Source organism: Pan troglodytes, chromosome 4, assembly GCF_028858775.2.
Source record: "Pan troglodytes isolate AG18354 chromosome 4, NHGRI_mPanTro3-v2.0_pri, whole genome shotgun sequence".
NCBI lineage: Eukaryota > Metazoa > Chordata > Mammalia > Primates > Hominidae > Pan > Pan troglodytes.
This window is the reverse complement of record NC_072402.2, coordinates 132,270,296-132,339,201: the sequence shown is the minus strand read 5'-3', so window position 1 is coordinate 132,339,201 and position 68,906 is coordinate 132,270,296. Positions and strand designations below refer to the sequence as shown.

The 68,906-nt window shown below is 52.9% G+C and overlaps 1 protein-coding gene and 1 non-coding gene across 28 annotated transcripts; one reads left to right on the top strand and one right to left on the bottom strand.

Moving 5' to 3' along the window:
• Positions 1–10,749: 10,749 nt before the first annotated feature.
• JADE2 (jade family PHD finger 2) lies at positions 10,750–66,203 on the bottom strand. Of its 27 annotated transcripts, none has more exons than XM_016953848.4 (12): positions 64,192–66,203; positions 52,554–52,611; positions 50,391–50,485; positions 36,289–36,446; positions 30,263–30,423; positions 29,296–29,507; positions 27,888–28,055; positions 25,618–25,734; positions 23,645–24,109; positions 16,458–16,575; positions 13,329–13,457; positions 10,750–11,731 (listed from the first exon to the last, which is right to left on the bottom strand). In XM_016953848.4, the coding sequence occupies exons 1-12, from the start codon at positions 64,330–64,332 to the stop codon at positions 10,908–10,910; spliced, it is 2,646 nt and encodes an 881-aa protein (XP_016809337.2). In that variant the 5' UTR covers positions 64,333–66,203; the 3' UTR covers positions 10,750–10,907. The 27 variants fall into 27 exon arrangements, with proteins under 27 accessions (XP_016809337.2, XP_063667591.1, XP_009447952.2 ...); XM_063811521.1 differs by having other exon boundaries at positions 10,750–11,728; positions 64,192–64,213; XM_009449677.5 differs by lacking the exon at positions 64,192–66,203 and adding an exon at positions 64,023–64,166.
• LOC112209321 (U7 small nuclear RNA) lies at positions 12,035–12,094 on the top strand. Its single transcript, XR_002944064.1, has one exon. It is a non-coding gene; the product is annotated as a U7 small nuclear RNA (small nuclear RNA).
• Positions 66,204–68,906: the final 2,703 nt, after the last annotated feature.

The following is a 68,906-nucleotide window of genomic DNA, read 5'->3' as shown; positions in this document are numbered from 1 at the left end:
TGCCTTTTAGGGAAGGGAGGTGATTATAATTTCAAAAGAGCTTTGAGTTTGAGTTTGAGTTGGGGGACTTAGGGGAGTCACAGATGGTGCTCTAGGAAAAGCAGAGGCCCAACATGAACTCTTTTTTTAAAAAAAAACTGTTTTAAAATGGTTTCTTTTGATGGCTGGGCACGGTGGCTCATGCCTGTAATCCCAGCACTTTGGGAGACTGAGGCAGGCAGATCACTTGAGGCCAGAGTTTGAGACTAGCCTGGCCAATGTGGCGAAACCCCATCTCTACTAAAAATATAAAAATTAGCTCGTTGTGAGTGCCATAATGCCAGCTACTTGAGGGGCTGAGGCACAAGAATTGCTTGAACCCAGGAGGTGGAGGTTACAGTGAGCCAAGATTGTGCCACTGCACTCTAGCCTGGGTGACAGAGTGAAACTATCTTTAAAAAAAAAATTCCCCAGAAGTAAAATAAAATGGTTTCTTTTGCTTTACATTATGTTTGTTGCAACAAAGAAGTTGGGTGGTATTACATGTAGCAGGTTTTTTTTTTTTTTCTACAGTATCATTTTTTTCTTAAACTGCAGCAAAACAAACAAACAAAAACCCCAAAAAACACAAAATTCACTCTCCCAGGCTAGGTACGTGTAATCCAGCACTTTGAGATTCCTCGAGCTCAGAGGTTTGAGACCAGCTTGAGCAACATGGCGAGACCCTGGCTCTACTAGACAAAACAAAACAAAACACAACACAACAAAAACAGCTGGTCATGATAGTGTGTGCCTGTGGTCCTAGCTATTCGGGAGGCTGAGGTGGGAGGAACACTTGAGCCTGGGGGCATGCAGAGGTTGCAGCAAACCAAGATCATGCCACTGTACTCCAGCCTGGGTGACAGAGTGAGACTCTGTCTCAAAAATAAAAAAATAAATTCACCCTCCCAACAATTTCCAAGTGTAAAGTACAATATTGTCAACCACATGCCATTGATGGGCGGCAGAGCCCTGGAACCACCCTCCCGTCCTGACTCTGTGCCTCCTAATCAATTCTCTTCCTCCTCCCCCCAGCCCCTGGCAACTACCTTTCTACTTTCTGCTCTATGATTTTGACTACTCTAAGTACCTCCTATAAGTGGACTCATACAGCATTTGACTTTTTTTGACTGGCTTATTTTGCTTAGCATAATTTCCTGCAGGTTCATCCATGCTGTAGCACAGGACAGGATTTCCTTCTTTTTTAAGGCTGAATAATATTCCATTGTATGTGTATACATTTTCTTTATCCATTCATCTGTCAATGGATATTTAGGTTGCTCCTACCTCTTGGCTATTGTGAACAGTGCTCCCACCAATCTGAACTCTTTAGATGTTGAGCTGAGACAGCAAATAAATGGGCTTGTGAGCTCTGGGGAGCAGAGGTCCTTCAAGGACACTATGGAGCTTCTGTTCAGCATTGGATTGGAATGTCAGGTATAAGGGAGGCTGTGGCTGAGTTAAGACAGGCCCAGCTGTGTCCTGGGTCACTGGCTGCAGCCCATTTTCCATTGCTCTCACACTGTAGGTGTCACCATGTTGGGGTTGTTGGGATAGTTTAGGATTTGCCACAGTGTATAAAACATGGAAAACCATGCCCCTGCCTCAGCCCCCTGCCTGGAACACAGTGGAAAGAGGGACCTGAGGCTTCCCACTAGGAATGCCAGGGAAAATACAGGACGCAATATTTGGAAAATGTACTGAGGAACTACTCTCTGAAATTTGAATGTAACTACATGCCCTATATTTTTATTTGCTAAATCTGACAGCCTCCCTCCTACCCACTGAAAATCTCTCCAGCCAGCAAATGGGGACCCTGTATCCCTACCCACGTTTCCTCAGAATGGGCTGGTGCGGATGCTTCTGAGCTCAGGCCTGGCTTGGAGTACTGGGGGCCAAGCAATACTCTGCTACGGTGAGCTTGCCCTTAAGCCACCTGCTTGACTGAAACCCCATCCTTTCTTCCCTCCCTTTGACTCTTGGCAGGGAGTCCATCTGAACTCAAAAGGCTGCCCTGAAGTCCATATTTTATTATCTCTTTAAAAAAATTTTCTTCAGACAGGTATGGTGGTTCATGCCTGTAATCCCAGAGCTTTGAGAGACCGAGGGCTGAGGTGGGAGGATCACTTGAGCCCAGGAGTTGAAGGCTACAGTGAGCTGCGATTGCACCACTGTGCTCTAGCCTAGGCAGCAGAGTGAGACCCTATCTCAAAGAGTGAGACCCTGTCTTTTTTTTTTTCAGTAGAGATGAGGTCTCACTATGTTGCTCAGGCTGGGCCTGAACTCATGGGCTCAAGCGATCTTCCCGATTCAGCTTCCTAAAGCACTGGTATTACAGACATGAGCCACCACTCCTGGCCAATCTCCTTTTTTTTTCAGATGGAGTCTTGCTCTGTCACCCAGGCTGGAGTGTGATGGCACCATCTCGGCTCACTGCAACCTCTGCTTCCTGGGTTCAAGGGATTCTCCTGCCTCAGCCTCCTGAGTAGCTGGGATTACAGGTGCCCGCCACCATGCCTGGCTGATTTTTGTATTTTTAGTGGAGACGGGGTTTCACCATGTTGGCCAGGCTGGTCTCAAACTCTTGACCTTGTGATCCGCTTGCTTCAGCCTCCCAAAGTGCTGGGATTACAGGTGTGAGCCACCGCGCCCGGCCCTCCTTTTTTTATTCATTATTTTTATTTTAATTTTCTTTTCTTTTCTTTTCTTTTTTTTTTTTTTGAGACAGGGTAGTTGCGAGGCCACTTGGAGCTACCTGTATTTCCAGCATGGGCCAGAGGTGCCTATGTGAGTCCTGAAGCTTTCATCGCCAAGAAAAGATGCCTTTGCTGCCTCCTCTGGCCGCTCTGAACACAGTCGGAGGCTGCAAGGAGGACTGAGGCCAGCTCTAGAAGGACCAAGTGCTCTCTCTCTCCACTCTGCTGTGAACTTCCTTCCTTTCTTTGGCAGGGTCTGGGTCTCCTTAGCCACCCATCCAACCCGGGACTGGGCACCCAGCGGACCTCAGTCAATGGTTTATTCTCCCAAGAGGCGCCTCGTCCCTTAACAACCACCCTGTCACTGAAGCCTGATAGAGAAGACTCTTCTCTGCCCTGGCTGGCAAGGGGGCATGCAGCAGGAGGTGCTGGGGTGCAGGAGCCTCAGCAGGGACAGAGGAGGGGGAGGCTGGAGCTCTGCAACCTGGAAATGAGGGGTTGGCCCTGGCCCTGTGGGCCTTGCCACCCGCGGTGGGAGTTGCCAGGGCTAGGGCCTAGCGGGCAGCAGGGGGCGCCCCAGACCCTATCTTGCAGGAGTTTGGAGCGACTAAGGGAATTCAGAGAGGGCAATGGAGACTTTCCTCACCCCACAGATTAATACTCTCTCACTAGCAGCACAGTCTCAGTGTGTCACTGCACACTGATTTGTGATTATCTACTTGAAGTCTGTCTCCCACTTTGGCCTGGTCTCTGGAAGCGGCGTGTTGTCCCCACAGTGTCCTCAGGGCCCTGCAGCAGATTCTCAGTGAGTGCTGAATCAATATCTCAATATCTGCATGAATGAAAGGTGGTCCCCTAGGCTGGGCGCAGTGGTTCACACCTGTAATCCCAGCACTTTGGGAGGCCGAGTCAGACAGATCACGAGGTCAGGAGATCGAGACCAGCCTGGGCAGCCTGGTGAAACCCCGTTTCTACTAAAAATACAAAAAATGAGCCAGACGTGGTGGCGAGTGCCTGTAGTCCCAGCTACTTGGGAGGCTGAGGCAGGAGAATCGCTTGATCCCGGGAGGCAGAGGTTGTAGTGAGGAGGGATTGCGCCACTGCACTCCAGGCTGGCCAACAGAGTGAGACTCCGTCTCAAAAAAACAAAAACAAAAACAAAGGTAGTCCCCAAGACCACCCCCAGCCTCCCATCAGATCCCCATGCCATCAGCTGTGAGTCCTGGTGGCAAGAGGACTGGCCCACCATGAGGGAGCTGCGACCAGGTCAGTGCCATCCTCCTCCAGTCCCGTGCTCAGGGGCTCTCAGCGGGCAGGGACAGCCAACTCCAGGGGAGAAGCCTAGGAGTGCTAATCAAATGTGAGACTCCCAGCCTCAAGCAGCCATGTAGGCTGGTGCAGAGAGGGTCCCAGAGGGACCAGGGCTGGGAATGCAGGGCCAGGCCTGGTGGTCCTCAACCTCCTGCCTTCCCTTGGGGAAGGGGGTCAGGGGTTCCTCATGGCTATCTGTCTGTCACTCCATAGGAGCCTGGATGACTCTTGGGCAACTCAAGGGAAGGCTGAGGGTCTCTAGGGCTCTGCTGCCCAATAAGGTAGCTACTAGCCACATGTGGCTTTGAGCACTTGAAATGTGGCTAGTCTGAATTGAGATGTGCTGTAAGTGTAAAATACACCCTGGATTGTGAAAAGAATGCAAAATCTCTCATTAATAGTTATTTTACATTGATTACATGTTTAAAGACATTTGGATGTAATGGGTTAAATAAAATATATTATTAAAATTCCCTATATCTGTTTTTGTTTGTTTGTTTTTTGAAACAGAGTCTCACTCTGTCGCCCAGGCTATAGTGTAGTGGTGCTATCATGGCTCACTGCAGCCTCGACCTCCCAAGCTCAAGCAATCCTCCCACCTCAGCCACCTGAGTACCTAGGACTAAAAGTGTGCGCCACCATGCCCAGCCAATTAAAAATTTTTTTTTTGTAAAGATGGGGTCTTGCCATGTTGTCCAGGCTGGTCTCGAACTCCTGGGTTCAAGCAATCCTCCTGCCTCGGCCTTCCAAAGTGCTGGGATTACAGGCATTAGCCACCATACCTGGCCCTGTTTTTCACTTTTTAAAAATGGGGCTACTAGAATTACAAATGTGACTTGCACTATATTTCTAAAGAACAGACCAACATGTACCCTGAATCCCCCTGCCCTACATTTATCAGCTGGGTTAGGTTCACAGGTGAGGTTTTATTTATTTGTTTGTTTTTATTTTTGTTTTTTTTAAAGACAGACTCTTGCGCTGTCTCCCAGGCTGGAGTGCAGTGGCATGATCTTGGCTCACTGCAACCTCTGCCTCCCGGGTTCAAGTGATTCTCCTGCCTCAACCTCTCTTTAGTCCCTGTAGCTGGGATTACAGGTGTGCATCCCCACACCCGGCTAATTTTTTGAGTTTTTAGTAGAGATGAGGTTTCACCAGGTTGGCCAGGATGGTCTCAAACTCCTGACCTCAAGTGATCCACCTGCCTTGGCCTCCCAAAGTGCTGGGATTACAGGTATAAGCCACCTCGCCCAGCTGACACAGGTGTGGTTTTAGAGTGAGGGGCAAGCCTGAGTCATTCTTCTGGATCACTGTGGTCCTGCTTTGGGCTGGCTGCAGGAGGAGGGAGAAGCTGTGGTGCCAAGTCCACAGCAGCTGGGCCATGGGGCTGACAGTTTCTTACCATGGCCAGGTGGGCTGGCCACCCAGATACCCCCTCAGCCCCAGGGCTGATTTCCTGTCAGCATCCCATGCTGATTCCACAGTTGAGGACGCTGAGCCCTTCCCATTCACAGCTGAGCTGCTGGAGCTGGGGCTGAGAGAACATCCACAGCCTGTTTGTCCAGGTTCCCAGGTGCCCTAACAGAGAGACCTCCCTCCACGGGCATTTTGGGCACACACACACTCCACCCCAAATTTACTCCCAATACCTTGTGCATTGTGGACTCAGAACATTGGATCTGGAGGCACCCTTGGGAACCTACCGTCTACTGCTCTGGAGAGGAAATGGGTCAATTCTCTGTGGCAAACAACTAAGTCAGTGGCCCCAGAAGCTAAGATGCTTTGAGTCTTAATGTAACCTCTGTCCCTCACAGCCTTGTTCTGAGCCCTCAGAGGAGGTTCAAGACCCTCCCGATATAGCTTGATCCATCTTTGCATAGGCCAAACCCTCTATGAGGAATGCCCGTCATCCCTTTCTCCGATGCAGCTTCCCTTGGGCTAGCAACTATTTTTTCATTAGGTCTCCAATGTCTGGAGGTTCTAGGGGGACAGGGGCCTGGTGACATGCACAGTATACAACCCAGCACACTGGCAGTGAGGTGTCCGGTCAAGACTACTTGTTGAATGAATCAATGAATCAATGAATTAATGGTGTCACTTCCTCAGAGAAACCCTTCCTGAACCCCTTCACCCCTAGACCAGCCCAGGCCTCCATGAAAACTCCCAGTTCCCTCACTGCCTGTGTGAGCCACCCCAAGCAAGGACAGCAGCTATATTCCCCACACTCTTTTCAGAGCCTGGCTCAGGGTAGGTGCTCAGAAAATCATGAATGAAAAACAAACTCAAGCAAAAATCTTCACTGACCTAGGGACACTCCCTGGAGGCTCCTCCCAAAATTTCCTACGGTCCCAGACAGGTGGTTGTAGCGGGTGGGGAGGGCAGCAGTCCTGCCTTGGATGCAGAGCTTTACCTCTTAGCACATCTTCGACTTTAGGTGCATCCCTCATCCTCTCAGTTCCAGGGGAACATATTGAAGATCAAATGAAATACTGCCCTGAGGCTAGGGGCGGCTTACGCCTGTAGTCCCAGGACTTCAGGAGGCCGAGGAAGACGGATCACTTGGGCCCAGGAGTTTGAGACCAGCCTGGGCAACATGGGAAAACCCTGTCTCTACAAAAATTACCAAAATCAGCCGGGCATGGTGGCATGCACCTGTAGTCACAGCTACACGGGAGGCTGAGGTGGGAAGATAGCTTGAGCCCGGGATGTCAAGGCTGCAGTGAATCAAGATTGCAGCCTGGGTGACAGAGTGAAATCCTGTCTCAAATAATAATAATAATAATAATGAAAAATATAAATACTGCTCTGAAATTATAGCCCTTGGTGTGCACTGAACGTCTTTATTATGATTTCTTAGGAGGTGGCAGCAGATCCCTTGGAAAACTCAGCGACCCCGTGGTTTTGCTGAGCCCATTGTCGGGTGTGTGTGTGGGACTCCCAGGGTTCCCTACCCCATCCAATGCAATGGAGCCTCACACCAGCCAGCACAGAAAACATTGCTTTATTAACTGCGTTTGCCAACACACGAGGAGTGCAAAGGGCTCCCTATGACACAAGCCCTGGTGGGGCCGGGGTCTGGAAGCCCCCATGAGTGAGCAGGACAGGATGGGGCTGGGAACTATGCAGCAGCGGCAACACAGAATCATGCAGGGCACAGCGGGCACTGGCCACACCCAGGTGACCATACATTCTATTGCTCATTAAGGGTTGCGCACATGGACAATGTACAAAAAGGAGAAATAGGTCTTTGCGTTAATGAAAAATACATTTTTTCTCTACAAAGGAATCTTTTCTAATACAAGAAAATAAATATTGCAACATAAGCCAAAAATAATTTAAAATTGCTCTTTTCAATATATTTTCAATATTTCTCTTGTATATTAACAAATGGCACATCACTTTCTTTGAAACAAAGACAGAAGGTGTCTCCTCCTGTGACATTCATATCATCCCCCCACCGTCCCCTCAAACTGACGTGGAACACAAAGTGTTTGTGCCTCTGAGGGAGAAAGTGGCAGGAGGTGCCTTAAAGAACAACCAAAGGTCTCAGACTCCAGCCCTGGCTCATTGGCCAATGTGGCCAGCGAGGCCAAGGGCATGGGAGAGTGCCCTCCCCAAGGGCCTTGCTATAGAAATCCAGATCATTTTTCAGTGGTTTGCGTATGGACAGAGGTTGGCCACATCTGGCAGTTAGCAAGGAAATGCCAAGTTCAGCCGCTGCCAATGTTGGTTAGAATCGGGCAGTTGAATGTCTAGGAATCGTCCCAGCTAGTCCCACAGTGTGCCCATACACAGTACACACAGGCATGCCTGCATACGGACACACGAGACGTGGCCTGGCACACTCCCCACAAACAATTCAACATCTATGTCTGGAAACCTGGGGTGGCTTCTCCAAGGAAGCTGAGGCCCTTACATTGCAAATGCTCACACACTGTCACTGAGTCAGGCTCATTTAATAAAATAAACCCTTCTACCTTTCTTCTTCTCATTTGTTTCAAAATACATTTATGATACATAAAAATACTTTTCTTGCACATTATCCTTTGTCATGTGATGAGGGGGAAGGAAGTGGTGGGCGGTCAGGTCAGTGAGAAGGGGGACGATAGCCAGAATGAGTTACAGAGCAGCTTCTCCTTCCCTGCGGAGGAGCAGTGTGTGTAGGCAGATGTGGTTGAGAGAAAGATCTACCTCCACCTCTGGCCTGGAAAAGGAACCTGCCTCAGTCTCAGGGACAGCAAAGCCCTCTACACTGGGGACAGTAGACCGGAAAAAGACAGAAGCGGCTGTGACCAACAGGGGAAAGGCTGGGAACTGGGGGAGGATGGGTGGCTGGCATCCTTCTCCTTGCAGCCTGCTGGACATCCTGGAGGTGGAGACAGCTGCCTGAAGAAGATTGCTCCAGGGCTTGGCCTGGGAGTGAAAGGGCACCCCAAATGAAAGGCCACCCCCCTCCCCTCGCAGCAGCCAGCCAGCCTAACAGACATCTGAGTTCTGCAGGACACAGGCTCAGCAACAGTCCAGTCCAAAGCAATAGCCAATGAAGAAGGGCCAGAATCCAGAGGCCAACAATGTGAGCAGAGGCTCTTGGAAGAACACCAGCCAGCCCGAGGCAAGGGGCCAGACTCGTTGCACCCTCTCCCTAATTCTCCACCTACCCCTGCCACCAGGGAGGCCCAGCCCCTGCCCCAGGATGGTGTGAAGGGGCAAGGGGCCAAGTGCTGAGACTGCTGGACCCTGGGCTTTCTGGGACCCCTGGCAGAGTTTGGTTGTTCTTTAAGCTCACCTCTTTGCTTCCTGCAGGGTCAGACCGGGCAATCTGGCACAGACAGGGTTGCAGCCCGAGGTGACCCAAAGCATGGGGAAGGAAGAAGTTCTGTTCAAAGGCAGTAAACAGAGACTGGGGTTGGGACACTGATGCTGACACTGACTGGTCACTACTACCAAGGCGGGCAGGCAGACTAAACTCTACGGGGTAGCTCATGCCATCCCAACGCCCAGAATCCTTGAAGCCCACCCCACTCCCTCCGAGTCCACCCGGACTAGACACATTTGTCCGATCCTCTGAACTGAGTCATTATCTTTGTTTCCTGTTTTGCTAAAATTCACATGAAATTGAGTGTCGATGACAATGCCACTGTCGTACCTTGATAGTTTTGGAGTTAGGGGTGGATGAAGGTCAAGCTGTTCCCCATCCTGCTTATTTGCTTTATGTATTTGGGGAGGAGGGAACCACATGGTAAAGACGTTTTCCATGCTGGTTTCACTGTCAGTATCTTTCCCCTCTGTGAGTCTCAGAGTTTAGGAAAGCTCACAGTGGGCTCAGCCCAGGATCTGAAATCTAACACCCAGGTACACTTCAGCAGCAGCAAAGCATCCTCTTCCAAGCGCTTGAGCTCTTTTCCTTGGGTGTGTGCAATGAACATGTTTCTATACTTTGTTGCTAAAGAACTCCATTTAAAAAAAAAGTCCAAGTGACAAGTTGTCAGGTCCAGGCTGTGCTGTATTATGGTCAAAATATTCTTTGGCATCCACAGAATGATTCGACTGATTCACTGGACTTTTTGCAAGGTTCTTTTTGGAGAAGTTCTGGCTTTACCAGTGGTGGAAGTGACCCAGGAGTAATTCATCAAAGAAAAAAAAAATGTTTTCACGGAATTCCTTTTTTGTTGTTCCCTGAGCTATCACCCTGGGGCCACTCTACTGAAACTCTTCAGAGCAACTACCTGGGACCTAAGGGTGGGGTGGGGAAGGCAGGACGGCGGGGGGGGGGGATGGCTGGGCGAGGGGTTAAGGCTCAGGAACAGGGGAACATCCAGCAAGACTTACAACAGCCCCAGCGGCCAACACCGGCCCGCCCTGGGCCCCGGGATCCCACTGCTTGTTGGAAGGAGTTGTTTCCAAAAGGAAACCACGGAAGAAGCTCATCTTGTAGCAGGACTAGGAAACTTGAAAAGGCAAACGGTCTGGTCTGGTCAGCTCTGTCAGCATGACCAGACTTCGGCCGAGACTGGCCCCGAAGGAAGGAAGGAAGTTGGAGCCCCAGAGTGATTCTCTACAGTGGGCTGGTCTGAGCCCCATGACCCTGTCTGGGCACTGGCCCTCCCCTACAGCCCTCCACCTGCACTGGCAGCTGGCTGTTTGGGAGTCCCCTGAGTAAATGGCACAGCTCAGGAGGGATTCTGGGAACCCCTTCCCAGAGCCGCTGGGCTGGGCACTGGCAGGGGCAGAGCAGCAAGGGAGGGGAGGGTGGCAGGGTGGGCAGGCAGGCCTCAGATGATACGGGCTGATCAGGAACAGCTTTCAGTTCCCCTGGAACTAGCGGGCCGGGCCCTCTGCACCCCCTCAGTGCTTTCTCATATAAACTCGTTGTGCTTGTGACAGTGAGTAGACTCTGGCTGGGTATCGTTTATTATACTTCCTTGGGGATCGGTGGAGTGTAGCAGGACCCCCCAAATGGACCCCAGTGGGATCTGGGGGCAAGGCGGGGTAGGCCCTGGACTGGCCCATCTGCCATGAAATAATGCCCAAACGACAGTCTGTGTCACCCAGTGGCAGTGGGCTGGAGTCCTGAGCTCTTCTCCACCTTGCTTGCATCTAGCCAGGAGCCCAGCAATACCACGTGGGCAGGGCAGGGATGGTGCGCGGGACCTGGCAGGGTCCTAGCGGCCGGAGCCGTGGAAGGAATCCTAATGTCCTAGGCCAGCACAGAGGAAAGACAACAGTGTAGAATTCAAAACTCTCTCTATATTAAAAATAAAACCACGACGGAGTGGCAGCCTCGAGGGTCTGGGACACTCAGCAGAGACTGGAAATGGCAGTTGTGACTGGGCTGAGGCCTTGTGGGGGGACCAGGGCAGGGCCTGGGACAGGGAAGGGGGTGAGTTAGGAGGCCAGTACACCCATGCGGACCACCTCCTCTGCCCCTGCCTCCCGGGGACCCCGCTGCACCCCACCGTCCTCGGCCTCTACATCTGAGTCGCTCATCTCCCCATCAGAGAAGTAGCCATCAGTCTCAGTGTCAAAATGCAGGCTGACCTTGGGCCTCTCAGCCACAGCTGAAGGTGGTCCCATCCCAGCATCAGGCCTGGCACCCGGCAATCTCCGGGTTACCTTGCTCTCGCGGGGTGGCCGGAGCCGGCCCAAAGGCTTAGGGCTTGCTGCAGGGCCAGGCACTTGGACATCTGAGTCAGCAGCTACTGAGGCTGCCTCGTCCGGGGTCTCAGGGGCCAGTGGTGGGGGGCTTTCAGGGGCAGCTAGGATAGGACAGTCCCCGGCTGCAGGGCTGGACGGCAAGTGAGAAGATGTCCGACGTGGTGGCTTCCTGGTAGGTGGCCCTTGACCCCCCTTGCCACTGCCTGCATCCTGGCCCCAGGTCTTCTTGGGGGCTTTGTCTGGAGTCGTCCGTGAACCAGGCCCGTCCTGCGGTGGTGGTGGTGGTGGTTTCTTCTTGGCAGGCAGGCGGGTGCGGCCTCGGGCCTTCCTAGCAGGGTCACCAGGTCGCAGCGAGGGGTCCCGCATGAAGCTAAGCAGTGTCTCCTCGTCCTGCAGCAGTTCCTCTGACAGCAGCCCTGGAGCAGGGTCCTCGCGGTGCCCATTGTTCAGTGGCCACTCGCTCATGGCCATGTTCTCTGCTGTGATCTGCACCGACTGTGCCAGCCAGCTGTTGAAGAAGGTGCCATCGATGGGGAATGAGGTGGACAGGCCTGCTGAGGGGAGAGAGGAGGCAAGTGAGACGCCAGCAGACGTGTGTCCCACTCTTTCAGGAAGCCCGCTGACGCTCCCAGCACACCACCATGCATCGTCTTCTCTCTGTCCCCCTGTGCCAGACCCAGGTGAGCTATCTTGTTTTGTGCATCCCTCCTGCCAACACCACCAAAGAGTAGGGACTACTTATACCCTTCTCTTCAGAAGGACGTGCTGCCCTCAAGATGGGCTTCATAATTTGTGGGCTGGAGTGTAAAATGAAAATATAGGCTCCTTGTTCAAATATTATCAAGAATTTCAAGGTGGAGTGTCATAGATCTTTTAGTTTGTCTAGCAGGTTTTTTGGATTTTACCAGAAAGCCTGCCATGGGAAAGAAAATTCAAGGTGGCAGCAGCAGAGCATTAACCAAGAACAAGGACCCCGTGGAACTGCACAGGTTGCTACCCACGAAGTTGGACCTGCCCACTACCCCCATTCTGGTGGGGTTGGGGAAGGAGGAATCTGGAGGAAAATGCCCTCAGGCCGCCAGAGGGCGCTCAGTCTTTATAAGCGTTGCCTCCCAGCGCTTGCAGCAAAGAGCATGGATAAAGGGATCAGGTACGAATAGGGGTAGCAAGCAGTATCCAGTCCCTCCTGGATGTCAGGGAGAGGGGAGGCAAGTGAGACGCCAGCAGATGTGAGGGTAGCAGAGCCTTCCTTCCTTACCGAGGTCTTGGGAGGGGGCAGCTGGCGAGACGTGAGACTGGGTTTCCCGTTAGACACCCAAGTTATCCCCTTCTTTTTGCGGGAGGGGTGTGAAATGAAGGAACAGGGTCTTGCTCTGTCACCCAGGCTGGAGTGCAGTGGCATGATCATGGTGCACTGCAGCCTCAACCTCCTGGGCTCAAGCGATCCTCCCAACTCAGCCTCCTGAGCAGCTAGGAATACAGGCATGCACCACCACGCCTGGGTTGTCCCCTTCTTGAGACAGAGGGACAGAAAGGATGACCTGGGGCTTCCATCCCTGAGGCAAGGTCTGGAAGGGGACTCCATGATGCTCCCTGAGATCTCTGGAGGAAGCACGTGAGGTCCATGAGTCACACTGCTCCCATTAGGCTGCTCTGCCTAACAGGAGGCCTGGGACAGTGGAGGTGGTGGGCAGGGCCAGAGCCTGCAGCCACTCCTCTGGGCAGCTCCAGGAAAGTCTGCTGCTGTTGTGGGAAGGGCCCACTTAGAGGATTCTGGGAGAGTAGGACAAGGATGGGGCTTTCTGGCAGATCCTCCCCTCCCAGCATGGGGCTGTCCCAGGGGCCTCTGGGAAAATCCAGCACCCAGGACCCCCCACCCAGGGGAATGACTGGACAGTTCCTGAGTGGGCGTGGCCCAGCCTCCATCCAGGTCTACAGAAGGGGCATTTCCCAGGATGTCACACGGGGCTCTGAGATCTGTCTCCTTTGTGGGTGGAAGGTGTGTGCACCTGGGCAAGCAAGGGCCTGGTTACCGCTCTTGAGCCTCAGTCTCCTACTCTGTGCAGCTGGCCTTCCGCAGGGCAGACAGAGCTGCAAGCGTGGTGATGGTCAAGCCTGCCGTGTCTGCAGGCCAGCATGGCCCTCACTCACCCAGCTGCCCCAGGACTGAGTCAGGCCCCGCCTTCACTTTCTCTTTCTTCTCAGTGCTGCCCTTGGAGCCCTCGCAGCCCTTCCTCTTCGAGTCACTCTTCTTGCCCTTTGCTCTCCTCCCAGACCGCTCTGTGTCAGGGAAAGTGAGAGGAGGAGGGAGATGGTTACCCTGAGTGGCCTCAGTCAGCACCAAGATCCCTGCATGGCAGCCCAGGAGTCCTCCATCAGCCAGTGCTCACCCTCCACAGCAAAAAGGTTGGAGTTAGGGGATGGCTGGCATGGTGGGGTGGGCCAACTGTCCACTGTGGCCTGTGGGGGACTTGGGGTGGCCACAGGGCCACGAGGAGAGGCCCTCGCAGGACCTGGACTCCAGTATGACCTGCACAACCTGTAGCCTTGGGAGAGAGTGTGGGTGGTGGTAAGAATGGCTGGAAGGGAGTCTGGACAGGGCAGGGCCTTGAATGCCAGGCTGAGGAGCTAGACATGTAGGTGGAAGGAACACTATCTGAGGGGTCAAGAGGCTTGGGTTCCATTCCTAACCCCAGGGTCAGCAACCCTGAACCAGTCTCCTGCCATGGTCTCTTGGCTGGCTTTCAAAGTCAGGCAGCAAACTAGATGGGAGATTCAGGGTGCACCCCTGGCCCTTGTATCCTTTCAGTTCAGGCCAGGCCTCAGTCTCATCTGTTTTGGTTTGTTTTGAGAGAGTCTTGCTCTGTTGCCCATGATGGAGCGCAGTAGTACAATCATAGTTTACTGCAGCCTTGACCTCCCAGGCTCAAGTGATCCTCCAGCCTCAGCCTCCTGAGTAGCTGGGACCACAGGTGCATGCCACCACACCCGGCTAATTTTCAAATTTTGTAGAGACAGGGTCTTGCTATTTTGCCCAGACTGGTCTTGAACTCTTGGGCTCCAGTAATCCACCTTGGCCTCCCAAAGTGCTGGGATTACAGGTGCAAGCCACTGTGCCTGGCCACATCTGTTTATTTATTTATTTTTTAGAGACAGAGCCTGGCTCTGTTACCCAGGCTGGAGTACAGTGGTGTAATCATAGCTCGCTTGCAGCCTCAAACTACTGGGCTCAAGCAATCCTACTTCTGCTCCCCAAGCAGCTAGGAATACAGGCATGTGTCACCATGCTCAGCTAATTTTTGTATTTTTTTTTTTTTTGTAGAGACAGGCTGGTCTGGAAGTCCTGGCTTCAAGCGATCTTCCCACTGTGGTCTCCCAAAGTGCTGGGATTTTAGGCATGAGCCACTGTGCCTGGGCAATCTCATCTGTAACATGGCATGTAACTAATGCCTAGATACTCTAGAGGCAGGCTCCTGAGGCTTCCCACTGCTCTTAGGACCGTGTAAGCTCCTCCCCCAGGCTACAAGAAGATCTCGCACATGTGACCCAGGTTACCCGTCATCCCCACTTTAGGAGTCTTCCTTCTGCCTGGTGCAGCCATTCCAGCCTCCTTCCAGTTTCTCTGCCAAGACATGCTCTGGCCACTAAGTCTCCAAATATGCTGTTTTCTTGTCCTATCCTTCGCCTGATTCAGTTCACAGGCCAAATATCATCTCCACTAGGAGGCTTTGTCCAGCCGCCAGGCCAGACAGCCTCGCCGATATGCACACAGCCCATGTCCCACCCCAGGCGTCAAGCCTCTCAACAGTGTGAGCAGCAGCTTTGGACAGGGCAAACCAGTCGTCTCCAAATACCCTGCCCTGCCCTGAACAAAGAGCTGCCTGTTGTTGACACTCAAGACAAGGAGTTGCAAATGTCCCCAGAACCAATGTGGGGATGTGGACCCTCCAGGCTCTTGCCCATGCTTCTGGAATCCTGTGCCTGAGGGCACTGCTCGTGGCTTGCCACCCTCTGCTTCCTCAACTGTGGGTGCCTTGCATGGGCTTCTCCTTCTGCAGCCGATATGTGGCCACAGGCAAGTGCCTGAGATGTTGTTGGAGCATCACTGCTTCTGGGAAGACATCCCTGATACTTCTATCCCTAAACTGGCAGCAACTGTAGCCTCTGCGATACCACATTCCTCTCTCTCTCCAGATGGTGCATTCCACAAGGGCAGCAACCCTATCCAGTCCATGCTCAGTTAATGCTGGCTGAGTGAATAAACAGAAGACAGGGGGCCTGGAAAGCTCCAGCAGCCAGGAAGCTGCCACAGTCTTTGGGTACACGGTGAGCTCTACATGGTCATGACTAGCACCTGAACTTGGCAAGGCTAGATGTTGGGGCCAGAGTGGGTGGTGATGCCAAAGCACAATCAGGTCAGCTCAGCTCTCGGGCAGAAGTAGGGGCAGCAGAGGTCCTCAGTCATTTGCTCCAACGGTGGCTCAGCAGCTTTCCTCTCCAGGCCCAGCTCAGCCCTGAGGCTGAAGTGGCATTGGCAGACCCTGGCTCAAAATCTCTCTCCATCCAGCTATTTCTGCTGCATGTAAACGCAACACTGGGGTACCGTTTTGGGGGCTAAATGTTGCCCTTCTTAACATGTATACGCTCCAAGAAGGGCCCTGTGTCTGGCAATATCCACAATTAACAGATACGATCAATGTCAGCGCTTCCTTCAGCCTTTGATTTCCAGATCCATTAAACGCATGTGACGCCAAGAGAATAAGAATAATAAGAATAAAACAGTGAAAAACACCGCGGATGCAGGGCATAAATCCTGTTAGGGTCAGAGAGAAACAACAGCCAGGTCCTGTCACATCTCTGGGGCAGCTGCCTTCTTCGGAACTGACTCCCAGGCACACCAGGGTTCAGGGAAGCTCACCAGCTTCTGGCCCTTCCTGCCTCAGCACCAGCAGAGAGCCACTAGGACTTCTTCTCTGTACCTGTTCACATGCAATCAGCTCCTGAACTGCTGTGGCCTAGTCAACCAGAAAGCTCCCTGAGGGCAGGCCTGATGCCCACATTCAAACCTCTGGCTCTCTGCCTAGTGACGCACAACTCAGGACCCTTGCAGGCCCCCGTCTGGGCCTACTAATTGGATGGTGAAGGGTAGGAGTGGGGGCCAGTGGCCCTTGGCTCCACGCACATACCCCCACCAGGATCCAAAGACACACCCTCCTTGGGACCCAGCCCCGCAAGACAGGGCACACGGAGGTGGCGGCGGCAGGTGGGGAAGGCGCCTACCTCGACACAGATCCTGTTCAATAAGTTTCATCTGCAGGTGGAATATCTGCTCCTGGAGTTTGCAGATGGCGTGTTTCGTTCTCTCGCGCCTTGTCACCATGTAGCACAGATTTCTAACCTGAGAAAACAAGAGAGATTTTCCACCTTACTCACAGGCAACCACCCCAGACCTCCCAGCTCTGGGGACCTTGCTATGGGTGGAGGCAGTGCCAGGGGCACAGGCTACCGCCACAGCCTATCCTGCCCAGAACATCTGCAAACCAATTCCCAGACCCTGAGCGCATCCTCAGCCCTGTGCTGCATGTCTCGGATCCAAAACCTAAGGCCAAACACAGCCTCAGCCCTGTGGTCCCCGGCTGAGCCAGAGCAGCCAGGGAAAAGCATCTGGTTAGATCAACCCGGCATGCCCACCTTCCTCCTCTGAGTCTTACCTTCCTGGTAAGGTCAGCCAGGCTGCCTCCCAAGGCCCTGCCAACATGGTTGCTGTCCTTTATAACCACAGTGCCCGCAGACTCATCAGGGTCTCACCAGGTCACCAACTTCATCCCTCTGCCTCCTGTCCAAGGCCTTTCTTTCCCAGCAAAGAAATTCTTCAGACATAAATGGCATGGCAAAAACTAACACTTGTCCTGAGCCACAAATGGCGCCGGTACTTGCAGCCAGAGAGAACGCCATCGGAAGAGCTTTGAGCAGAAAGTCCTAACCCACCTGTGCCCAGCCTGCAGCCAACCCATGTCTCTCCGCTGCACTGGGACCTGAGCCAGGCTCACGCCATGCTGGCCAAGGCTTCCACATCTACACAGCCACCTTCACTCTGCCACAGTGACAGAACTCCTCAGCAGAGAGGGCAGAGGCCTCTCTGACTGCCTCAAGGCCAGCCGGGAAGAGCCCCTTGGGGCCTTAGACACCAGCTTGCTAAGCTCATGGGACATGGACCCTTCTTATAGGTGGTCCCACAGGAAGCACCTGCAGGATGGACCATGCTACTGCCTGCCCACCTGGCACCTTACCCCAGTGGGCCATCCCTCCCTGGCTGCTCTCAGGGCAGGCCACACTTCTGAAGCCAAGACCAAGCCCCCTCCCTTGAGACACTTCCTTGGTCTTCAGCACAGGATGGAGACTCCATTATCAGGGACAGTTGGCCAAAGCTGCTCAGCTTGAATCCTGGGTCCCACCAGGGTCTTTCCAGCTGGGACCAGGCTGTTTCCCGTTGGGTTCCATCTTCAAGGCTGAGTTCAGCCTTCAGGTCCTTAAGCTGGGGTGACCTCTGGTTCCAGACCCCCTGCCTGTTGGCATAACCATTTCTCCCAGTCCGAGGGCAGCCAAGATCAGACCTCTCTTCTGGGTACGGGTATCCTCCGTTCTTTCCTGAGCCCAGCCGTGAAGGATGTACCACAAAGGTGGCTCCAGCCTCAGGCCTCCACACGATGCGCTCTGCATGGACTCTCCGTGGCCTTCCACGCTGGTGTGTGCACCCTCAGCTCAAAGACCGTGAGCACCAGGCCACCCACCTCTGAGCCTCAGCTCCACCTATCCCTATGGCCAGTACCACTCCGGGGGGCCACCCTGGGCTGCAACCACCTGGTCCCACCCTACTGGGATGAACCACCTTCCTGTCAAAACTTGGACCTCCTGAAAACCACCTTCCAACCAGCCTCCTTCCCCCACACCCTTAAGCACTGGCTACAGCTCTGTGGACTTGCACTGTGTGGGGCCCTGGACTCAAGTGAGCAACGCCACTGGGGCCCCTTTCTTCTCAGGGGAGGTAGGTGCTGACCAACTACTGACAGGACCAGGTGGCTCCGACCCACACTTGGGGGTGCTGAGCAAGGCATCTTGGACACACAAGCAGCCAGTGGGAGTGGGAGTTGATCATACAGCAGGGCAGAGCCTGGGAACGAGGAATCCAAGCCAGGCCAGGCTGGGGGAGGCAGAGCAGAGCCTCGTGGCAGGAATCTGAAGGGAGCAGTGAGGAGTGTCGGGGCTGGCAAGGGAGGAGGCCAGGTGCTGAAGCTTGACTGAGCCAGGCCAAGGGAAGTCAGGACTGGATTTTCTTTTTTTTCTTTCGAGACGGGGTCTCGGTCTGTCGCCTAGGCTGGAGCGCAGTGGCACAGTCTTGGCTCACTGCAACCTCGGCCTCCCAGGTTGAAGCCATTCTCCTGCCTCAGCCTCCCATGTAGCTGGGATTACAGGTGCCTGCCACCACACCTGGCTAATTTTTGTATTTTTAGTAGAGATGGGGTTTCACCACGTTGGCCAGGCTAGTCTTGAACTCCTGACCTCCTGATCCGCCCACGTTGGCCTCCCAAAGTTCTGGGATTACAGGCGTGAGCCACCGCGCCCGGCCCAGGGCTGGATTTTCACAGAGTAGTGAGACACTTCCCTTCTCCCCTTAAAACCTCCAGTGGCTTCTGTATGGGATTGAATAGTGTTCCCCCAAATTCATTTTTACTGGGACCCTTGCAATGTGACCTTATTTGGAAATAGGGTCTCTGTAGATATAAATAGTTAAGATGAGGTCATACTACATTAGGGTAGGCCCTTGATCTACTATGAGTGGAGTCCTGACACAGGTGCCTACAGGGAGAAGGCCATGTGACCTGGCAGAGGCAGAGGCTAGACAGATGTCCGCAGGCCAAGAAACAGCAAAGATTCCTGGCAACCACCAGAAGCTGGGAGGCACGGAGAGACTCCCCCGCAGAGCCTCCGGCAGGAACTAATCCTGCGGACACCTCAACCTTGGGCTTCCAGCCTCCAAAACCGTGAGGATGAATCTCACCATCCAGCTGGTGGCACACGGGCAGGCCTAGGAAACTAACAGGGATGCTGGGCATGAGATGCTGGCGGCCTTTAAAAGGGACTTGGTGTGGAGCTCAAGAGGGAGGGGCAGCCAGCACCCCCACGTGGGGCAAAACTGTGGGCAGCCGTGAAAGACAGTGGAGCCTGAGGCCTCCAGCCCTGGGAGTGAGCAGTCAGGGGAGAGCAATGGATGACCATTGAGGCCAAGGAGCAGCCAGAGCGGGAGGGGGGTAAACCAGGACCTCAGGGGGGACCTGGTCAGAGCACCACAGGAAAAGGACTCCAAGACTAAGGGCAGGTCTGATTGTGGCAGCCGCTGCTGAGAGGATCGGGGGATGGAGAGGTGGGCAGGGAGGCTGCAGGCAGCCCAGGTGGCAGGCTCTGGGATGTGGCGGAAACCCGGCCAGAGTGGGCAGCAAGGATGCAAATACCATGAGGGATGACAGGAAAGGAGAGATGGGGGTGGGAGCGGAGGAACCCACGACTAGAGGGAAATAGGGAGGGAGGATTCGCTTTTGAAGATGAGAGAGGGTTGAACAGATTCAAATATTGGTGGAAAAGGACCCGCAGAGGGGATAAAGAAAAGACAGACTCGTCAGCTGCAGGTGTGGGCTGGAAAAGAGCCCCTGTGGGGGAAGGAAGACAGGAGGGAAGGGAAGAGAATGGACCGAGAGGCTCGGCTGGCAGGAAGTTAGAGGCCCTGGTATGAGGACAGAGGGGACGCTGTCCTGAGGGAGGCAGGGCTCAGCATGTGGGCAGCAGGTATGAGGTGGGGTGTGCGGCAGGGACTGCCCTGCTCAGCGCTGTGGGATTTCTCCTGGTGGAGGGAGTGGCTCTTACTGGGTGAGGCTCTGCCAGGGGTCTGGCCTCAGTGAGGGACAAGGGCTGGGGCATAGTAGGCCAGTGCCATACAGGGAGCGAGTGAAGAAAGCAGGACAAAGAAGGGTGGAGGGCCTGGGAGACAAGTGAGCAGGGAGAGCAGTAGACTGCAGGCAGGGAGCAGGATGTGGCAATTTCTGGGCTACTGACCTGGGAGCAGCTGGAGGTGGTGACTGGGCTTGGGTGAGGCAAGGGCACTAATGGGTTGGGGGAGCCCTAGAGATGGAAGGCACAGGGGCAGAAGAGCCAGAGGTCTGCAGGCTGGAGCTGCCCAGGACAAGGTTGGCTTTGGTGGGAGGCCAAAGGGACCACCATCCAGGCACTGAGGCCAGGACCCACTTCCTTCTGAGCCTTTCCCTCCTTGGGAAGTTGTCCCATATCATCCTCTGGGCAGGTGTGTGTCTCAGAGCCGCCTCCACCCTCTTGGCCTCCTCCTCAGGCCAGGTCAGGCTCCCAAATAAACTCCTGGTGACCAGAGCCAGAGCCACAAGCAGCAAGTCCCTGCACAGCCTGCTTGTCAGCACAGTTGCTAGGGGACACCAGCCGGCACTTGTCGGGCTGATCAACAGTGCTGCAATTTTTGTCAGCCGTAAATAACTCTGGGAGGCTGCAGTGGCCATGCCTTCCGAGCGTCCGCTGGGGCCGAGGCCCAAGGCTGAAATTTTAGGAAAGCACATCTGGTTGACCATAAAATGGGATTTCATGCCGGCAGCAGCCCCGGCTCCTGTTTCTCTCAGCAAAACCCCTGCCTGGCTGAGGAGGAACGAATCAATCTGGGAGGATGCTGGGTTCCCAGGCCCTAGCACTGGGCCTGCCCTTTTGGTCCTCTGTGGAGCCCACCCTCAGAGCACACGGGCTGGCCTCCCTTCTTCTAAGAGCCAAATGCTGAGGGGCCAGGACAGTAACAACAATCACGGCCAACAATGGAGGGCACTGTGCTAAGCTTTGTCCCCCACATGCACTGTGACCCCAAGGTCAGTCTGATCCTTATTCCCATTTTACAGACAAAGAAACTGAAACTCAGAGAAGTAGAAACTGAAACAAAGAAGGTACAGAGCTGGGAGTGCAGGAACTGGATGCAAAGTCAGGCTACCAAGGCCTCGACCTCAAGCCCTGCCCCATCTTCCGATGATTCCTGCCCAGGCTGGCTTAGTGCCCGGTTACAGGCTGGATACTCCCGGCTGCTGGCACTGGGCCACGGTCCGAGACTGGGCCCGCTGGCCAGGCCACCAACCACCATGGGCCTTTGCAGAAAGCCTGCCCCGTGGCAGGGTTCTTGTCGCTGTTCATTCACCCAAGTTGCAAATGTGTGACCTGGAAAGGCCTTGAGGCTGGGCCGCTGATGGGGGTCAGCTTGGCTCATGGTTGTCCCTCCTCGGCCCTGCCAGGGCTGTGCATGCCCCTGCCCTCATTGAAGCTGGTGCCCGCCAGCCCAGCTTGGTGGCTGCTCAGAAAGCAGCATTTGACAGGGCCCCCTGAGCCGTAAGAGGCTGCACATACTTCAAAATTGGCCCTGCTTCCTCTTCCCAGAGGAGGAGTGGGACGGTTCACACCTGACTCCGGAGTGTTCTGGCTCCCACTGCAGGGGTCTCTGCAGCAGCTCTCATTCCCCGGAACCCCAGAGCCCGCCAACCTCAGCCCCAGGCTCCACCTGAACCAGCCAACACTGGGGTGGGAAGATTAGGGGACTGAAAAAGGGATGCTTTTGCCCAGGAAATTTACAGAATAGAGAATAAGCCAACAACTCCTTTTCTGCCCCCGACTGAGGTCCAAATTCAAGCTCAAAACCCTTGGAATGGAGTTCCTCTAAGACTTCCTGTTATTCGTCTCTCCGAGCCCCAGTTTCCTCATCTGCTCAGCAGGGCTGGGAGGATCTTCCTCAAGTCTCTTTTTCCAGGATGATGACTACATAAGTGAGTCAAGCCCTTGACCTCCCTGGACAACCCAGCCAGGGACAGACACGTGGGCTGACCAGCACAGAACAGAGAGGTCAGTTCTGAGGGGTTGTTTGGGAAACAGTAGGAGTAAAAGCAGGTGTTTCCACTGGAGATCCAGCGGGTGGAGACATGGTGGCCTAAAGAAGACTCTGGAAGCAGCTTCGGTCCCAGAAGGTCTTACACCTGATGCCCCTGCCACATGTGACAGGAGGCTGGGCTGGCCAGGAGGTGGTGGCTGCAATGTAGGTAGCCTTGCCCTCTGTCCTGGCTGGAGCCAGGGACATCTGGTTCCTCCCACCTCCACCTCTTCCTTCTGGCCTGGTGGCAAGCTGGCTGCCAGGCAGTGAGGGCTCTCTGGGGGCAATAGGTCATTTCCCTCTTGAGCAGGCTCCAGCGCAGATGAGTGGGAAGGAGGGGATTGGGGAAGCTGGGTCCAGTGCCCCTTCCCTGACAGTACAACACCCTCGGAGATGTTCTACCCATTTTACAGCCTTGCCCACTGCGATGCAGATAAGAAAAGCAGGCGCCTTGGGTCACACAACGTTCCCTGCATGCTCCTGCCCAGGGCTATTTCCTGACAGGACCCAGGGAGAGGGTGAGCATGTATGTCTGAACCCAGGGGAGACACTGTGACACAGTCCCATATGCTCTGGAACCCTAGAAATGTCCCAGAGAGGAGAGACCAGAACAGCCTGTGGGGTTCAGAGGACTGGAAAAGGATCCAGAAATCCTGCTTCATTTCACTCAGCCCCCTGGACCAAGCCACCGTCACCTGTTTCCCAGCACACAGCTGGGTGTGGTTTTCAGCCAGCCCACCCATTCCAGACTCTGGGACTTCTCCTCCAGGGAGTGTTGGGTGCAAGTCCCAGCCACAGTATGTCAGTCCCTCCTTAGCACTTCTGCAGCTTCCAGACACACTGTGATCCACCAGCCCAGTCTCGTGCGATCCACCAGCCCCTTTCACCTCTTCCTTCCACTCCACCGTTCCTTGAGTCCACCCTGTCTCCTTCGTGCCTCTGTTCTGTTTGCCCAGCACCCCACGGAGCCGCGTTTACCCATCGACCCTGCCCTGGCCGGGCACGTGCCTGTTTGGCTGCTCCTGGCTCTTGATGCCCCTGGCTTTCAGCATGGGTTACGGGGACAGCTTGGGAAGCCCCAGTTCCTCCTCTGCCTCAGATTCTCAATGCAAGCTCATGTGTTAGGACCAGGCGGGGCCCACAGAGGCAAGCAAGTGCCAGAAGCCTAGGTCCTCGCCCTAGCTCTGGTGCTCTCAGCCTCATGACCTTGGCAGGGCCCCCACCATTCACCAGGCCTGTGACAGGGCTAGGACAAGAGAGACTCGGAGACTCAAGAACTGGACTCTTCTCTGTTCTGTAAAGTGTCAGTCACCCCCATACTCTTTGGGACCTGAAAGCCCTCAGCCCCTTGGCAGGCTCCTGCAGCAGGGCCGGTCCACCAGAGCTCACAGTTTGAGTCCTGGTGAGTCCTGGCTGCTCCAGGGCAGTGAGTGTGGCATGGAAAGGACTCCTGGACCCACCAGGCAGGGGGCGGGCAGGCGGCATGGGGACTCACCCTCTCTAGGTCCTGCCGCAGATGGGTGAAGAGCTTCAGGCGGCGGTAGAGGACGTCCTGCTCCTGCTGGGCCAGGTTGTCCACCTCGTCGGTCTTGGGGGTCAGCAGCGGCTGGTTGGCATTGGCTTTCCTCTTCAGCTTCCAGTACTGGTAGATGAAGTCGACCAGCGCCTCAGCCAGGTCCAGCCGCTCAGCCACCTCAGCCGGCTCCACCAGCTCGTAGAAGTCCTCCTCTAGCTGCTGCAGCCGCTGCTTGCGCAGGGTCACCTTTTCCAGGTCCTCGCCAGCCTGGCTGGGTTCCGTGGGCTCAGATGTGGGCTCATTACGTGGGCCCCCGTCACTGTGCTCCTGGCAGAATGACTTGAACTTGACCTCATCGTTGTCTGCTAATATAGTCCGCATTTCCAGGCCGTGGTCAAAGGCGCACGTGACATGGAACGCTGTGACGCAGGAAGGCATGGAACACTGAGGGGAAAGGAGGGGCAGGATCAGACATGGAGGGAGCCTGGTGGGAGGGGAGAAGACAGAGGGGCTTCCCCCAGGGCTCTACTGAGAATGCGCAATGCTGGAGAGAACCTAAACAGAATGGCATGGGCTCCCAACCTCCTGTGCAGGATGGGAGTTACGGCAGGGGAGGAGGAGGAGCTCTGGGGTGCCTGGAAAGGTAACCCATTCAACACCACATGCTTTGGGGAAGTCAATCAGAAGACGGTTGAGAAACACCTCTGGGGACAAGCTGCATTTTTTTTTTTTTTTGAGACAGAGTCTCACTCTGTTGCTCAGGCTGGAGTGCAGTGGTTCCATCTCACTGCAACCTCCGCTTCCCAGGTTCAAGCGATTCTCCTGCCTCAGCCTCCCAAGTAGCTAGGGCTACAGGCATGCACCACCTAGTTTTTGTATTTTTAGAGATGAGGTTTCGCCATGTTGGCCAGGCTGGTCTCGAACTCCTGACCTCAGGTGATCCACCTGCCTCGGCCTCCCAAAGTGCTGGGATTACAGGCGTGAGCCACCGTGCCCGGCCTCAAGCTGCATTTTTGTGTGGGCAAAATGACTTTGGCATCACAGAGCATCAAGAGAAAGGCTGATGATGGGTCACTGGCTCATCTAAGATGGGGACTGTGGTCCCCTTTTTGTCCTCTGGGAAGAGGGGCTGGACTTAGACCCCTTCCCTCTCCTTTCGTCCAGACAGCTTGAGGCCTGACCCTCTCTCTTAGCCTTGGATGATGATAACTGTGTCAGCAATCACGCACCCAACTATTATGACTGCTGATGCTGCACTCACAAATCCTTTTGAAGGTCCGTGGATGGGTGAAGGCACAACTAACGTTTACAATGACAACTCTGTTCCTAAAAGATGAGGGGGACAAAGGATGACTCCCACCTGCACTCCCAAACTATAGACCCGAGGCATCAACATCCCTTGGGAGCTTGTTAGAAATGCAAGTTCTCAGCTTCACTCCAGACCTACTGAGTCAGAGCCTCTCAGGAGTAGGCCCAGCAGTCTATGTTTACCAAGCCCTCCAGGTAATTCTGACGCATGCTAGACTTTGGGAATAGGCTTTGCTAAAGACAGACTGGTACAGCCCTTCCAGTGTCAGGACAGTCTATTAGCTTAGCTAGATGAGAAGTTTGATTCCTAACCCCTAACGTGTCAAATTCAATGTCAGAAGTGAGGCTAATGTATTCATCAAGCCCCAAGACACTTGCTTTCAGGGAAAGCCAGAGTTCTCAGCACTCCAATGGGGTGGTGAGCCTTGGTTCCCCGGGTCTGTTCCCACTCCCTAGAAGACCAGGGGATGGAGAAATGCTCCCCAACAGGTGTGATTCTGACTCTGGCCCCAGTCCCACACCCCTCTGGGGCCCATCAGTCTGCAGCCCCATGGAGGGGAGAAGGTGGTGGCAGCTGCTGTCTGAGGCCCCAAGCATGCCTCTCAGCCAGCTCCTGGCAGCAGGAGGTGAAGTAGGCCACATACCTGGATGCAGGTGCCTGTGCATTCCTTGCAGAGGCTGCAGGACAGAGCCCAGCGGCTGGCTGGGATATGCGAGATCTTGGTGATGGGCTCCATCTTCTCTGGGCAGCCGATGCTGACCTGGGCAGGACACAGGGGGCTGCATCATTCCTCTCATCCCCAGCCTGCCTCCAGGGATCTCCAAAATGGGGGGTTGTCTGCTGAAACTAGGTGGTGGGCAGACAGGGCAGTGGCTGAGCCCCTGAATCCCAAGTCCCTCCTGACACCAAACAAGCATGGCTCAAAGGCCGGAATTCCTCCTCACTCTCCCAAACTCACCACTGGATGAGTGTGTTAGTGTGTGCTCATCTGAGACTAATCTTAAATTGTCTGTGAATGTGTGAGTGTGCCGTCAGTGTGTGTAGTTGACTGTGTGTATGTGCTTAAGACTGCGTGGGCCTTGACAGACAGGTGCTTTGGTGTGTGCATAGGTACATGCAAGATCCTCCTTCTTTCTGCACTCAGGCCTTTGTTAATAACATCTTCAGAGTTCTTGTTACAATTTGTATTTGTATTACTTATTTTTCTAGGCACCAAGAAAAGCCTCATTGTGGGATCTCCTCTTGAAGGTCTTTAGGGCTCTCCTGGGGATATGCCTTTGCTGAGCCCTTCCTATGGGGACAGCCCTACAACTATGCCCAAGTCTACTGGGCAGAGACCACCCCGCAGCCCAGAGGCAGGGCACATTTGTCTCCCCATTGCTAATGCCTGAGGATGGAAAAAGCAATTCTCTCCAAAGGTCCTGAGCCAAAGGGTCTTCATGATGGAGTCCCTGTTGGTTCTGTCTCTGCCATGCCCAGCCCAGGGTACACTCAGAGGTGGTCCCAGTCTTCAACATGCTGATCTGCAAGCAAGTGCCTACTGCTGACACAAACAACTGTTATCACAGAAGCCTGCATTGTGGGCTTCAGACTGTGAGCCCAGGAAGGAGAGTGCCACTTATGGACAGGGCCACCTGGCTTGCTTCTGGGCATAGGCAACACTGGAGTGGGGCCTCAATCTGAGTCAGTCCACACAGCAGGGCTTGGGCTGAAACTGTGGTGCATTTCAACATTTCACATTTCAAATAAAATGGCTGGCCTTCCAGGCACCCAGGACCTCTGCTAACTCACTGACTCTGGACACAGCCTGTTGCCCGTGGCACTCCCACATGGACTCAGAAACACACCCACCCCACCATCCTAGCCGCAGCCATAGCAGCAGGCCCACTAGCCAACTTCCCATTAGGCTTACCACCTGATTCTCTCTCTTTTTTTTTTTTTGAAACAGTCTCATTCTGTTACCCAGGCAGGAGTGCAGCGGCGCAATCTCGGCTCACTGCAATCTCTGTCTCTCGGGTTCAAGTGATTCTCGTGCCTCAGCCACCCAAATAACTGGGATTACAGGCATGTGCTAAGCCCAGCTAATTTTTTTTTTGTATTTTTAGTAGAGACGGGGTTACCATGTTGGCCAGGCTGGTCTTGAACTCCTCACCTCAAGTGATTCACCCACCTCGGCCTCCCACCCGATTCTCTTTGAAGGTCAGCTGGCTTATCTTTGTTTTGAACATGTGGCTTGACTTTGGTTGGAACAACTGCTAAGGTTTAGATGGACCCCACAACCTGCTTTCCCCTCTAGTCAGCTGCCTGACTTCTGTCCAGACCTCATCCCTATCTCCTGAATCTCCTAGCGGTCCATAACCCCATTTTCTCATAGAAGTCACCACCTGAGCTCTGTCCAAGTCCACAAGCAAAGCTCCCTATAGCTGTGGCCTGGATTCTTTGCTGGCCCATCACCTGAGATCCCAGTGTGTGCTTTGTTTTGTTTTGTTTTGTTTTGTTTTGTTTTGTTTTGTTTTTGAGACGGAGTCTTGCTCTGTCACCCAGGCTGGAGTGCAGTGGTGCGATCTCGGTTCACTGCAACCTCCACCTCCCAGGTTCAAGTGACTCTCCTGCCTCTGCCTCCTGAGTAGCTGGGACTACAGGTGCCTGCCACCATGCACTCCTAATTTTTGTAGAGAGGGGGTTTTGCTATGTTGGCCAGGCTGGTCTTGAACGCCTGAACTCAGGTGATCCACCCGCCTTGGCCTCCCAAAATGCTGGGATTACAGGCGTGAGCCACCGCGCCCGGCCGATCTCAGTGTTTTAGTGCGAGTCCATCACGTTCTTTTCCCAGTGCTCTGCTACCTGAGTCCCATGCAGACCCACTTCCCCACGGGCTGTTCCTTGGGCTGCCTCACCTCCACGCTCACCCACCTCAGGAATCCATAGGGCACAGCTGACATGCACCCACTTGGTCCCACTTCTAGTGGGTTTCAAGGCTCCTCCTCGCTTGGGGCAGAGCAGGCACTTTGGCTGGACACCCAGGGCACACGTCCGGCACAGCCAGCTGCCCGTGGGCACCTTGAGGATCCCGTAGCATGCCTAGGAGAGAGCAGGGTGGTCATGAGTCAGCGGAACTGGCCAATCTGTGTCTGGTCAGCAGTCAGCTGCATTTGGTCCAGTGCCAGCCCCATGCTACACTGCTACACAGCCTCCAGTCTCTGGCACGTACAACTTCTGAAGAGTTACAATGCAAGGAAGGAAGGAAGGGCTCCTGGAAAGCCCTCCTTGGCCTGCTTGTATGCCTGAAATGCCACCATTTCAGTCCTCTGTGAACGGGTTCAGGTCTGCCCTCTGCTGGGAGGAGAGTCAGTTTAGCCGGAGGTTCCTAACCAGCAATAGACTTAAGGAGAGTCCAAGAATCCCTTTAAGTTGAATACAAAATTGGGTGTGTACTTCCTGGAAACAAGTCCCAGAGCCCTCATATTTCTTACACAGGGACCCATGAAGAAGGTTGCACCCCTCTATGGCTTGGGTGAGACACATGAACCTAAGAGCTGCTGGGTATAAGGAATGTGTTTGTTTATATGAGACTTGCACTGCCCACCTACCTGCCAGCCTGGCAAAGTCCCTACCTCTGAGCTCCCCAGGGTCAATTCCAGCGATGGTGCATAAGGGCAGCCTCAAAATCAGGGCCAGAGTGGGTCCACTAGGTCCCAGTCAGGTCTGCAGTCAAGGCCCAGAGATACTCAAGACCTAGAGCCTTGGGCCCCAAACCAAGGGGAGCCTGGCCAGGCTGCACTGGCACATAAAGCCAGTAATGGTGACAAATACATATAGCCCTTACTAGACTGTTCTAAGCAAAGACCCACAGTAAACAATTTAATCCGTGCAACAATCCACTCTTATTTATGCATAACTGAGAAAACACAGGCCCAGAGAGGTTACAAAACTTGACTAAAGTTACATAGCTTGTGAAGGGCAGAGCCACGATTTGAATTCTGGCAGCTTTGCTCTCAGTCACAGCAGTGGGCTGCCTTTTACTAAATTCAGGACATGAGGAGCAGAGGAGGAGGGGCAGGGACAGGGCACAAGGTGGAGAGGGTCTGAGGGAGGCTGATGGGACAGTGCAGAAAGCCAATGGGCTCTGGCTTGAGTCTGGCCAGCAGGTCTAAGCCAAGGGGCCCTGGGTGCACATGGTACCATGAAGCATCCTCACCATTCCCTTCCTCCTCCTTCTTAAGGGCTTCTGTCCACAGTGCCCCTGGAGAGCCAAGTGGGGGTCTGCCAGGCAGCGTGTGTATACATGGCACAGGTGAGGGTGACTGGGGGGTCTGCCCACCTGATGCACACAGACGTTGCACTTGTCACAGAAGACCATCTCGTTGCCATCCTCGCCCTCAGGAGAGCGACACACGTCGCAGACAACATCCTCGTCATACTCGATGCCCAGTCCCTCCTGCGTCTCAATGGCCCTGGCCATATTCTGGTGGCACAGGGTCTCCAGCTCCTCCAGCACACGCTCTAATGTCAGCTCGTCCAGCTCCGGCCTCTCTGTGAGGAGGACAGCAGGGCATGGTGGTGTTAGGAGCCCAGCCTCCTTTGAGCTTTGAAGAGGACTTGGCTCCTGGAGTTGCAGGAATTCAGGGCAGATGTCTGGGAGGGTTTCTGCCCACCCACTGTTGGACCTGGGAGAAGCAGCTCCATCCTCTGAAAACTGAATGGTCTGGACCATCCCATCTCAAAGGCCCCTGACCTGTCCTGGAGTTCTGACTTTAGACAGCCTGCCTGTGACCACAGGGACACATGTGTACAATTAACATGGAAGTGTCTCTGGGATGCGGCCAGCTCCACGGAGAAGGCACTGCTTGTGCTGTGTGTATGAGGGGACCTCTGAGTGTGGCTGAATAGGGTCGAGTTAACCCTTCCTGGGACACATTACTGGGCTCCAGCCAGGTGGCCCACACCTACTGACTCCAGCCCCATTTGCCATCCTGACCCCAGCCCCATGTGCCATCCTAGCCTCCCCTGCATGCTCATTAACTCTTCATGTAACATTCATGCTTACCACTATAGTCCCAAGAGCCCTGTAACTGATGTGCTATTATTGCCCCCACCTGATAGCTGCAGAAACTTCAGGTGGCACAGAGACACTAACCAGTGAGGTCCCCATTCAGTAATGCAGTATGGACACTCCCTCCAGATCCATGCCATACCATAGCCCTGCCTGGGCCACTGTCCCTCTCGGGATGGGGAGAAAACCCTCCCTGCCCAGCCGTGATCCCATTCTTAATGCAGTGATCACCTACCCATCTCCTTAAGCTCCGAGTTGATGAGCTCCAGCCAGTAGGCATCAATCTCGTCCAAGTCATAGCGGCTGCCCCCTGGCCAATCAGGCTGGGAGCCCTCACCAAGCGTGGTGCTGCTCGGGGATGCCTGGGCAGGGGGGCCTTCCAGTGGTGGGAGGATCCTAGAAAATCAAGACAGGATGTCATGAAGGGAGGGGCCCTCAGCCTGCCGCCATAGGGGCTCCAGGGAGCTGACCAGTCCAGCTCAGGAGCTGATGGACAAGTGTGCTTTGACACCACACAGGGCCCACCTCCTTCCACCCCCTCCTTCACTTCCTCCTCTACCATCTGCCCACCCTGCAGAGACTCAGATGACTGTGGGTGAACAGGCAGTACACAGAAGACCCAAAGGGCAGTAGGGCACAGTGGGGGATGGGAGTCAGGGCTGATCCGCAGCCTTGCTCACCCCATAAACATCCACCTGCCCAGAGCTCATCCCACTTCCTGCCATCAGGGTAGCTGGGCCTTAGCTAAAGCCCGGCAGTTTGGATCTAACCCTGCTAGGGCCTGTAAGAGGTATCCTATGTGCCATCATGGGCAATGCCCTGTGCCAGCAACAAGTGAGGTAGTGCCAGCTGGATTCTAGGTCCTTCAGCATACCCCTCAAGGCTGCGGACAAGGCAGGGGTTGTCTACGTACTCTCAGAAGCCCAAGCCCCCTTCTTACCAACAGCCTGAAAACTCCATTGACTTGAGTAGAACTGAGGCCACGTCTCCTCTGATGTCAGGAGGAGCCCTACCTGGTTACACGGCTGCGGCCCAGGGTGACCCTTTCCAGACAAAAGGTCCACATGCCACCCTGCCCTTCTCCCAGATACAATGTCCTGTGAGCAGTGAGTGTCCTGCTACACAGTGTTACCTGGCCCCAGGACCAAGACAGAGGCCAAATCCCTTGGATACAAAGATGTGCCTGCTGCAGTCCCAGGATCCCTCCCCAGCTCAGCCTTCCTTTGTGGCCACAGCTCTGCCACTGAGGCAGCTTGGAGAGGCCTGGCCGCAGGGTGTGGACTCAAAGCCCAGCTTCACCACTTATTGTGTGACTCTGGGGAAGCCACTCAACTTCTCTGGGCCCCAGTGTTCCCATCCCCCAAAATGGGTTAATAATAATAGTACCAGGCTGGGCGTGGTGGCTCATGCCTGTAATCCCAGCATTTTGGGAGGCCAAGGCGGGTGAATCACCTGAGATCAGGAGTTCGAGACCAGCCTGACCAACATGAGGAAACCCCATCTCTACTAAAAATACAAAATTACCCAGGCGTGGTGGTGTATGCCTGTAATCCCAGCTACTTAGGAGGCTGAGGCAGAAGAATTGCTTGAACCCGGGAGGCGGAGGCTGTGGTGAGCAGAGATCGTGCCACTGCACTCCAGCCTGGGCAACAAGAGCGAAGCTCCGTCTCAATAATCATCATCATCATCATCATCATAATAACAACAATAATAATACCTACTTTATGTGGTTGGTGAGAGGATTAAATGGATTAATGTTTGCAAAACTCTTAGGAAAATGCCTGACACACAGTAATCACTGTGTGTGTGTGTTTGTGAGATGTGTGTGGTGTGTGTGTGTTTTATGTGATGTGTGTGTATGTGCTGTGTGATGTGTGTGTGTGTGCATGTGGTATGTGTGGGGTGTGTTTTGTGTGATGTGTGAGGTGTGTGTGGTGTGTGTGTATGTGTTGTGTGATGTGTGTGTGTGTGCATGTGGTATGTGTGGGGTGTGTTTTGTGTGATGTGTGAGGTGTGTGTGTGGTGTGTGTGTATGTGTTGTGTGATGTGTGTGTGTGTGTTGAGACCTTGGGATGTTACCCCTCTCCTGAAATGGAATATAGGGGGCACTTTGCCTCAGGAGGGCACGGTTTCCCCTTGGCTCAGCTGTGTGCTGCCCCTCCGTTCCTGATGCCAGTTCAAAAAGCCAGCTCTTCCCACCCCCCGCTGGTTGCCATGGTTATTGCTTCGGAGCCTGGCCTCCATCTGGCCAGCTCTGCCAGTGCGGGGAGGCCCCTTACTTGAGAGGCATCCTGGGGTCGGGGGCAAGGCTGCCAGAAGCTGTGACTCAGCGCTGACAGGGAGGGAGGGGCAGGGCTTTAGATGGCACAGAGACATGGCAGAGCTGTGGCGAGGGCTCCTGGGCTTCCCCATCACCACACCCAATGTCAGCAAAAAGGGCAGGAAGGATGAAGGAGACGGGGAGGCAGGGGCCCAACCCGGCAGAGAGAATGGCCTCCGAGCCAGGAGGAAGGCCTATATAAGGTCGAGGGGGCACGGAGAAGGGGAAGGGGCTTGGCACCACCTTTTCCCACACAAGAGGCCCACATGAAGGAAGATCCTAGGTCATGATCAGGGTATGACCACACCCCACACTAACAGGTGATTCCATATGGAAGCAATACTAATACCCTCGGTCCAACACAATTCTGCCTTTCCCCATGAAACTGTTACTTAACAAACACATTCTTTTAAAAATGCAGCCTGTAATTTGGTTGTGAACCAGCTTTGATTGTGCCCTAGGCACATGCTGAGTGGGGGTGTCCGGATGCCCACCACTTCCTGGCATAACTACCCACATCTGCTTGCCTGGTCAGCGGCCACCTGGCCAAGCCTCTTGGGATCAAGATCACTGTGCTCCTTCTGAAGAGCCAAGGTGAAGGGACTCACAATCAGAAGGTATCTGCTGTCCTTCCTGGGTCTCTCCTCTTCATCTGTTTGCCCCCTTCTGGCTCTGGCTCTGAAGGAAGCTCTCCTACCAGGCATGGACTGACCTGACCCTAGGCCAAGGCCTCACCCTCAGCTGTAGCCAGGAGGACGGAGGTCAGCTGGGAGGAGGGCGTCAGCTGGCTGGGATCTATGGGAGGGGAGGGGGTCTTTACCCCAGAAGACCAGACACACACCAGAGGTGGGTTCTGCCCTGGCTGAGACTTCTGGCCCCAGTGAGGGGCAGGACAGGCCCTCACTCAATTCAGTCTGGAGAGGGGCGAGACAAGTGCTCATTGTTCAGACAGATTTCAGACCACGAGGTGGGCAGACCCACCCAAAGACCAGGGAGGGAGGGACAGAGGGGGCCTGGGGTGGCAGCTGGGGGAGGGCAGCCAGAACCAGCATGCTGGGATGACGGGGGCACAGGGCTCTGTCTCTGGGCCTCACAGGGGCAGCCCAGGGCTTGTTCCCGGGGCCTTTGATTTCCTGGCCCAGCCCACTAGGCCCCGGTGGCCATGCAGGGAATTCCCCAGAATTTCCCGACTTCCTCATCTATAAAATGGGGACAGTTACATGCAGTTTGTAAAGCTAATATGATTGTTAAATGAGAAGATGAACACAGGCTCAGCATAGCAAGTCCTCAAGAACAGGGTTTGTCTAACAATTCTGACCCGGGCAGCTACCAGGCAGCCTTCCAGATGAGGGCTGTGCAGTGGGAGATGCCAGGAGGATGCAGTGGCTGGGCCGGAGGGAGATAGCAGCAGAAGAGGCGTGGAGATGTCTCTAAGGGAGCACTTCCCCACCCCCAGTCCATCCTCTCCAAAGATCACGGACAGGCCAGGAGTGCCCGGCTCACGTCAGCTTAGCACAGCCATGCCTATGCTGGGAATGCACCTCGTAAAGTCAAAGCAGCCGGAACACGTGCCCTCCTCTTGATGTCAACAGATAAAGCACCCTACAGGCAGACTGAAGCCAAGCTACTGGTGTGGAAACATCTGCAATTAATTACCCAGGCCAGGAGATGTTTCCGGAACCAAATGACACTGACATCAAGTAGAGAGGACAGACCGCTGGGCCAAGCCTAATCAAGACTGACCTCGCTGTGCCCACCTGGTGGCCTGACCTTCCCCCCATCACCCTAGGCACTGGTACGTGTGGCAGTGACCTGGCATGCATATTCTCACTTCTGGAGAGGCCTGGGGCACCCCTGATTCTCCGAAGACCCCAGACAAGTGTTAATAAACACTCAGCCATCAGGAGTCACTGGAACAGGATTGCCTGCCCCCTCCCCTTCCAATCCCCACAGATCACCCTATTGGGGCTTCGAGTCTGCTGTGCCTATGATCCAATCAGGTGCAGCTGCCAGGAAACGAGGGTGCCAACGTCAAGGGAGGTAACAGCTGTGATCTTTGCCCCAGGCCTGGTCTACATGGGATCGAGCAAGAGCCACAAGGTTGCCAAGGCCAGGAGTAGACAGCCAAAACCCCAAGCTGCCCAGACCAGGCAGACTGGTGGGTGGGGGAGGCCAGGACACAAGACCCCTCTGCCCTGAGACATGACTTGGAGGGTTTCCCAGGTTGCATAAAGAAGCACTTGGCTGAACTCCGTAGCTGGAGGCAAGACCCAGGGCCATGTGGCCTCCTCCTGACAAGAGCGGCCAGGGGTCTCTCTGCCTCATGAGACCAGAAGAGTATAAAGCCCAGAGGACTCATCTCTGAACCAGCCCTGGCAGGGGAACCTACTCAGAGGCCGGTAATAGCAATGGCTTCCTGAACATCTGCTGTATGCCAGGCACTTGACTCCCCCCTCTAAGAACTCCCGTAAAAGGTTCAAGATGTCAAAAGCATGGCTTAAGGCCGGGCGCAGTGGCTCACGCCTGCAATCCCAGCACCTTGGGAGGCCGAGGAGGGCGGATCATGAGGTCAGGAGATCGAGACCAGCCTGGCTAACATGGTGAAACCCCACCTCTACTAAAAATACAAAAATTAGCCAGGCGTGGTGGCACGCACCTGTCATCCCAGCTATTCGGGAGGCTGAGGCATTAGAATCACGTGAACCCGGGAGGCGGAGGTTGCAGTGAGCCAAGATCGCACCACTCTACTCCAGCCTGGCGAAAGAGCGAGACTCCGTCTCAAAAAAAAAAAGAAAAGAATAAAAGAAAAAAAAAAGCATGCCATATCTCTCTCTTAAAGACTCGTGAAAAGTCTGGAGATTTCCCTCATCAGAACTGCTTTGGGACTGGGCATGGTGGCTCATGCCTGTAATCCCAGCATTTTGGGAGGCTGAGGCAGGAGGGTTGCTTGAGCCCAGGAGTTAGAGACTAGCCTGAGCAACATAGCAAGACCTTGTCTCTACTAACAATCAAAAAAATTAGCCACGTGTGGTGGCATGTGCCCATGGTGGGAGGATCACTTGAGGCTGGGAGGTCGAGGCTGCAGTGAGCTGAGATTGCACCACTGCACTCCAGCCTGGGTAACAGAGTGAGACCTTGTCAGAAAAAAAAAAAAAAAAAAAAAGGCCAGGCCCAGAGGCTTACAGCTGGCTACCTGCAATCCCAGCACTTTCGGAGGCCAGCCAAGGCGGTGGACAGATTGCTTGAGCCCAGGAGTTCAAGATCAGCCCGGGCAACATGGCAAATCCCCATCTCTACACAAAACATGAAAATTAGCTAGGCATGGTGGCATGAGCCTGTAGTCCTAGCTACTTGGGAGGCCGAGGTGGGAGGACTGCTTGAACCTGGGAGGTCAAGGCTGCAGTGGGCCAAGATTGCACCACTGCACTCCAGCCTGGGGGACAGAGTAAGACCCTATTTCTAAAAAATAAAAAAAGAAAGAAAAAAGAACTGCTGTTGGGCCCAGTTTGGATCAACATTACAGAGTGCTTGCTGTCTGCCAGGCCTGGTGCCAAGTGCCTTCCATGCGTCATTTCATTCCATTATCTCAACATTACAACTGCATGAGTAGGTTAGTTATTGTTAGCATTCCAATTTCATAGATAAGGAAACTGAGGCCCAGAGAGATTACATTTCTGGTCTAAGGCCACACTGAATATGAGTGTCAACAGGAACGCAAGCATTCTGGCTCTATAGCCAAGCCCGAGCCCAACCCCCTAGCCTCTCAGTTAAACCACCAGTATTTCTGGAACATTTCAATGGTTTGTTGGAAAAGGGAATGGAATACAGAATAGAGATGGACTAGAAAGGAATTCCAGGACTGGCAGGTCACCTAACCAGGAAAGCAGCCTCCCCTTCCTCCCCTGTCCCAATGGCCCCCTAGCCTGGGCTGCCTGGCTCACCTCACCACGGGCTCTGGGATGGCCTCTGCCCCGGCAGGCACCTGCACACCTTTCTCCCATTCCTGTCGCCATGGGTCTGCCAGGATGTAGTAGTCATCCGGGCTGAGCTGGTATGAGTCCGGGATCTTCATGGCTGTGATCAAGTCTGTCCGGAAAACCTGTGAGGGGCAAGAGGGGAGAGAGTGACTTCAGACTGCCTCAGGGCAGTCTGCCCCACAGGCCAGAGGAAGAGGCAGATACATGCAACTCAAGTGGACATTCTGCCTGCGCACTTAGAAATAAGACGAAATAAAAGCAATCAGCACAATAAATAACATAGCTCTGAACTCTGCACATGTTTTGCACATAGTAGACGTTCCATAAATGTGATTAACTGAATTCACACTGCTCTGACCTATTAAAGGACAGAGTTTGAGGGATAGATGGGAGTGGACCTATGAGAGAAAGAAAGACTGGCAGAGAAAGGCAAAAATCAAAATAAAAAGAGGAAAACCTCAGAGGACAGAGAGGCTAATGTGAAAGCAATACTGATGGCCGGGCATGGTGGCTCATGCCTGTAATCCCAACACTTTGGGAGGCTGAGGTGGGAGGACTGCTTGAGGCCAGGAGTTCAAGACAGCCTGGGCAACACAGGAAGATCCAGCCTCTACAAAAAATTAAAAAATTAAAAAAAAAAAAAAAAGGGCCAGGCAAGGTGGCTCACACCTGTAATCCCAGCACTTTGGGAGGCTGAGGAGGAAGGACTGCTTGAGGCCAGGATTTTGAGACAAGTCTGGGCAACATGGTGAAACCTCATTTTTACAAAAAATAAAAAAAGTAGCTGGGTGTGGTGGCACATGCCTGAGGTCCCAGCTACTCCGGAGGTTGAGGTGGAAGGATTGCTTGAGCCCAGGAGGTTAACCCTGCAGTGAGCCATGACTGCACCACTGCACTCCAGCCTGAGTGACAGTGAGTCCCTGTCTCAAAAGATCAAAACAAAATAAATAAATAAAATAAAATAAAAAATACTGCCATTACGTGACTGTTCAAGACATTTCCACTGAGGTTCACAATCATGTTATCTATCTGCACCCACAGACACAAGTGGAGGAATAAAACAGCACAGGGCGCCAACCCCAGGAAAGGCCTTATGCAAACCTTATGCAAACAGCTGGGGGACGGCCGGGGCTTAGGGCAGCCTAGATAGTGGCTTCACATGAGCTGGGACTTCCAAGGTCCCTCAAGAACAAGGACACTCTCCTAACTCGACAGGCTTTGTGTGTGTTGGGGAAGGGGGGGTAGGAAGGCAGGAAGGAGAGGGTTGTCTTTGTTCTTAATCAAGCACATCCAAACCCCTCAGAGCAAAGCCATGAGTGGTCACACCCTGAGCACTTGCTCACTTGGGGCAAATTGCTCTTGCCAGAGTTTTGTCTGCTGCTCCCACCTCCACCCCCAATTCCACCTCAGAACAAGCTCTAAACTCTGCCTGGGCTGGCACTGGCAACGCCTCCTGCCCCAGTCACCTGATCCCGCTGCGTGATCCCCCCACAAAGCGCTATTGTGGAATGTGGTGGCACCTCTAGACACCATGTGACTTGCTCAGGTACCAACTTTCCCAGTGATCACTGTCATTTGAGAATCACAAGTTAAAGAAGAACTCACATCACTGAGACAAGAGAAACCACTTCAAGGAGTACTCCAGGCCTGAGACCAAACTCCAACCCCACATTCCTCCCTGGAAAAGTCAGCATCCACCGCTGTGCCCGGTGCTAAGTCAGTTCACTCAGCCTTCTGAAGGCTCATGACAGACAGATTCAGCAGTAACCTCTGCCTGCTATGTGCACCTCATTTGAATCTAAGTCCAAAACCACAAGGAGAACACTGGAATGGATGGACTGAGGGGCCTGGAAGCAGCATCTTGCAGAATCTAATTAACGTCTGCATCTAGATGGAGACAGCCCTGGCTTGAAAAAGGTCAAGTTTCTTGAAGACTTTACTTGCCAATATAATTTGTTAGGACTAACACCCTAACATTTAATTAGGGTGCCAGTGTGAAAAAATTAAAACCAGATTACAATTAAATGCTAATTAAACAGAAGATGGAATGTGGCTAAGATTTCACAGCCCAGATAATTTGCATATCTTATTAGCAAGTAGTAAGACAGTTAATGCAAAAGGACACACTCAGGCACTGCGTGCTTTTAGGGGGCCCTTCAGTAGGGGCCTGTGCCAGGAAAGGCCTCTGGAGACTCTCCTGAGCTCAGTAGGGCTGGGGCTGGGTTATTTCCCTGGGGGCCCCAGCACAGGACCTGGCAAGGAAGAACTGACCCCAGAGTGATTCATAACTACCTCAACGTTCTCCCCACCCAAGCAAGCCAAGTGCTGCATCATCCCAAGCCCTGTTGCTCTGAAGCCATGGAGAACCACACACTTGGGACAGTACATCATTCTGCCCCAGAAATCAACCCTACAATAGCCCAGTGTCACTATGTGCCCTCTAAAGAGGCATAGGTGGGTTAGAAACCTTTTGCTGTTCTCTCATCCTGGGCTGTAACTTTTTTTTTTTTTTTTTTGAGACAGAGTCTTGCTCTGTTGCCCAGGCTGGAGTGCAGGTGCACAATCTCGGTTCACTGCAGCCTCTGCCTCCTGGGTTCAAACGATTCTTCTGCCTCAGCCTCCCAAGTAGCTGGAATTACAGGTGTCTGCCACCTTGCCTGGCTAATTTTTGTGTTTTTAATACGGGGTTTCACCATGTTGGCCAGGCTGGTCTCGAACTCCTGACCTCAAGTGATCCACCCACCTTGGCCTCCCAAAGTGCTGGGATTACAGGTATAAGCCACCCGCACCTGGCCTAGTTTTTATATTTTTAATAAAGATGGGGTTTCACCATGTTGGCCAGGTTGGTCTTGAACTCTTGACCTCAAGTGATCTGCATGCCTCAGCCTTCTAAAGTGTTGGGATTACAGGCATGAGCCACCGCGCCCGGCCCTGGGCTGTAACTTAACTGTCGCCTCCTCAGGGATTCCTTCCTGATCACCAACTGAGGGAGTGCCGACTGCCTGACTGAGCCACTTTCCATCCCACCCCTGCCTCATTTTCTTTCCAGCACTTAACACTCCTGAAAAGTACCTGGTCGACTCACATTGCTGGTTTCTTGTCATCTCCCCTGCCATGCCTTGTCCTGCTGTCGGCTATATTCTCAGTGCCTAGCACTGCATACGAGGGCCTCTCTGGGGAATTTTCTGATGAATCTGAGGCCCCTAGCTGGCTCCTGGCAGTGCTTTCTGAACCCCCATAAGCAGGGTGAGATACCTCATGGATACACCCAGTGGCCAAAATCCCCAAACACATGAACCTGAACAAGCGCCTCTGAGCAACAGGCAGCCTTTGTTCTGCTGGGCTTTAAGCTCAAGGACCAGCATTCAGCCCAGGCTGGAGTGGGTGAGACCACAGTGTCCCACCACACCAGCTGGTAAGATGTGGTCCAGACCCAGAACCAGGCCTGGCACTGAGAACTCAGAGCAGGAAGGGCTCCCAGGGTCAACTTCAGAGTCCCTTCCCACTACAGTTAGGGAGATTGTGGGAAGACAAAAGAGTCTCGTTCCAAGAGAGTTCCACGTTTCATCCTGGGTCATGCAGGGAGCAGGTGGCAGACTGGACACTACGGGCTCTAGCAGGCAGGAATCATGGACACACAGGGAGGGCAGCACTGTCTTAATGGTGTCAGCCCATGCTTGCAGAGACTGTGTGCAGAGTGACAGTGTAAACGCTGTTCCTGAATTAATCTATTATTAGCCCCTCCACCCACTCTGTGAGGTAAGTACTACCATCATCCCTATTTTACAGTTGAGAAACCTGGGACTCGGGTTAATTAAATCACCCACCCAAGGTGTACGTGCTGGAAGTGGCAAATGAACCCAGGCCAACACAACTCCTGCCCCTTTTGGCCATGTGCTCACTGCCTAATGCCCTTGAGTTAACTTGATGCCAAATCAGGTGACTTCTCCAAGGGGTGAAATATGCAAATCCGACTGTGGTCTTTGCAAGTTCCGAGGCCTCCAGTCGCTCTCCACTGTCTTCCCACTGTGCCCACACTGAACTGCAGAGCCAATGAGGCCCTGTGACCACACGGATGCACTTGCAGTCTCCCAAGCACATTTAACCCTTTGCACATGGGAGAACGCTGCCTGGGACACTACTCCCTTGCCAGAGTAAAGCTGGCACACTTCATCCTTAAGGTCTCAGTCCAGCCCACATCTGCTCTAGGAAGCCTTCCCCAATCCTAGGCTGGGTTTTGGGCTTTGTCTGAAGTTCTACGGCCCCTGTGTTAGAATCTCCTGGTTTTTTGCCATGTCTTCCCCACTAGAAGGGGAGCTCAATGAGGTCTGGCTGAGCCGCAGGGCTGGAGCCCAGCAGTGCAAGCAGGGTCTGGCACATGCTAGGTGCTGAGAAATCTTGAATGACTCAAGATCCTTCTATGGGCCAGCCACCTCCTTCTTTGGTTGCTGTCCAAGACTACAGCTGGGTACTCCATGCCTTCCAAAAGAGCCTCTGTGCATTTATATAAAAACTGCCCACAAATATGGCAGCCAATTGTAACCTAAACATCATTTTGTGTTGAATTTCCAGGAGGCAGGCTTGGAAAAGGCTTAAATGTTCTCCTAAAACTCCTTTGAATGATTTATGAAAACTAAATAAAGAATAAAATGGACACTGATGAACGAGAAGCCTTGCTGTGGCAAGAAAGTTGGAAGCTGGAAAACAAGCAATTTTCTTAGAATGTGAATGTTTACTATTTTTCTCTCTTTTGGCAGAAATTGACAAATTGTCTTTAAAGGTCTGCTGCCTAGCAACCAAGTTCTGCTGAGCTGCTTAGGAGATGTTAATTGTAGCTTCTTCAAACAGTATGAAGAAATGTTTAAAGGCTTCAAACTCTAATTGAATCACCAGTCTCAGTGCTAGGGGTGCCAATGTAGCCCTGGAGGGGGCTAAAGAGTCTGCTCTGCCCAGATGTAGGGACGCTTCTCCAGAAACACATCACATGGCCTTGCCTTCACGTCTTTTTCTGAGACTGCAGATCACAACCATTCAAAAGTCTAGCTTTCTGTACCTATATCCCTAGGAAGAACTCTGCAAGAAAGCAGAACGTGAGTGACCTCCAAGAGCAAATAAAGATAATGACAAAAGGCAACTTTCACTGTGCACTAACCACATGGCCAGTAGACACCAGGCTACAAGGTTTAATATACAATCTCAAGATTTGTAGCTAAGATTTGAACATTTCATCCTGGGACTTTGGTTCTCTGCTTCCTTTTCTCAAGGGGTGAACTACTGTATCACAGAGTATTTCAAACTAAGAGGCACCAAGAGGAAATTTAGTTACTTAAGAGAAAAGCTCCAGCAGTTACCACACTACAAAATATAATTACTTGTGTAATTATATATATACATTTTTTTTTTTTTTTGAGATGGTGTCTCGTTCTGTCACCCAGGCTGGAGTGCAGTGGTGTGATCTCGGCTCACTGCAACCTCCGCCTCCCAGGTTCAAGCGATTCTCCTGCCTCAGCCTCCTGAGTAGCTGGGATTACAGGCACCGGCCACCGCGCCCAGCTAATTTTTATGTTTTTAGTAGAGACAGGGTTTCACCATCTTGGCCAGGCTGGTATCGAACTCCTGACCTCAAGTGATCCACCCATCTCAGCCTCCCAAAGTGCTGGGATTACAGGTGTGAGCCACCACGCCCGGCCTATTTGTGTAATTATATTTTTAATGTCCATCTCTTCTAATAGTCAAGCTGCAAGAAGACAGGGACTGCATATGTCCTGTTTATCACTGTGCCTGCTTTTGGCACAGTGTTTGACACACAGCAGGTACTCAAGAAATGCTTGTGGAACAAAAATTAGCCAGTTATGGTGGCTTGCCTGTAGTCCCAACTACCTGGGGGGCTCAAGCAGGAGGACTGCCTGAGCCCAGGAGGTAGAGGTTGCAGTGAGCTGAGATCATGCCACTGCACTCCAGCCTGGGTGACAGAGGGAGACCCTGTCTCAAAACAAACAAACAAACAAAAAAAACCAAAAAACGAAATGCTTGTGTAAAGAGTCAGTGAATGAATGAATGAATGAATCCCAGGATTTGTATGAAGTATGACTAAACTTTCCTGCCCTGTCTTAGCAGGGAGAGAAGAGGCAGGAGGCTGGCAGGATTCTTCCAGGTGAAACTGAGAAACTGGTCTTGGTCACTGTCCCAAAGCCAATTAAAATGGCTTTGGCCAGGACAATCTCTCCTGGACATCTGTCTACACCAAAAGTCCCAACGTAGAGCTAGAAGTGGTCCCTTCTTCCTCACCCCTCAAGGAAAGTTTGAAGGTCTGTACTTAAAGAGCCAATCTCATCACAATTGTTTTCTGAGCACCTCATCTCATTAGAAACGACAGCTAACAGAGAAAGGTAATTGCCCTGTTAAGGCATGTCAGGTATTATGTTAAAGTTTTACATATATCGTGGCTCCTAATTCATATTACCCCCATTTTACAGATGTGGAGACTGAGATTCAGAAAGGTGAAACCACTTGTGTGAGGTCCCCACTGTCCTTTAACCACAGCAATACTGCTTGCAAGACACAGAGGGCTCTTCTTTTAAAAAATCTTTTCTGGGCCGGAACCTGATAAAGAGTGTCCCAGCCAAGAGCAAACTTATGCAGTTAAAATTCAGTATAAAACACGAAAGAAGGGCTATGAGAATAGCTACCCCCTGCCCAGTTGTGTTTCAAGCTACCACTAGGCTAAGTTCGTAAGACACTTTAAAAAAAAAAAAAAAACCCCACTCAACGTCTCTTTCTTTTATTTTCATGAGGATAACAGCACTTCCTGCTCTTAAAGAGAATTTATTACACACATTTCTTTTGCAAGACAAGTCCCAGAGGCCAGGAGGCCCTTCCAGCTGGCGGAGCAGCAACGTTTCCAACTATAGAAGTGGATCCTGCCCCCCACCCCAGAGAAAGGCAGTGTGAGTCTCAGAAGGCAGGCGCTTAGCCTAGCGGAAGGGCTCGCCCCAACCCGCCTGCCTCACAGGGTAGCAAAGGAACTGCTGGTGGGCTGGAAACTTGGCTCAAAACCACAAGGGCAAGCACAAAACCTTTTTTTGGATTCTCCTGTTTTATCTATCAAATTATGGGCATTTTGCATTTTACTGTACCATAAGCCTTCATTGTTTTACTATAAAATGGCATTTCAAACATCTGGATAACACCTCTGCTCCTCAGAAGGCATCTTATTTATCCTGTGGTTTGGAGCCCCAACACAATCTGGCCACCCCTGTCTTTACCCTTCACCCAGGGTAGAAGGAGGATTCCATTTTTAAAAGCATGGGTTGAGCTAAGAAGCTGCATCTCCACTCGCTGTGTGTTTTTGGGGAGTGGGGGGTGGCACTCCATATAGAGGGACTTTCAAGGACACTGGGTCTGGGGGACACCCTCTTGCTGGCAGCAGAGGTTTCTCTCAGGCCCCTTCCCCAGGGACTAAGTGCTACACATTGGTGAAGGGCCTCAGTGGTACATGCAACTAGGGATGTACTAATTTGTCACCACAGCCTATAGAGGAGCTGACAGCTGAATCCCCACTCCCACCATCCAGGCTTCCAGCTCAGGGTGGCCTGCTTTACCCGACACTCCCCACCTCCTGCCCCACTCACCTCTGGGGTTCCCTTCACCCCCCAGGGCTCCATGAGTCTTGGGAAGGAGTCACATCTACAGATCATCAACTCCCTGGGAGGACCCAGGGCAGAACTCTATGATAAGGGCTCTGAGACTCACTCGCCTGGGGTCACAGATGTCCTCGGGCAAAGCCTGGGTGTTTTGGCAAAGCCAGGCTGCACCTCCCATAACAGACACCTTCCTGTGTAGCACCTGCATCCTGCTGACAAAGGACAAGCTCCCCAGGGACAGGGCCTGTGCTTTCTGTCCCCAGCACTGAGCTAGGCCCACTAGGTACTCTTAAGCACTTGCTGATTTTGATCAGCATCAGCAGCTCCCGGTCCAGAGACCCAGGCCTCTGCCCACTGGCTGACTTCTGGGGACTCTGACTTCCTGAAAATGCAGCTTTCTACCTCAAGACAGCCTGCTTGGGGAAACCCCCACCGCTTGGCCTGCCCTTCCGCCTGTGTCTCTGCCCAGGCCAGAGGAGGACACTACCTCAAACAGGAGCCCTCCAAAACATGCGGCTGGCCTCCAGGTCTCTACCAGAACTGTCCTTCACACCTCCGGCAAGTCCGGGGTGGGGCAAAAATTTGTTAATCCCCCAGCCCCTGTGGGAAGGACATGGAGTGGTGGACTGCCCCCACCCACACTCCCTGACGTTGCTTAGATCTTTGAACCAGGCTGGAGAGCCTCCCTCCCTCTCTTTCAACCTAGCCACAGCTTCCACTCCCCACCCCCTCAAAAATACTCAAAGAAGCTTCCAGGGAACAACCAAGCCAGGAACTCCTGTTTTAGGCAAAGGGAAGGGAAAAGTCTATGGCAGTTGTCTTTTTGGTTTTTTTTGTTTTTGAGACAGAGTCTTGCTTTGTAGCTCAGGCTGGAGTGCAGTGGTGCAATCTTGGCTCACTGCAACCTCCGCCTCCTGGGCTCAAGTGATCCTCCTGCCTCAACCTCCTGAGTAGCTGGGATTACAGGTGTGCATCACCATGACCAGCTAATTTTTTAAATTTTTTTTAGTAGAGACAGGGTTTCACCATGTTGGCCAGGTTGGTCTTGAACTCCTGACCTAGGGTGATTTGCCTGCCTTGGCCTCCCAAAGTGCTGGGATTACAGGCATGAGCCACCGCGCCGGGCCTATGGCAGTTGTTCTTAACCCTGGATCCCAATAGCAGGTCTTGTTAAAAAAGTACAGGTACTAGGGGGCACAGTGGCTCACGCCTGCAATCCCAGCACTTTGGGAGGCCGAGGTGGGCGGTTCACGAGGGCAGGTCAAGACAAGCCTGACCAACATGGTGAAACCCTGTCTCTACTAAAAATACAAAAATTAGCCAGGCATGGTGGCGTGCACCTGTAATCCTAGCTACTTGGGAGGCTGAGGCAGGGGAATTGCCTGAACCCAGGAGATGGAGGTTGCAGTGAGCCGAGATCACACCACTCCACTCCAACCTGGGCGACAGAGTGACTCCGTCTCAAAAAAAAAAAGAGTACAGGTACTGGCCAGGTGCGGTGGCTCATGCCTGTAATCCCAGCACTTCCTGAGGCAGGCAGATCACTTGAGGTCAGGAGTTTGAGACCAGCCTGGCCAACATGGCTAAACCCCGTCTCTACTAAAAATACAAAAATTAGCCCGGCGTGGTGGCAAGTGCCAGTAGTCCCAGCTACTTGGGAGGCTGAGGCAAGAGAATCTCTTCAACCCAGGAGGTGGAGGTTGCAATGAGCTGAGATCACACCACTGCACTCCAGCCTGGGGAACCAAGTGAGACTCCATCTCAAAAAAAAAGGCCAGGCATGGTGGCTCACGCTTGTAATCCCAGCACTCTGGGGGGCCGAGGCAGGCGGATCACCTGAGGTTGGGAGTTCGAGACCACCCTGACCAACGTGGAGAAACACTGTCTCTACTAAAAATACAAAAATTAGCTGGACGTGGTGGCACATGCCTGTAATCCCAGCTACTCTAGAGGCTGAGGCAGGAGAATCACTTGAACCCAGGAGGCAGAGGTTGCAGTGAGCTGAGATCGTACCATTGCACTACAGCCTGGGCAACAAAAGCAAAACTCCATCTCAAAAAAAAAAAAAAAAAAAAAGTATAGGTACCTAGGGTGCTACTCCAGACCATTTAAGTCAGAATACCTGGGGTGGGGTGGTATTAAAACAATAATCTCTGCTCTGTGAATTCCATTAGATTCTCAGAGATGTGTTCCACAAAGGGTTAAGCACTAACAATGGCTACACCATTTAGTGAGCCAGGCAAGGCCAGAAACTCATTGTGTAAATTATTATACTAGCTCCCTAGGCCAGGGTCACGACTTCAGGGCCAAAAGATAGATAGCTCTGTTGGGATGCCATAGGCAGCAGAAGGCAGCAGGCTGAGTTCTCAGGGGCAGCTCCACCTTTTCCTTCTACTGCCTTAAGGAGCTCCCAGGGCAGACTTCAGGCTTTGCGCACTTCCACCAAAAATCCTAGCCCAGCCTCCCAAGAATCCCAGGGCCCATGCCTTCAGCTCTCAGCTCGGAGGCCCGCACTCACTCCCCTTTCACTCTGGCTGAGGGAGGGGCCAGCCACTGGGCAAGGGCCAGATGGGAAGCTGGGCCTCCAGGCCTTAGCCCTGTCCAGGGTCCTGACTCCTGGTCAAGTGCTTTCTTCAGCCCTGAGGCACCTCACTTGCTGTAGAGTGCCCCTTGGCTTGCACCCTTAGGGTGCACTGGGAAAGGGCAGCCCCTGAGAGGTCATCAAAGGGCATCCCTGCCTATCCCACCCAAATCCAACCCCAGCCCTTTCACAGCTGTTGGATTCACTGTGTCCCCCACCCCATCACTGCCCACATTTAGAGATGAGGAGACAAGTGAACCACGGGTTCCATGGCTCTGCAGCCACCAAGGAGGGGGTTTCCACAGCACACACATCACTCCGTAAGTGTTCCCACTGGGGACTCCTGCCACACTAAGCAAACCACATGACTAGCCTGACAGCCACCCCATAGGCTTCATACTCCAGGGGATTGAGTAGATGGGGTTCCCAGAACCCCTTTCACCAGGGTATCCAAGGCCCAGGCTCAGCAGACCATAAAGGCCCCGCCCAAGCCATTCACAGAAAGAGAAGAGAGCAGTCCGTGAGATTTAGTGCAAACATTCTCTGCCGCCAAATCCTCGCTTTCATCTCTGCCCTCTCATGAGCCAAATGACTTGGAAGCGTTCATTGATGGTTTCCTCTCTGCCCCAAGATAAGTTGGAATTTATGCCGGCCACGGCTCAACCTTGTCACTTAGAGGACTAGGAAAACCTCTCAGGCTGCTCTCCAGCCTACTGTGGGAGGAAAAGCTTGTGCTGGGCAACAGTTCAAGGGTTCTGGGCGGGGAGGACTTCATTGGCCCTTCTAGAGCCCAGGACTTGAGGTGGGGAGGTGTCTCCCAGGCAGACCTCAGAGCCTGCGGAGGCTCCTGGGCTTGGACCCAGGGCCACGTGGAGCTAGTCCCCAGCAGGGTTGGGCATCGATACTTGTACAATGGGTTTGACTATTTTTAGGTGTGGAAAGGTACAAAGGCTCTGGGCTGGAAAACCCAAGAGGCAGGGGAATTTTCTGCCCCATGCAAATTGCTCTTTCTTCTCAGCCTCCGCTGACACCTGTTTCCTCCCAGGCAGGCCTGATCCTTGGTGCAGATGGCAGCCTTGCGCCTGGGAGGTGGCCCATCCTCCCACTGGAGATTGGAGGAAGCAGAGCAAGGGCAGGAGACTGGCTTAAGTTCCCCCTGGAGTCAAGGAGATAAGCCAACCCTAGGAACTCCCCAAAACTCCCCATCCCACTTCAACTTGAACAGCTACAATAACAGGAGATAGGTGGGATTCTCGAAAGACAGGTTCTTCATGTCTGACATGGGCACGACAATTCTTGCCTTCGAGGACCAGGAAGGCACATAAAGGTAGCTACTGTTTTACTACTTCAACCACAGCAACTGGGGAGTCCCTGTAGTTCTCAAGACTGGGGTGAGCCTAGGCGCAGTAGCTCATGCCTGTAATCCTGACACTTTGGGAGGCCAAGGTGGGAGGATCGCCTGAGCTCAGGAGTTTGAGACAAGCCTGAGCAACACAGTGAGACCTTGTCTCTGCTGAAAAAAAAAAAGACAAAAAAAAAAATTAGCCAGGCATAGTGGTGTGCACCTGTAGTTCTAGCTACTCGGGAAGCTGAGACGGGAGGATCACTTGAGCCTGAAAGTTTGAGGCTGCAGTGAGCCATGATTGCACCACTGCACTCTATCCTGAGTGACAGAGGGAGACCTTGTCTCAAAAGTAAAAAGGAAACAAAAAAGACCGAGGGTGGGGAAGGTCCCAAACAACCAAGAGCCAGCAGGGCTCCCCAAGGCCCCACCTGCCTTTTGCTTCCTTGGCTGCGCTTAAGCACATCCCATCCCCCTACGAAGCAGGGCTACCCCAGGAGGGCAGTGAGAGCTTCAACACTGTCCCACCCCCACCTCCACCTCACCTCCAGCACTGCATTCCCCTCTCTTAACAGCATTCCCAGAGAAAACACTGTCTATACCCTACCCACCATGGGGCCATGGAAGTCAGGCTTGGGGGATGGGGCATCAGGTCTCAAAGAATCCCGGCCCCACCTCCCCAGGGGAGAGTCCTAGGGGAGGGCAGCTCCTGGAGGAGGCAAGGCGGAGTCCTTTTTCAGATGCAAGCCTCTGCAGAAGCCCCCCTCCAAGGGCTGGCTAAAGACAGTGGAGCCAGGACTGCATCTGTGGTGAGGTAGCATAGAGGAGGGGCCAGCATGGAGCAAAGACATCCTCTCCAACCCATGACGAGGGCCCTGCCACCAAACTCTGGGCCTTTCTGCCCTTGGCATTGTGAGCCCCAAGGACTTAAGGTCTTGGCTAAATGACCTTGCGATCCTCACTTTCCTTATTTTCAACAGGACTGAGAAATTCTGGGCTAGTTTTAATGATTAAAAAGGAGTGTCCAGCCCCAGTGCCTGGCTACTTCTTGGCTGTAGTAGAGTGTCCTACTTAAGAGCCAGGATTGGCCGGGCGCGGTGGCTCACGCCTGTAATTCCAACACTTTGGGAGGCCGAGGCAGGTGGATCACCTGAGGTCAGGAGTTCAAGACCAGCCTGGCCAACATGGTGAAACCCCATCTCTACTAAAAATACAAAAATTAGGCCGGGCGCGGTGGCTCATGCCTGTAATCCCAGCACTTTGGGAGGCCAAGGCGGGCGGATCACCAGGTCAGGAGATCGAGACCATCCTGGCTAACACGGTGAAACCCCATCTCTACTAAAAAAATACAAAAAATTAGCCGGGTGCGGTGGCGGGCGCCTGTAGGCCCAGCCACTCGGGAGGCTGAGGCAGGAGAATGGCGTGAACCCAAGAGGCGGAGCTTGCAGTGAGCCGAGATCACGCCACTGCACTCCAGCCTGGGCAACAAAGCAAGACTCCATCTCAAAATAAATAAATAAATAAATAAATAAATAAATAAATAAAATAAAAATACAAAAATTAGCCGGGTGTGGTGTGTGCACCTGTAATCCCAGCTACTCGGGAAGCTGAGGCAGGAGAGGCATTTGAACCCAGGAGGCAGAGGTTGCAGTGAGCCGAGATCATGCCACTGCACTCCAGCCTGGGGAACAGAGAGAGCCTCAGTCTCCAAAAAAAAAAAAAAGAGCCAGGATTAAGACCCTCCATCTCTCCATCTCTCCAAGCTTCTGCAGCCCCATCTGTGCCAAAGGCTTCTTCTGTGGTCAGTGAAATGAATACCTTGTGGCATTAGCACTGAAGACCTAAAAGAAGGAGCAATAAGGCCCTAGGGTGGGAGTTTTCAGGGACCCCAGAAGGAGGGTCCAGGTGTCCAGGAGTCTACCCACCCCCAGTGCGCTTCTCAGTTCCAGAGGCCATAAACCTCTACCTGCTGTAAGAAACATCCCAGGTCAAAGTAAGGAAGGCTTCAAATGCAGATGCCTGTGAAATGGGTATAAGGAACCTATGACTAATTGGATGGCTCTGAGGACCCCACCCCTTATCCCTGCACCAGCAAATCCTTATCACTCTTGGCTCGGCCTCCAAAATGTCACAAACCCTGCTGCTTCTCATTCCACTGCTACCACCCAGCTCTAAGCCACCACTATTTCCCTGCTGGACGACTGCAACTCTCCCTTCTCTCACAGCGGCCAAGGGGAACTTTCACTAAAACATCAGGCTGTGTCATTACCCTGTCTGAGATCCTTGAAAGGCTTCTCCCCTTGCTCAGTTCAATAGGAACATCTTCACAACAACCTGCAAGGCTGAGGGAAACTGGCCCCTACTCCCCTTCATTCCACTCGGCCACGCTGGCCTCCCGCTGCACTGCCCGTGCCCTCTGCCAGGAATGCTCTGCCCCAGTCTCCGCAGGGCAGCTCACTCTCACTCCCCACAGATCTCTGGGAAGCTCATCACTACCCACCTCGGAGGGCTTCTTTTCGTTCTGTCGGGGCCAGCCCGACTTGGTGCTGCTGGGCAGTTTGGAGCATCTTGATGCGGATGTAGATGTCGCATGACCTGCAGAGAGAGAACAGTCCATTAGGGGTCCTGGAGGGCCAGGAGCACCACCCACTCATGCCCAAGAATAGGAAGCTTCTAAGCAAAGCCCCGGCTAGAATGTTCAGGAGGGAGAAACCTCTGTGAGACCTAGTATCCCTGCTCTGGGCCTCAGTCTCCCCACTGATGAATGGGGACATGAAGCCTCCTCTACTCGCCAACCAGAAGGCTGGAGAAATCAAAGGCTGTTACTGGGGCTCAGTATTAGTTTAATGTGTGACCCCAGACAAGTCCTTGGCCCTCTTTGGGACTCTGCTCAAAGACAGCTGGAATAAGCCTTTCATGCCCACACTCCACCCTGCCCCAGGTTAGGTACTGTCCCAATACTCTGGGATGATGCCAGTGGGTATTCAGAGGCAGAGCAGGGCAATGGGAAGAGAGACGCTCTGAAGCAGATCCAGGCCATCAGCAGAGCCCTGACCCAGCCACTTACTAGCTTGTCACCCCAGGCAAATGACTCAATCTCGCTGAGCCTTAGTTTGTTCTTCTGTAAAATGGGGGCAAAAGAATAACTATCTTCAAAGGGCTGTGGTGAGGAATAAGTGATATCATGCCTGTAAAGTCTCAGCACAGTCCCTGGCACACAGTGATTCCTCAATAAACATTAGCTATAATTATTAGGGTCTAAGGCCCTTGCTGGATGACAGTGCTGTGGCCTCCACCCTTATGAATCAAAGGAGCAGCAAGAAATAGGGCGACACTATGGTTTTGGCTGAATAGGAGTAGCAGCCATGGGTGGGCACAGTGGAGGGGGCTGGTGGGGAGCCTTGCAGGTACCTGGCCCTCTCAAAGGGCTCCTCTGCCTGCAATAAAGTTAGAAATGGAGGATGTGGTTTTTGGTTCTACTGAGCCAGGCCACAGGCAGCATGTTGTAGCCACAAAAGGCCAGATGCTGTGATCTCCTTTTGTAGGGAAGAAGGGCTGGCCAGGTGGGACGCCAGAGCCAAACTGAGCAAACAGAGCCCAAAGGACAACAAATGAGACCTGGAGGTAGGGACGGGGCTGAGACCTCCTTGGCCATCCTAGTGGATCTACCCTTAGGCTTCTGGGGGGGCTGTGGAACTCTGGGAGCTAGGAGGGGCCTTGGCAAGCCCCCTAATCTTACTTGCTCATAAGTGTGAAGAAACAGGTCTAGAGTTGCACAGCTCCAAGCCCGGCCTCCTTGGCAGGGCAGCCTCTTCCTTAGCCTGGGCCTCCAGCAGGGCAATCATTGCTAAGTGAGATCTTCCTGGCAGCACAACTCTCCTACCCACAGCAGATGGAACTCCTTACTCCAACAAGCACAGGCAGGCCTGGCTTTCTGGGCACCCGAGAAGAGCTGCCTTCTAGTACCAGAGCCCTCACTTTGCATAAACCTCCCTTCTCTTCTCCAAATTTCAGGGGGGCTCCCTAAACTTCTTCTGCTGCTTGATAGTGCAATCCACGCACCCCTCCCTGCAACCATCACATCCAATTGACATGCCAATCCATACACAAGTCTACCTCTGGGATTCTATTGCCAAGATTCTATGAAGGTTGGGTATCTTCATTGATTTGTTCAGCAGACATTCACTGAGCATCTACTATGTGCCAGATCGTAGCTGGGGATATAGTGGTAAGCAAGACAAGAGACCTCTTATCAAGGAGCTTACCACTGATTGGGAAATGGTACTTATCCGGTAATTATGGTAAAAGGTGACTGGTTTTGTATCTGTTGTATACAGACTTTCTATATGGGCCTTCACTTAATATATGCAGAAGCCCAGAGTGGAGCCGATCTGTTCCAACCAGAGCAAAACAAATGGAGCTGGGACCTAGAGGGTAAGGGGGAGTACAGCTGGGAGAACAAGGCCCTGGAGGTCATGGAAGGTGCAGGGACTTCTTTAGAAGTGGAAGGGCAGGAGTGGAGAAACCTGACTTGATTTATGCTTTCATCAACATGCCTCTTAGTGAAATTAAGACCACAGGGCAGCCTCCTCCCATCTGGGCCTGTGGGCCTGATCACTATTCAAATGCTTTCCCTGTAGGAGCCCAAACTGGAAGGCCTTACTGTCAGTGGTGTCAGAGTTGTCACTGCTGATGGAGTATTTTCGCCTCTTCTCTTCCATCTGCAACAAAAGGCAAGCCCATTATACTCACGGATGGCTTGGGAAATCCTCAACCTCTCAGAAAATCACCCCATAACCTACCTCCCCACACTTATGCCACTGCAGAAAGATAAGAATAAAGCCCTGCCCTAGCCTTCTTCTCTGCCAGCACCATCCTCTCCCACCCACCCACAGAGGCCCTGGGATTCTAAAAGGCTGCATCTCCCACCTCCTGAGCCCAGAGCCCTTGGTTGAGCAAGGGTCTAACCAAAGCTGTTGTAGAGGGAGAGGACATGGGGGCATCAGCAAGCCCAAACTGAATAGTGACCATGACCTGCCCAGTCCCAGCTGCCACCCAAGGACACTCAGGCCCACCACTGCAAAGGCCTCCTGAGCCACAAGTCCTCTAGGGAGGTAGGTGGGTAGAGGACAGCAAACAAGACTGATTCTTCCAGGAGGACCATGCTGTCGGAAGTTAGGGACAAGCCAGCACAGACAACACTGAGGGCCTAGTCCTGCGAGTGGTGGTCAGCAGTGTACAGAAGCGGGGAAGAGGCGGGGGACACTCCAGGCTGGGTCCCTGAGACACATCAGGCCCAGGGTGACTGGTCCTGGGCTGGGCTACCCTGCCCTCCTACTCCCCACCATCCTTCCCAGATAAACGTACAAATAAACTCTACCTCAACTGCAACATCTAACTTAACGGTATTAAGGACAACTCTCACATAGGGGCCTCATACTGAGCTCACGCGGAGTCTTCCTTTATCCACATCATCTCCTGTTCCTAACCAGGTGAGCTGTGAGCTCCATTTACAAGTGAGGCCAGCACCTTGTCCTGCTAGTAAGTGGCTGAGATGGGACTGAATCCATGAGGTCTGATCCCCAGGCGCATGCTGAGCTGCCTTTTTACCCTCCATCAGCTCCTGGCTGCTGAAAGTGTTTTCCCATCACTGTTTCCTATAATCCTCATGAGTCCCAGGTGGCAGAGCCTGCTCTCATCCCCTTGGAGGGAAGCACAGCAGGTGATGCATTAACCTGCTCTGGGTCTTACAGCTCGCCTGTGGCTGAGTCCTAATGTGGGAACACACGGGGGGCTCAGGGTTCAGAGCACGCTCCCCTATGTTCCCTGACCGACTCCCCACAGCAAAGGATAGGGAGGGAGTCTGTGTCAGTAGAGAGAAAGCCCCACTGCCCAGCCCATCTGCATCTAACTCCAGCTGCCTCCAACCCCAGTCCATTCCTGCTGAGCCCTGGGATGCCACCATCTTACTGCAGCCCTGCAGAGACTAGGGAGCATCTGCTCTCTAAGGTGGGTGTGAACACCCAGATCTCTCAGCTGACCAGGATGGCCCCCCTGCCTTGGACTTGATCTTAGCCAGGAGCTTCTCTCTACCCCAGTGCCCACCACCAGCAGGACCAGGGTGGCAGGAAGGCTCATTGAGGCTGCCTGCCGCCCAGCTTCAAAGGTGCCGGTAAAGTGCCCTCCAGAGGCTGAGGTTCCAAGGGACACTGGTGGTACAAGCAGCACAAACGCAGGAACAAGGATGGCTAAGACTGCTAAGCACTCACAGTAGTGGGAGGGGGGTCCACAGGGTCCACAGGGACCTCAACGAGTCCTTAGAGCAGCCCTTTGTTATAGGCCTATATCATGGCTGCTTCCCTTTTGCAGAGGAGGAAACTGAAGCTCAGAGGTTAAGTGACCTGCCCAAGATGTCAGTGACTGTATTTGATTCAGGAGACCGTGCTCTTGACCTTCTGACTTCTCCGTCTCTGTGCAGCAGAGTACAAACAGCTCAGCAACCCACAGCTGCCACCCTCACTGCCTTCCAGAGTCTGCGTGTCAAGGGCGCGACACCTGTAATCCCAGCACTTTGGGAGGCCGGGGCTGGAGGATTTCTTGAGCCCAAGAGATCGAGACCAGCCTGGGGAACGTAGAGGGACCCATCTCTACAAAAAATTTAAAAATTAGCCAGTTGTAGTGGCACATGCCTGAGGTCCTAGCTATGCAGGAGGCTGAGGTGAGAGGATAGCTTGAGTCAGGGAGGTCAAGGCTGCAGTGAGCCATGATCGTGCCGCTGCACTCCAGCCTTGGCGACAGAGTAAGACCCTATCTCAAAAAAAAAAAAAAAAAAGAGAGTGTGACAAAGGCTGACTGACAGAATCCTGACTCCTGATTCTAGCCTACGTCTTCCTCAGCTCAGCTCAGCCCAGCGCAACCCAGCTTTGTCCTGACACCGGTGGGTGGAGTGGGGGGGAGGTGCTAAAAGTGCACCCACCCATTTTCTTTTGCAATCCTGTATGCGAATTCCATTTCTCTTCATTTCCTGCAAAGAAGGTACTTCCGAGCCAGCATCTCCCACAGCATTAAAAGCAGAAGTTGTTGATGGGTTCAAATCCTAGCTCCTCTCCTCATAGACCAGGGACCTTGGGAAAGACATACCTCCCAGAGGAGATAAACTGGAACTGGCTTTTTACATAAATGTCCTTAATTTAAAATGTTGGCAACTGAGTCAGAATTTTTACAACACTCCGAAAGGGCCAAACTAAACACATCTGTGGGCCAGAATCAGCTGGTGAGAATAAATAAGAACAGTGTAAAGTCCTCAGCACAGTGGCTAGAGATCCATATGGGTGCCAGGTAGTAATACCATGGCAGCCTTGGACCAGGTCGGAAAGTCCTAGAGAAGGGGCTCCTAAAAAAGAGGCAGTGACCCTATACAGTAAGGAAGGTGCCCTCGAAAGGACTCCTTGACTGCCCAGAGACCAACAGGTGACAGCATGCAGACCTACACCCCGCACCAAGCCAATTCCCCATCCAACCCTGTCCTCACAAAACACCCCAGAGTGCCTAGGGATTATTCTGGGTCAGGGCTGTCCCATGGGAGGCTATTATTAAGGGAGCAGATTTTGTGGTGGCTTAATTGTTATAACAACTAGGCTTGAGAAGGAAGCCACTGTTTTGTGAGTGCAGCTTCTTTCCTTTAAACCAAGTCTTCCAAAGGCCTCCTTGCTCCAGCGAGCTCCCACTGTCACAGTGGCTAATGAGGCCTGGGACCGCACTATGTCAGCTTTTTGCCCCATGGATCACCCTCCTCGCAACCTCAGCAAGAGGGACAGGGAGGACTCCTTTCCCGAAGCTGAAATCCAGGACTGCAAACACACTTGGGGGGTGGAGGTGCTTAGATGTGATCTTGGCCTCTGGTTTTTCCTCTCCACTGGCTTCCCCCATCTCCCCCAAAGCAAGGTCTGCTGTGGGAGAAGATTTCAGTGTCACAAGGCACTTGCTTTCGAGGACAGAAAGTGCTCCCGAAATCCTACCTATAAAGGAAACTTTAGGAAAAAAAGGATCTCCTTTTCCTGCCATTTGCACTAGTCTATTGGCACCTCTCATGCAACCCCCAGCATGGAGACACAGGTAGGAAGCTCTCCTTCAAAGTGTGGGTGTCGTAGAGTCCCCTCAATGAAGCAAAAGCCCACAGCCTCTCTGTATCCTCGGCCCCACCAAGTCCACTAGGCTTTGCCTCCAGAACACACCCACTTTCTTCCTACTATCACCACACTGGTCCAAGCCAATCTCATCTCTTGCCTGAACCACTTGTTCATCTCCCAGCTTCCAGTATCAATTCACCCATGTCCAGGCTCCACACAGCTGCCAGAGTGATGTTTAAAAAGCATAAATGAGTCGGGGTGCGGTGACTCACACCTGTAATCCCAGCACTTACGGAGGCTGAAGCAGGTGGATCACTTGAGCTTAGGAGTTCAAGATCAGTCTGGGCAACATGGCAAATCCCCGACTCTGTGAAAAATACAAAAGTTAGCTGGGCATGGTGGCGTGTGCCTGTGGTCCCAGCTGCTGAAGGGGCTGAAGTGGGAGGCCAGGAGGTTGAGGTTGCAGTGAGCTGTGATTATGATACTGCACTCCAGCCTGGGTGACAGAGTGACACCCTGTCACAAAAAAAAAAAAAAAAAAAGCCAGGCACGGTGGCTCATCCTTATATTCCCAGCACTTTGGGAGACCAAAGCGGGTGGATCACTTGAGAGATCAGGAATTCGAGACCAGCCTGGCTAATGTGGTGAAACCCCGTCTCTACTAAAAATACAAAAATTAGCCAGGCTTAGTGGCGGAAGCCTGTAATCTCAGCTACTCTGGAGGCTGAGGCAAGAGAATTGCTTGAACCTGGGAGACAGAGGTTGCAGTGAGCTGAGATTGTGCCATTGCCCTCCAGCCTGGACAACAGAGTGGGACTCTGTCTCAAAAAAAAAAAAGGTATAAATCAGAAGCTGGACATGGTGATATGCACCTGTAGTTCCAGCTACTTGGGAGGTAGAGGCAGGAGGATCACTTGGGCCCAGGAGTTCAAGGCAAGCCCGGGCAACACAGCAAGACCCCATCTCTAAAAAAAATTAGAACAAAATAAAAATTTTAAAAGGCATAAATCAGATCATATCATGCCCCTAAGAAAATCTTTCAAAGGCTTCATAGATCAAAGGACAAAGCCTAAGCTCCTGACCACAAGACCCTACACAATCTGGCCCCTGCCACCTGGACAACTTCATACTGACCACTATCCCCTTCCTCACCACCTTCTAGCCATGCTGGGCTCCTTTCATTCCTTTGAACAAGCCAAATATTCCATACTTCGAGCCCTGTGCACATGCTGTACTCCACTCTGTTTGGAATATTCTTCTATGTGGTCTATGCATGTCTGACTTTTCAACCTTCAGGTTTAAGCTTCAGTGTGGCCCATGTCAGTCTATGCTCATCACACTATCTGAAGAAATTCACCACCCAGTGTCCACGGAATACCCATCCCAGCTGTGCTTGTTGAGCTACTTGTTGCATGTCGTTCTCCTTGGGAATGTATATTCCATGAAGAGTAAGGAGCATTCCATTTAGACTCCAGCCAGAACCCCAGTGACATACTAGGGAGTGCTGAGTGTGCTCTCGCTCCCTCCCCCAAGAAGTGTCGGGACCACACAGTCCAGCTGGCCTGCCTGTGGCTTGCAGGAACAAACACCCTAGCCCAAGATTTCGCCCTTGTTTTCACAGCCTGCCTTCCCCGTCTTAACCTCACACATTTTCCAGGAGGCTTTATTTGGTTGGGCTCCTGGCTAATGATCAATGTCAACTCAGTAATAGGGCAGCAATTTGGTGGCAGATGTTTTCTTGGCAGCACTAGTGGTTGGCCTTAGTGGGGGCCTCAGGTCTGGACTTAAAACACCAATGCCCAATGCCAGCCCCCTTTAAAGACCTCTCTGCAAATAAACTCAAATAAACACCCTGGGCCTCCATTAACGCCCTTCCAGCTGACCCTGGGAACAGTGGGCCTTTCAGGCCTGCCACTGCAGCCACTCCCTGGGCAGTTAAAACACCCCAACCTGGCCTCCAGCCTCTCCTCTCCAGGGGCCACTAGGCCTGGCCTGCCCGCCACCACACAGCAGGATTTCGTCCTCCTCTTTAAAAAAAGGGGAAAAAAGGGCTTTCAAGCAGGCAATTTACCATTCCAGACACAATCTTTCAAAGAGAAACAAAAACTCTCCCTGTCTGAGGCAGACCGCTAAGGCGTGTGTGTAATAAGATGCTAATACAATTTAATGATATTTCGGCTGGAAAACCTGTCCTCAGAGCCTCCTTGTGTTGGGAAGGCCAGACATTCAGAAAACAAGAGCTGCACACTCTTAAACCGCTTTAAACAGGGGTCACAGCCCCACTCTTTCCTATCTCTCATTAACTTTAATGCCTTCTCAGGGACAGTAATTGCAGTTACAAAAATGATTTTGTATACAGGGTAGAGGGCTGCTGCCTGGGATCCTCCAGTCGGCTTCCTGGACCTGCTTCTCCAAGTCTAGAGGAGCCTGAACCCTCCTGCAACACCAGCCACTGCCTGTCTGCAACTTCAAGTGTCCCAGAGGGGGCTCAGCTCCCCTTGAAGATGCTGCCACACCCACCCTCCAGACCAGTTCTGGGGACGTACCAAGGGGATGGTGGGAGAATGAAAAGGCTCTGTCTACTTTGTTCTTCAGAACCTTCTCACCCTACTCTTTGCCCCAGAGAGGGCAGAGCTCCGTCTACTCGCTCCCATATCGGCTGCCCATTGGCACCTGCAGGATCCTTCTGATCCCTTCTGCAGAGAAGCGAGCTGGCTCTCTGGCCTAGCCTAAAGGTGAGAGATCAAAGGTCAAAGCTGCATCGGGGACCCTCCCCAGGTATAATAAGGATGACTAATACTAATCACATGTTTATCGCATGCCTGCTTTGGGCTTAGTCTTTTTTAGGTAATCACTTATTCTATACATCCACCATGAGATAGGTACTGTTATTAATCCCATTTGCAGAAAGTGCTCCTTGTAACAGAAGGAACTGAGGTATAGAGCCATTATGACAGTTGGTAACTGCACAGCCAGGATTCAAACCTAGGCTGTCTGACTCCAGAAGGTGTACCCCATCTCCAGTGGGCTAAAGTGTACAGGCCTACAAGTTCCAGGGTATGGGTATTCCAGATTCCTATGGGCTGTCTGAAAGGAGCTTTGAGCAGACCTACAATTGTAAGCTTTTGAGCCACATGGTAAGGGTCCTATCTGGAGGACAGGGCAAGCCAGAGGTATCCTGCTCCCCAACTCTGACCTGTTCTCCCCATCAGAGAACCTAAAGGGAGAACTGTGAGGTCCCAAAAAGCCTGCTGCATGTGCCATGAAGAATTTGGACTAGAAGCCTCTTACCTGTGTCATGAGCATAAGACAACTGCCTTCCTGTTAAGAGGAACACTAGGTTAGGGCCAGAATACCCTGCCTCCCAACCTCAAGGATGTGGGGGTCAGTGTCCAGGGCCTATACAGTGTCAACACTCTGTGGTGCATCTAGGACCTGGGGACTGGCAGTCCCACCTCACCAGTCAATGAAAGCTAAGTGGAGATTTCTGACAACCTCTTGGACCACTGTTACTGGCTCTTTAGCCAGGCAATTTAGGGAAAGGAAAAGCATTTTGGACGGGAAAACATTCTGGAAACATTTGCTGCATCCTGAGCCCAAACAACTCTATCCTTAAACACTTCATCTCCAAAAGTGATGGGGGGACCCTTGGCCAAACAGTTTCAAAACCAATATTCACTGCAAGTCCTGCTGCCTGGGGCGAGGACTTCCCTCTGTGAGGCATTTGCTGCAGAACCAAATGCTTTTCCACTCAAAACAACAGCCAACAGCACTTGGGGCAACCTAGAGGGCTCCAGATCAAACAAACATCCCTTTTTTCCTCTACCATGCAAACTTGCTCAATAAATTATTCGCCCACTTCGGATCAAAGCCTGTTTTTGCAGCCTGTGACCCAAAAAGCAAATAGCATCTCTTAAACATGAAAGCCCTCCTCCCTGCCTGGGTCAGCTTTATTACTCATTCCTTCCCCCTTATAGTTATTCTGTTGTTATTTTCCTCCTCTGCTTGTTAAGATGGCTCTGCGAGTCCCAACCCGTCTAAGGAAGATGGGACAAGACGGATGGTGCGTTCAGCTGGGGCCCTAAGGTGAGAAAGAAAGTCAGGGTAGGGGAGAAGCCCTGGGAACCCAGGAAACAAAGCCAGGCCCGGTTGGCAGCTCCATGACGAGCCCTTTTGCCAAATGTCCTACTGGGAATTTTACCAGTGAAGGGAGGGAGTTAATGCCACTCCGAGAGGAGGGGCCAGGCGGCCCTACCACCTCCCAGGTCCAGGAATCAGTTTGCAAACATAAATGCTAAGGGGGCGTCCTGACAGCCTGTCTGGGATCAGAGCTCAGGGGTCCTCCTTCCAACAAAGGCAAGGCAGCAGGTCCCACTCAGCCCCTTCCTAGACGCTTTGGAACCGCTCTGAATGGAAACATGACACCTCTCGATGACCCCCTACAAACTCTGACCCGGGATAAAACTTTGTGCCTCGGGATCCTGCAGAAGATGAGCCAGGGGTGCTAGACGCAGCGGCGAGGTTTGGAAATCTGCAGAGACCAGAAGCGCCGGCCGCAGTGTGCCTTCGGCATACGGCAAAGACACCCAGTGACCCTTCACCTCCCCCAGCCTCCAGCAAGAGGCCAGCAGCCAAGCTGGTAAAAAAGTGCCCAGGCCAGCGGCAGTGGCTGAGGGGATTGGGAGGGGAGTTGCGCGCGCCTCCAGCCCGCCCCTGGAGGCAGTCCGCGGGACCGCAGGCTGGAGGCGCGCCGGCGTGATTCCGACCGCGGGAGCCGGGAGGAGGAGCCGGAGGAGGCTGCGGGGGGCTCCGGCCCAGGCGAAGGAAGGGCAAGAGGCTGTTCGACCGGGGGCGGCGCCGGGAGGTGGGTGGGCTTAACACCCAGGTCGGGGGAGGGGTTTAAGAGACACCGGGAAGGGCAGCCGAGCCCCAGGGGCGGGTGGGGTGGTAGCTGTGTGTAGTAGGGGACAGGGCTGGGCCTCTGGAAGCTAGAGTGAAGCCTTCCTGGCTGTCTCGCAGGCAACCCCATCCTCTGGCAGAACAGCTGCGAATCGCCAAGTTGACCCCTCTCGTCCCTTGGCCGAGAGGAGAGGATGTCTCAGGACCCAGGGATGGGCGGGAAGAAACCATGGGGAGCCACAAGTCTGCACCCAGGCGGGGAGGAGGCGGGCGGGCGCCGCTCCGCAGGCGCAGGCGAGTGGGTGGGAAGAAGGGAGGGAGAGGGAGGAAGGAGGTGAGGCCGGGAAGATGCCACTGCCGGGGGCGGGGCGGGGCCGGGGATCCGGCAAAGGGACTGCAGCAGCGCTAGGTGGGGGCGGGGGCTGCAATGTCACTCATTTGAGTCAGGTGTGTGCGTCCCAAACGGGGTCCGCCACAAGCCGGCATCTTCCTGGTACCACCCATGGTGCAGGGCCCTAGGCAGAGGGCTGGGGACTGCGGATCCGTCCCTGAAGCGGGACGCGAACCGGCAGAGTTGGGAGAAGGTAAACAAGGGCCACGCCCCCTGCCGTCGCCCCGCGGGCGCGCACCCGCCGCTCCGGCCGCCGCCGGTACATTTCCACTCTCCCAGCGCCTCTCCCCAGCTGGACTCCCGCGCGGCCCCGGAGGTGGAGGCTGCCCCCGACCCCAGTCCTCACCCCTGGCGCCGAGGCTCCGCACCCTCCACACTCACCTGGAAAGGGTGTCCCCCGCCCCTCCAAAAAAACTGTCTAATTTGTGCAGAGCCTCCAACCCCAGGAGCCGAGCATGCTGCCCCCGCGTGCAGCGCCCGCGTGCACCGGGCCGGGAGAGGGGGCGACAGGGCGGAGGCGGTGGCCCCCGGAAGGTGTCTGGGACCGGACCGGCTGCACGTGAGCCCAGCGCGAGGTCATGTGCACCGGCTCAGCCCGGTTCGGCGCCCGGACGTGCTGCGTATCAACAAAATGAAACTCGGGGAGACAGGAGGGCAGATAGCTCCAGGTTCTCAGAGCCCCCGCCCGGGCCGCTCGACCTCCCCACCGTACCCATCTCCCGCTGCAGCCCCTACGCCCGGCCGGAGCCCGCGGGGCAAGTTGCAGCCCTGGCGCGCCCCCGCCCGCCCGCGCCCCCTCGCCGGCCCGGGGGCGCTTTGCCGCAGTCATTAATAAAGAAGGTCGCCAAGCTCACCCTTCCAAAAGTTGTTGTTGCATGCGCCCCTCTCAGCCTCCCCGCACTGTACTCTTTAAAACACGACTGACCAACATGCGCAATCTCTCTCCCCTGTGCTGTGCATCCCCCCCCTCTCCGCGCTGGCTTCCTAGAACAGGCAGCCAGCAGGAGAGAGAGGGAGCGAGCGAGCAAGAGAGAGCGAGGGAGCGAAGAGCGCTGGCAGATCTGTTGCAAAAACACCAAATAACGTCGTGGAGATGCGCAGGGCCCATCCGCCGGGGGCTGGATCTTACCTTGCTCCGCGGTGCCCCCCTGACGGGCGCTGCCCTCGGCTACGCGCCGCTGCAGGGACCGGCGCGGGAAGGATGCTCCCGAAGCCGGGAGCTCCTGGGGCCGGCGCGGGAGGGCGGGGGGCGCGCATCCATCCGGGGTCGCGGCGAGGGAGGCGGCCGGGCCCGCGGCGTCCCAGGCCCCACGCCCCCCGCCGGGGACCGTCGGCCCGCAGGACCTAAGCCGGTGCCGCTAGGAGTGGGCGCAAAGTAACTCCATGGACGCTACTCACCCCCCCAAAAAATAGCCTCCAACTGCGATGGCCGCGGTCGGCACCATTCACCAACCCCCTGTGTATGTTTCTGTTTCTTTTTAAACCAAGACTTCCTTGTGATCTCTTTAGAAAAAAAAAAAAAATGTGTTGGGGTGGGGGTGGGGTGGGGGCGGGCAGGAGGAGCGAGGGAGGGGGAGTAGCCACTTTTTTCTTATTCACTCGGATCTCCGCTCCCGACACCCCCGTCGCCGCCCCCCCAACCCCCCGCCCAGTTGTTTGGCTCCGGCGGGGAGTCCAGGTAGCGTTGCGGGCCCCGTGGGGGAAGGGTGCCCTCCCTCGCCGCCCCACCACCACGCCTGCTGGCACCCTGGGCCCGGACTCCCCATGGACTCTGGGGCGCCCCTAGCCCGCCCTGTCCCCAGGGCCGGGCCCGAGCGGCGGCTGCGCCCGTGCAAGTCCCATCAGGTCTGCTCACACTTCACACACTCACACACATACCCCGCCCCTCCACTCTTTCACTCACACTTTCTGCTCACACCCCGCCCCCTACGCGCCCCAGACCCGGGCGGCGCCCCCCGCAACCTTAAAAAAAAAAAAAGCAAGCTTATACTTAAAAAAATCTTTTGGCGCCATATTAATGACGTACTTAAAATTTGCCATTTCTCCCTGCGTCAAAAAGACGTTTCTTTGCAAATAACAGCCTGGAGGCGACACTCGCGGAGGGAACGAGGTTTGCACTGAGCACCCCGCCCCCCGGGGCTCCAGCGCAGGAAGACCCTCGCCCTAGGCCCTGCTTCTGAATCGCTGGTTTTAAAATGCGAATCGAATAAATTGCGTGGCGTTTTGCAGCACCAGAAGTGAGCAGAAAGTGCTGGCAGGAGGGGAGTGGAGGGGCGAACGCGAGTCTTGGGGAGGGGGCGCGGCCCTCCTCCCCGCACCCACTCCAAATGGAAAACTAACATTCCGGGCGGGGGAACTTGAAATTGTAGGCGACCTCAAGAAAAGAGGGGCGGTCCGTAGAGAGGGTCCCCATTGGGCTTGTCGCCCCCTCCCCCCTCCCGGGTGCCTCCTGGCGCCTAGCGCTGCCCCGCATTTCCGGGGGGTGGAGAAGGCAGTGATGAGCGGGTGGGTGGGTGGTTGCACATCCTGGCCCCAGCAGGATTTTGCCCCGGGGCGACCCCTTCCTCCTTGCTCTTCCTTCCCATTACCCCGAAAGGGTTAAAAACCGAGGGGTAACTTCCAAAGGCTGGCACATGGCGAGGAAGCGGGGCGCCCCTCTCCCCACCCTTCGCCTCCTCGCCCCTCCTCCTCCGGCTCCACTTCCCGACTTGACCTTGTGGTGCACAAACAGTGCGCTCGGATCCTCGCAGTTTCTGGAAGAAGAGCCTGCGCTCGCCAGGCGGGCGGGCTGTCGGGCTGCTAGCCGGCGGTGGCGGGGCCTTGGGTCTGTTCCCGGAGCCGCGGGCCACACCCACCCAACCCGCTGCGCCCGCCGAGCTCACCTTCTCTCGAGGAAGGAGAAGGACTGGCCTCCTGGTTGGGGAGGAATCGGGGGTCAAGCTCCAACCTCCTCGGAATGCCTCTAGCTGGGGAGGGGGTGGGTCTGGCCTCGGGAGGAGGTTGTGGGGAGCCTGGCCCAACATCCCCAAAGCATCGTGGCCAACTTTTTCTTCCCCCTCATGGTCGGCTGCCCCTCAGATTATCCAATAATTTTTCAGCTCACCTTTGGCTTTGAAGGCACGTGGGTGAGTTGTGAATGGACACCGGAGTCGCCTTCCCTCTCCAAGACTGAAGATTGTTTATTCTTCCTTTCCCCTCCACCCCCTTCCATGGGAAGATAAATATTCAATTTACATAAGATGACATTTATGTGACAATTAAGAAGATTCCCCGATGGAATGTTGTGAACACATTTGCTTATAGGAGAAATAAATCTAATAATAAACAAACTCATAATAACAGCACAAATCCTCCGACAGGGCGGATTGTCTACCCAACAAAGAGGGAGATGATGGATGCTGAAATAAGCAGTTTTTGCAACAAGAAAGAAATATGAGCTCAAAGGGAGTCACTGCAACATTTCTTCTTCCTTGGCCTTCATTCACAAAGTCTGAGGAGAATTGTCTGGCAAGAGGTTGGTCTGGGTATTACCTCCCAGTTAGACCTGGCTGTGGCTCTCAGTGGTCAATTGGTGGTATTTTTCCCTAGCCAAGCTCAGAGTCTGGAAACAGGTGCTGCAGACTTGGAGTGTGTAACAAAATAGTTAAATACTTAGGTTCTAATCCTGGCTTTGCATTTCAGAAGCTGTGTGATGTGGGCAAGTGAATTCATCTCCCTGGATCGCTTTTTCCTTTTGGGTAGAATGGGGTGGTTGGAGGGTTCTTGAGGCCATGTGTGCACATACACATATATGTATGTACGTACATATACAGGTGGTATGTGTAAAGCAGCAACTGGCACAGGGTGCATAGTGCTCTTTAGCACTTTGCCTGGTACCTAAGTGGGTTTTTTTTATTTTGGAAGGGTGAAATTGTTCTCTGAAGCTTGATGGTCAAGGTCCAGATGTCCATTCCGGGGTGGGAGTGAGGGTACCAGTTTACAGTGGCACAGTCTAAAGAGATGACCTCCAGAGATGGATGAGGGAGGTGTGACCATTTAAAGTGCACCTGCAGTGTACTGGTCACTTTGTGAGCCATTCCATCTCATCCTCCCCCAAACCCCTTCCTCCCTTTTCAGAAAGATTTAGTAACTTACCACAGCCACACAGCTAGTAAGTGCTGGCAGAATTGGCTCCTAGGTCTAGCTGACCTTGAGACCTATGTAGTTTCTATTTTGCCACACTGCCAGAAATAAAAAGTATTACTATTATTGGTTTGATTGGGGATGGGGGGATCTGATTGCTGTCTTGGCAAGAAAGAATTTTATGAGCAGCACTTTGCTTCTGAGGTGGTTCCCTGACTTGGGGTGAGACCCAGGCCTTCTAATGAGCCCTTGAAAATACCTCTTGCTTAGGACTGGAAGCCCTATCAAAATCCTTGGATTCCCACAGTTCTCTGCTGCTGTTTAAGGTTAACCTTGGAAGCTTTAACAGAATGATAACGATAAAGCTAATTGTAACTCCTTAATCTTTATTAAAAGTCTCACAAATCATTCATTAACTTTTTTTCCCCCTTTTTCCACAATCTCTGCTTTGGACGTAATCATTCATTAACTTTTTACAGGAAAGAAATGAGAAGAAAGAGAGTTCTTGGAGATGTAATCCTTCATTTTTTTTCAACAAGCCTCCCGTATGCCAGAGACCATTCTTGGTGTTGGGGACACAGCACACACACACACACACACACAAATAAGTAAATAAATAAAATAAATGAGGAGCAGGGCAGGGAGAGCATCAGGAAAAATAGCTAATGCATGCTGGGCTTAATACCTACGTGATGGGATGATCTGTGCAACAAACCGCCATGGCACATGTTTACCTGTGTAACAAAACTGCACATCCTGCACATGTATCCCAGAACTTAAAAAAAAAAAAAAAGGTAAAAATGTTAGCTGCTAGAGTGAGCAGGTTATTAAAATTGGACATGATTTTATTCTAAACTCTAAAATATAAAAATAACTATATGTTTGAAAGTGATTAAGTGCTGTGGAGAAACTCTTAAGAAGGAAAGGGCGATACACAGTGTGGGAGTGCAATTTTAAATAAAATAGTCAGAGAAGTTCTCACCGAGAAGACAGTCTTTGAGAAGAGGAGGTATAAGGAGTGAACTGTATGTGGGAGTATGTGTGTATGTACATGGGGGAAGAGAAGCCAGCCGTTCTTAACCTGGAGACCATAGACTCTCCTCTCCATGGGTCTGTGGATAGAATTCAGAGGATCTTGACCTTAGATGAGAAAAAAATTACAACTTTATTTTCACTAATTAAAATGTAGCGTGTCCTTCAATTATGAATACAGATAACAAATCAGTGATATTAGCAGCACCTGTGACATTATTGCTGGTGGAAATCACAGATATTTTCATATCACTTTAGAGTTGTTGCAAATATCTTAAAATATCATTACACTTTATGAGTAATTTATTGAAAAAGTATCATTTTACTCATCACTACTTCAAAATCATGCTGCTAACTCTTATAATTTAATGAATTAATAGAGAAGCACATATATATGTTTAAATATTTTGAGAGTTGTATTTCAGTACAATTTGTTTTCTTAATGATTTGTGGAACTTATTTTATGGATTTAAAGATACTATACTCAGAAGGAGTCCACAGGTGTCACAGACTGCCAAAACAGTCCATGGCACATGCACAAAAAAGGTTAAGAACCAAGGTCTCAAGAGACCAGCAAGTGCAATGCCTCCGAGGCAGGAATATGCTTAATATGTAAATGAAAGAGATTATATAGGGCCTTTTAGGTCATTGTTAGGAATTTGGCATTTGCTAGAGTGATATGGAGAGTTTTGAGCAGAGGACTGAGATGATCTGACCCTGGGTTTAACAGGTCTCTTGGCTGTTACATGGAGAACAGATTTAAGAGGCAAAGCTGAAGCAGGAAGGCCAGTTGGGAGACCACCTGAATAAACCAGGTGAGAGATGATTGGACCAGAGCGGTAGCAATGGAAGTGGTGGAAAGCAGTCATCTACATTTTGAAGGTAGCTCTGACAATTTGCTGATGGAGTGAGAGAAAAAGAAAGAAGTCAAGGACAACGATAAGTGTTTTACCTTGAACCAATGGAAAGATGGAGTTGTCCTTAACTGAGATGGAGGAAACTGGAAGGAGTAGGTTTTAGGGGATTAGGAGCTCAGTGTTGGACATATGAAGCTTGAGATGCCTATTTGACATCCAAGTGCAGCCATTGACAGGCAGCTAGACATGATAGCCTCAGCTCAGGGGCAAGGTCTGGGCTGAAGATATCATTTGAGAGTGGTCAGTGAGCAGATGGATGGTATTTAAATTTGAGATCATCAACTAAGTCAACATAGAAAGAGAAGGGGCTCAAGGATGGTACCCTTCAGCACTGCAAGGTAAAGATGTCCGAAAGACGAAGAGGAATCAGCAAAAGTGTTATTAATGTTGTTTAAAGAAAAAAAAAGCATTCAAAGAGATAGGAGGAATATCCTGGAAGCCAAAGGAAGTGAGAGAGAGTTGCAGGAGGGAAGAAAGCCCTATGTCCAAAGCTGTGGAGGGGTCAGACAAGCTGGAGGCTGAGAATTGATCATTGGAATCATCAACATGGAGGTTACTGGTGACCTTGACAAGAGCCATGTCAATGGAATAATGCTAGCAAAAGCTTGATTGAAATAGTTCAAGATAGAGAGGGAAGGTTTCTAGTTGTCACAACTTGTTCTCAGATGCTACCTGAAAATGAGATGTCCTCTGTATATATTTATCTGTGAATGTGTATAGAGATGGTTAACTACGTATCTGTAGAAATTTAATTCAAACAGCTTCTGTTAAGGATCTTCTGTGTACTAGGCATGGTAATGGATGCTACAAATACTGAGAGAAATAAAACACATTAATTGCCTTCCAAGGGTCACAGTCTAGCAAACTTTGTTGGCACACGAAATATACACAAATCAATATACATGACTAAATACACACAGTCACTCTGGACATCAGTTTTTCTAGTGTAATAGACAATATGATTAAAACTGTGGATTCCAGAATCAGGCAATCCTTTGTTTGAGTCCTGTCTCCACCATTCTCCAGCTCTGTTACTTTGCACAAGTCAATCAACTTCTCTGTGCCTCAGTCTCCTCCTCTGTAAACTAGGGATGCAATCATTTCCAAACTTTAGTGTGGATGGGGTGCATGGGATGCATGTTAAAAATGCAGATTTTTTTTTTTTTTTTTTTTTTTTTTTTTTTTTTTTTTTTGAGACAGACTCTTGCTCTGTCGCCCAGGCTGGAACGCAGTGGCATGATCTGGGCTCACTGCAACCTCCGCCTCCCAGGTTCAAGCGATTCTCCTGCCTCAGCCTCCCAAGTTGCTGGTATTACAGGTACACATCACCATGCCCAGCTAATTTTTGTATTTTTAGTAGAGACAGGGTTTCTCCATGTTGGCCAGGCTGGTCTCGAACTCCCGACCTCAGATGATCCACCCGTCTCGGCCTCCCAAAGTGCTGGGATTACAGGCGTAAGCCACTGCACCTGGCCCCAGCCTTTTTTTTTGAGATGGAGTCTCACTCTTGTCGCCCACGCTGGAGT

Coding starts and splice junctions, on each gene's coding strand:
- JADE2 (XM_016953848.4), bottom strand. CDS start 64,332: ATGTTGGGCCAGGCTCCCCACAACCTCCTCCCGAGGCCAGACCCACCC. Junction 36,447..50,390: donor ACGAAAAGAAGCCCTCCGAG/GTGGGTAGTGAT, acceptor TGCCCCTCACAG/GTTTTCCGGACAGACTTGAT. Junction 29,508..30,262: donor CTCGGAGCTTAAGGAGATGG/GTAGGTGATCAC, acceptor TCCTCCTCACAG/AGAGGCCGGAGCTGGACGAG.